The following is a 62,358-nucleotide window of genomic DNA, read 5'->3' as shown; positions in this document are numbered from 1 at the left end:
AGTCTGTGGAGCGCTTAAGTTTTGAAATCGTAAGCTCTCTATTTTCGGGTACAGATATAAAAAGTTTAGATTTTAAAAGCACAAATAATTTCATTAAAATAATTGTCGTCTTTTTACTGCATTAATCTACACTCAAATATGTTTGAAATCCGGTGTTGATTTACAACATCCACACTGAATCAGTGCATTCGGTAAACCGATTTCAACTTATTTGCTTCCAACTCCATTGTATTTGACAAAGTCTTAATTGTTGGCATGTTTCTTGTCACAAAATTCTGTATAAATAAGTTAGATGTTGAAGAATGTAAGAGGCACATTCAAGGAGTAATAATATTGATGTAATATATAAGCAATGTGTAATATTGATATAATATTGGATGGCTGAGCATGATACCATAACATATCGGATGAGTCATAAAAATATCGGACGAGCCAACGGCGAGTTCGATATTTGTATGACGAATCCGATATGTTATGGTATCATGCGAAATAAGCCATCCAATATTATCATTATTAGGCTTTCTTAACTCCTAATAACCCTGAAAACATAATAATGTACAATCTTGCAAAAACACAATGGCTATATCAAATATATTCTAACATTCTAAGTCACACAAATGAAATGGGAATAAAATTATGTTAACCGGGTTTTAAATTATGTTAATCCGGTTTTATAAAACACATTTCTTTAGATTTATGAAACATCGCTTTATTGTCTTTATTACAAACACCTACTTGTGTTCTATTGTTACACGTTTAAAGCACTTATAAGTGTTTAAAACAGTGAAGGTAAATACAAGTTAAACATTTAAACGCTTAAATAAACACATAAAAGTATCTAGATTCTAAACATATATTGTTTAATTTTTTTAATGATAAGATATAAATACTTCAATTTTAAGTCCGGGCGGTATACATTATAATAAATAGAAATATAAAATATTTATATGATATCGTTATAACACTTAATGATGATGTTATAATATTATTTTTGATACTGTATTTGGATATTACATATTTTATATTGTAGTTTTTAGCTGGTGCTGGGTGTAATGAAATAGTATAGCCTATTTGAATGAGAACGCATGTATGAGGTTGTCTCGATCTGTGTGGAGTGTGTTTGTGGGGTATGGGGGGGGTGAGTAGGGGTGGTGTGTGTGACGTGGGATGTGTGGGGATGTGTGTGATTTTTGCTTGGTGTCATGTAGATAAAAATATAGTTATATTATTCGGTATCCCCGAATTTCCATTTTCATCAAATTTTTCGGATATTATGCAAAACAACCACATTCATCAGAATAATTCCACAAACACTCTTTAACGAGAAAGCTGTAATTTAACACCATACTTGTTTCTACTGCTCGCAAAATATTTCTGTTTGGAAAATATTTGTATTTGCATTAAGATACATTTTCTTATTAAAGGCTGTCAAAAGCGAATTGGAAAATAAAATACTTCTGTTTTAGTCAAAACTTGTTGTCTATTTTCTGGTTTTTGCCTCCACCTGTTGTAACAAAATAATTTTTTGTTGTCATAATGATTAAATACTCAACTAAATACCACATACGCTTAGATAGCGAGAACCAATCTGAGCAGACGTTACAAAATGTCAGGACTGTATAATTGTGTATAAATTGCATGGGCGGGTACTCCACGTACTACGCGCAGCGCTTTCGTACGCGTTCATTTTAAGTGAGTCACTTGTTGCTCGAGAAATTGTACAAAATAATGTATTGTACTGATATGGTGATGCACCTAATTCAACTCCTAACTAATAGGCCTAAAAGTATTTACAATGTGTTGGTTAAAATTATGAACCTATGAACAAATTAAAATACTTCAACTGTTTTTATGACTAAAGACTTGCGAAAATATTAGGCCATGTGAGTATTTGGATAATATCTTTGGAACTTCCAACTACATAATTAGAAATAAATATTCCATATTCCAGCAATTTGATAAATAAATCATAGATATATGTGATGCGATCAAGCAAAATCAGTCGGAACTCGGAAATATTTATTATGAGATATCAGCAAACAAAGGAAGTATTTTCTTTTGTTTTGAAAGCTCATTAATTGCTCATATCTTTGGAACTGGTTGCTCAATTTCAATGGGGTTTTCTGCAAAATGCAGCTATGTAAATGTTTTTTACTATCTATAAAAAACTGAAACTTTAATACTTCCGAGTTCCGACTGATTTTGCTTGATCGCATCACATATTTTGGCATTTTGGCAGCTCGAGTCAGCGGATTGGAGCATGCAAGGTCATGAGGTAGGATATTAGGAAAGTCAAAAGGTTTGGATTGCATGCACTGTTCACCTATAACAAAAAGTTTACAATACAAATAACGAAAAAAATTACCGGGTCAAATTTGTGATGAATATTTTGCATAGATATTACACGGTTCATTATGCTTTGCTTGGTTGCACCTTCGTCGAAGCAGGTCCCTGGTCGAAGCAAGTTACAAGTACAATAATTATTTGTGATTTAATTGGGCTATTCCATTAAAAATACAAACTACCTCTGTGGAAAGTTTAGCTACTAAAGTCTTTCATAGTGGGAGTGTGTGTTTCGAATGGAATATACATTTGGATAACTTCCATTTGAAATACTCACTCCAGTTGTGGAAAATATAGTAATAATAATAATAATAATACAGGGGGAGTATGGATTTCAAAATGAATAACCCTGTCCAATTACATTTGAAAAACACACTCCCCCTGTGGAAGATATTTCCAAAATCTTACACAGGTGTAGTGTGGATTTCAACTTAATACAGAACTAATTTCGTGACAATATCAAACTTTAGATATTGATATTATATTGTGTAATTATATAGTAATATATACTGCGCCAAAAAAGTATCCCTACACTTGGAAGAAAAATCCTAATTTCAAAACTAAACCATGTTTTAAAACTAAACCATATAAACTTATTTGTTTAAAAGATGCACTATCTAATCCGGCACATTATGACACCCAATTGAATCCAATGTGACTTCAAGGAGCAAAGTTACAAGCATTTGATTAGACGAAGGTCCAGTTTTAAAAGTGACAAACTGGCCTATTCAAAACTCCACGGGTAGACATCTGGGTTGAGAGTGGAACAAAAGAAAACTGAAACAAAAGAACTGACAAATAAAATGGGAGTTGTGAAAAGTACAGAGAACTAAAAACTGAAAATTAAAACTGCTTTAAATAAAGCTTCATTTTAGAAACGGTGTTGTCTCTTTGTTGCGCTTGTTGGAATCTTTTTGCGCCTTGTATAGGCCAGTTTATCAATTTTAAACCATGTTTAAAACTGGACCTTCGTCTATTCAATTGGTTGTAACTTTATTTCTTGAGGTCACATTGGATTCAATGTGGTGTCATAATGTGCAGAATTTAATAGATAGTGCATCTATTAAAAAACAGATTAACCCCAATATGGTTCAGTTTTGAAATTGCTTCCAAGTGTAAGGAAACTTTTTGGGCAGTATAGTTTGTTCATTGATATAGTGTGTGTTATGAGGAATGGGTATTTAACACGCAACCCGTTATAAAGACCCCCACATCCTTCAGGCCAATGCACCCCGCGCAACAAACATTCACACACCCACCCCTCTCCACACGCCCTACACAAATATCTATACACGGACATGTACGTACACTCCAATGCTTATTTTGCATCAGTTATATGTCGGGCATTGTGAAAATCTAAATATTTTGCTTTGGACACCCGAATATCCCTCGAAGCATTTCCACTTGGGATATTCCTCGGTTCAAAAGGCAAAATGATCAGAATTTCCACAAATGCCCTCCAAATACCCGATGCGCAGTTATTACCCTCGAACACAAACCACTAAGAAAAACAAATTTACAATTTTTAGCGATTCCATCGTTATAACACCTGATTATTTCGTTCAATGAATCTGCACATTTCCGAGAATTATTTATTGGATCTGTATTTTTTCAGAAGCATTCAAACTCAGTGAGGTAGCCAAAGGGTGCATATTTATCCATTTGTTATACTTGACCATTGTTGCCAACTCCTTTCCCCTTTGAAATTCACCTTGTCCCTCCCCCTTGCCACCCACTATAAAATTCTGTATACGGCGCGTCACTATTAAAAATGGATTGTAAAAATGGTAATCGTCACGCACATTAAAGGCGATGTCAAGTCTCAAACTCCAAAAATACACTCATTATTAAATTATGTTGAGTGCAAGATCATCGTAAGTACTGGACTTACGATGGTCTTGGAGCCAACCCTCATTTTTGTTGAGGGCAAGACCATCGTAAGTGATGCATTATGATAGTCTTACTGTTACAGCCAACCCTCATTTTTGTTGAGTACAAGACCATCGTAAGTGCTGCGCTTAAGATGGTGTTACAGCCAACCCTCATTTTTGTTGAGGGCAAGACCATCGTAAGTGTTGCACTTACGATGGTCTTGCACCCAACCCTCATTTTTGTTGAGGGCAAGACCATCGTAAGTGCTGCATTATGATAGTCTTACTGTTACAGCCAACCCTCATTTTTGTTGAGTACAAGACCATCGTAAGTGCTGCGCTTAAGATGGTCTTACAGCCAACCCTCATTTTGGTTAGGGCAAGACCATCGTAAGTGCTGCACTTACGATGGTCTTACAGCCAACCTTAATTTTTCATGTTTTCGTTGAGGGCAAGACCATCGTAAGTGCTGCATTATGATAGTCTTACTGTTACAGCCCACCCTCATTTTTGTTGAGGGCAAGACCATGTAAGTGCTGCGCTTAAGATGGTCTTACAGCCAACCCTCATTTTTGTTAGGACAAGACCATCGTAAGTGCTGCACTTACGATGGTCTTATAGCCCACCCTAATTTTTGTTGAGGCAAGACCATCGTAAGTGCTGCATTATGATGGTCTTGCAGCCCACCCTCATTTTGTTGAGGGCAAGACCATTGTAAGTGCTGCGCTTAAAATGGTGTTACAGCCAACCCTAATTTTTGTTAGGGCAAGACCATCGTAAGTGCTGCATTATGATGGTCTTGCAGCCCACCCTCATTTTTGTTGAGGGCAAGACCATTGTAAGTGCTGCACTTACGACGGTCTTACAGCCAACCCTCATTTTTGTTGAGTACAAGGCCATCGTAAGTGCTGCGCTTAAGATGGTGTTACAGCCAACCCTCATTTTTGTTGAGGGCAAGACCATCGTAAGTGCTGCATTATGATGGTCTTGCAGCCAACCCTAATTTTTGTTGAGGCAAGACCATCGTAAGTGCTGCATTATGATAGTCTTGCAGCCAACCTAATTTTGTTGAGGGCAAGACCATCGTAAGTGCTGCGCTTACGATGGTCTTGCACCCAACCCTCATTTTTGTTGAGGGCAAGACCATTGTAAGTGCTGCGCTTAAGATGGTCTTACAGCCAACCCTCATTTTTGTTAGGACAAGACCATCGTAAGTGCTGCGCTTAAGATGGTGTTACAGCCAACCCTCATTTTTGTTGAGGGCAAGACCATCGTAAGTGCTGCATTATGATGGTCTTGCACCCAACCCTCATTTTTGTTAGGGCAAGACCATCGTAAGTGCTGCGCTTACGATGGTCTTACAGCCAACCCTCATTTTTGTTGAGTACAAGACCATTGTAAGTGCTGCGCTTAAGATGGTGTTACAGCCAACCCTCATTTTTGTTAGGGCAAGACCATCGTAAGTGCTGCATTATGATGGTCTTGTAGCCCACCTCATTTTTGTTGAGGGCAAGACCATTGAAAGTGCTGCGCTTAAAATGGTGTTACAGCCAACCCTCATTTTTGTTAGGGCAAGACCATCGTAAGTGCTGCATTATGATGGTCTTGCAGCCCACCCTCATTTTTGTTGAGGGCAAGACCATTGTAAGTGCTGCACTTACGACGGTCTTACAGCCAACCCTCATTTTTGTTGAGTACAAGGCCATCGTAAGTGCTGCGCTTAAGATGGTGTTACAGCCAACCCTCATTTTTGTTGAGGGCAAGACCATCGTAAGTGCTGCATTATGATGGTCTTGCAGCCAACCCTAATTTTTGTTGAGGGCAAGACCATCGTAAGTGCTGCATTATGATAGTCTTGCAGCCAACCCTAATTTTTGTTGAGGGCAAGACCATCGTAAGTGCTGCGCTTACGATGGTCTTGCACCCAACCCTCATTTTTGTTGAGGGCAAGACCATTGTAAGTGCTGCACTTACAACGGTCTTACAGCCAACCCTCATTTTTGTTGAGTACTAGGCCATCGTAAGTGTTGCGCTTAAGATGGTGTTACAGCCCACCCTCATTTTTGTTGAGGGCAAGACCATTGTAAGTGCTGCACTTACGATGGTCTTACAGCCAACCCTCATTTACGACGACCTTCCATTGAACACTTACGACGACCTTCCATTGAACAAAAATGAAAACAAAAACTAAAATGTACTTGCGTTATATTATTTTATTACTAAATATTTAATTATTAAATTTTAGCACATGACACCAACTTAAAATTGCAAGTTTTAAAATACATTTTCAAAGTTCGTCAACTTCTAAAATTCGCCAAAATGTATACGATGCTCTTGCAGCTTGCCCATTTACGAAGCAGTTGGGACAAAGTGGTTGGTGAAACCTTCTGGCGAGAAGCACTGTGAAAAGTATACGATCCATCGGAGTAGACAAGAATCTGGCTGACCTCATTGAAAGTATGTACAAGCAGATCAAATGGCAAGATGCACCGAATGGTTAATTGGCGAGGTTATTGTTGTGAGACAAGGTTACCTCATCTCTCCAATTCTATTCAATATATACCTCGAATTCATTCGCGAAAACTTGCAGGATATGTGGAGGCGGGAGTGAAAATAAAGTTTATACGAAATGACAACAAATCCAATTGACAAAGTGGACGACTTTGTGTTTTTCTGGGTAGTAATGTGCCTACAGTCGATATAGATGTCAATTAGCATACCAGATTAGTATCCTGGCATTTAGAAGACTAAAAAGCACTATCTGGCGGAACCAAGAGATCTCAAAGTCAAAATGTTATTGTAAAATATTTTGGCAAACATTTTTGCAAGATAACATTCAATGTAATGAAAACGTTTTATACCTTTTATATCCCCTTTATATAGTCCACCAGTAACACGTTTTTGTCAACCTGTTGAAAATAGTATGAAAAACGGTCTGTGATAGCTGGGATAGTGTGCACCGGTAAAGTAACGTAATAATTGAATAAGCGGTATAATCAAATATTGTTTTCATCTATTGCTATGGTAGTTAATCCGATTATTACGTCGCTTCGCCGGCGAATATGTAGTATCAAAAAGAAGAAGATAGAAGCATCTTTCGCAATGAAAAGACACCAAATGTATTATTTTCTTAGTGAAGTCAACTGCGTATCATAAAATGTTGTAATTGGGTTCATAAATGTTTAATGTCCCGTAATAAAAGTGCAGTATACCTGTACAAGAAACCACAAGCAAATACAGTCTGACTTTGAACATGTTGAAAAGCATTCACGCCTGGGAAACAAGTACAAAAGAACATTAAATTTTACAGGGTTGATTAGTTGAAGTTCATCGAATCTCAAAATCAATTGTTATCAAACAATTTATATTGCTTCGTTTTTATCAAATACTTGACTTGGACAGACAACCAGTTAAGGATTGATAACGCAGCTTGATACTATGCTATCGTCTAAGGTAAGTTTGTAATTTGTATTTCACAATAATTAATGGCTTAAGGTAATTAGGTAAAATTGGTGATAAATGTATAACAATAGTTGGCGTGTGAATATCAAATTGCCATAAATGTTTATTTACTGCGTTTATTGGCAGTTTCGTGTAGTTTTTCTAGACATGAAGGCGCTCATAGTCGACTTTATAGCCATTTTCCTCTTAAGGGATAAACAGATCTCATTTCTCTTCCCGCAGTGTCTATGTCTAAACTCCATACACACCACACTCCAAACTACTGATTCTCTTCTTTAGGACCTTGTTTAGGCTTTGTGTATGCAGAACTTTCTTTTTTATTGAATGCTTCCTTTGTCATGCCACTCCATGCTCCGGGTCTATGCTCTTATCGGTGTCCGACTCCTCACATCCTCTATAAGCATAACCAGGTATTTGAGATGCTTGACCTGCTCTTCTTCTGTCCATATATGATGAAGTTTAAACTTGGGGCATCTTTTAAAAAATATCTTCATCATTTCAGTCTTATTAACGTGAAGTTTCATACCATATTCGTTTGATTGTTTTTATTCAAACTGTTAATAGTGAACTATGGTGATATGCAAAACTTACATCCTTCAATAACACCCCTACAGGTACAACCTCTTTCCATCGCCTCTATCATCATTATCTCTACATAATTGACAGGAGCACTGGTGACAGTAAACATCCTTGATGCACTCCTCTTTCAACTACATTAACGTCTACTACATGTCCCATGTATAGTTGGCTCATCTTCTGTCTCTCAAGTCAACTCAAATTATCTTCAAAAGCTTTTCCAACATCCACAAAGCAAACATAATGGTATCACAGGAGCCATATTCTACCAGTTTTAGCCATTTAATAGTGTGTCAGCTTTATTTGTCTCACTCTATTGAAAGCCCTGCTAGGTTATGTTCCCCTCCGATACGCCATAATTGGTCGATTACAGGTTTAGATTTATTCTCATGACACTATAAAACAGTAAGTAGGTTACATTTCATGTTGTGTTTTCAACATTGCAGTGAGTAAACAATTTTCCCGTTGTACTTGATTCGATTCTATATTATTCAGCTGTATCATAATTCAACTGCAATCAAATATCGCAGTGAGAGAAATGTTGTTGCGTTTGATGTAGCTTTACATTATTTTTGTGTGTTTATACACATTTTTATAATCTGTTTTTACACACCATGTTCATAACCACGCCGAGCGATTCCTTTTTTGTATTGTACTACAAATCGATCAAAGAAACAATGTTGCCATTTAACAGAACCAAATGCAGTACCGATTAAATTTTAGAAGCCCGTTTTGGGGGAAAATTTACGAGAATCTATCTAACTACCTACATTATTGATTTTCACTCAACATTGAAGCTACTTTTGCAACAACTGAGGTTTTTCGCCATCGATGCGTCCGACATTGCAGAGGCAATGTGCTTGTTTATCATAACACTAACAGCATATTATACATGCACTATTAGTCGAAGATAGAGACCATTGGCGACCCAGTATAAGTGTGAAGTTTCGTACTATAATATTGAAGACAGAGATAAAAAGACTAGTTTGCATCTGACATCACTGTCAATCAAATTCCACACGATCCTTGATTGGTTAATAGCGCGTACTAAAGGAAGGTCGATTTATCTGGTGCCGATCGGAGAAAAGGAATAGCAGAAAATGGCGAAAAATTACGTACTTTTACAAGGCCAAAAGCAATTTTTCTAGGCATTGTTGACATGGTGCCTTCGCGAAAGAAAGTTTCCTACTATAAAGACCTAACTTTTGAGATGGTTTGTATGTTTGAAGGTGCAAAATTAACAATAAGGCGACCGGTTTACCGCCGCGTTCAGCAACTCATATATTATCACGACACTTGTAAACAAACTATGCTCGAGTTTGATTGACAGATGACGTTAGACTCAAACTAGTCTTTTTATCTCTGTCTTCCATTTTTTGTGCAAATGCAAAGATGTGTTGTAAGCTATACTACCAGTATAATCAACTATTGGCCTGAGGGGATTGTCTGGTTTGTGAATCTTGGGGGGTGATATACAGAGACGGGGCAGTAGCGTAGCCAAGAATTTAGTGTAAGGGGGAAAATCCAAATTTTTTGTCCCCATTTATCAATTTTTTGGTCACATTTTTAGTCATTTTAAGGACACTTAACTCTTCTGGGGGAAATTTGACCCTCCGCTCCCCTGGCTATGCCTGAACGGGGTCACTTCTCCCGATGGTCTAAACAGATCATATTGAGCTTGAGCTTCATCACTTGCTCAGAATTGTCCAAAGGATTTTTCTTGTATTTGTAGTACCCCAGCAAACACAAAACGTTTTCGACATCATTCGAAAAGGTTATAAAAGGTTTTCAGATAACGTTTAAATGTCGGGTTATATAAAGGGTATATTAAGAGTACAAAACGTTTTTATAACCTTAAAAAACACTTTTGATAATCTACTGCTCAGCAAACAAAACGTTTTACAGAAAACGTTTGAATGTCGGGTTATATAAAGGGTATAAAAACGTTTTAATAACATTCCAAAAACATTCTTGAAAACTTGATACAAAACATTCTAAACAGAATGTTATTTTGGGTTGAAAAAATATTTTGCGAAAAATGTTTGCCCAAAATATTTTCAATAACGTTTTAAAAACGTTTTCATGACCTTTATATAACCCGACATTTAAATGTTATTAAAAGGTTTTGAAAAAACATTTTAAGAACATTTCTGTGTTTGCTGGGTTCAAACATTTTAACATAATGTTATTTAAGTATTGACACAATATTTGGCAAAAATGTTTGCAAAAATAGTTTACAATAACATTTTTTGAAAACATTTAAAAAATACTGTTGTAGTGTGTTTTCATACAAAACGTTTTAAAACGTTATCATGACCTTTATATAACCCGACATTTTAATGTAATTAAAACGTTATTACCTAAACCAAAAGCCAAAATATAACTTATTTAAAACGTTTTAAAAATGTTTTTGTGTTTGCTGGGACGGTCGTAAAAAGCTTTATTTCATATGCTTTTTCATCAGAAAGCAAAACATTGGTAAATGTTGTGGCTAGTTTAGATCATTTAGGGCCCTTTGCTCTTCTTCCGAGATTTTAGATTTGGGAAAGAAAAAGGGTCCTTCGAATGATTAAAAATTTATACCCGATCGCTCACATCTGCAGGCTTTGACATTACTAATCATGACCAATTCAAATTAAGCCAAAACTTTACAAATTTCTTCTCATTAATATTCAATTTATGTGTAGAACCTTTTCCCAGATTTAAAACAGGCAGTAATATTTAAGTCACTCAATTACTTGAGTATTGTTCCCGGGGGTCTCAACTTTGGTATGGAGGGGAATGTGCGGCTGGGGCACCAAAAAACTATATACCCGACTTTAAACCAAATTTGATAAAAAAGCAGACCCGAAATTATACCTATTTTTGGAAAAATTTCGAACGTTTTGCTGAAAACTATGAAAATTTTAATATTAAATTTAACTTGTGTGTTATTTATTTCCAGTTTATCCATTGGTCATTTGAGGATTCACTGACGACGTCAAAACAGAGACCTTGATGCTTACACTGCTGTGTTCTTAAATGTCATGGCAAATCTACCAAAGATGACGACCAACGCAATCTTCACAATGACCTTAATTCCATCCATTATAATGGCACAGACAGACAATGAAGGTAAGGTTCAAAATTACTTTCATAGGGGGATCGGATAGCAACGTCTGCACAGTATTTCTGTGGGATATGGGAGCACATCAGACATATCAAATTGCATCCTCAATACAATATGTCTGATGCGCTCTCATGTCCCACAAAAAAACTATGCAAACGTTGCTATCTGAGCCCTTAAGCTTCAAGAACTTCAGATAAGTGAGCTGGTTTTGTAGATATGTGAATCAATATAAATATAAATTATCTTTATTCAATTTTGTCCTCCGAACCAGAGGAACTGTGTTGGTTTTCCGGGCTGGATTTTCTGTTGTTAATTGCTAATGCTCAAGCCCGGATTTTACATTTTTTGGGGCCCTGTCCCAGGCCAAAATTCGGAGGCCCCAAACTCACCGTGAGAAAGGCATGTGCACTCAACTGACCATGTTTTGGTTTACAAAAAGGGGTGCTACTATAAGATCGACAGTAGCAGGTGGAAACATTACAATTTAGAAGGAGACGAGCATATTTTGTTCCGATTTTCGGCGATACAGTTCTTTCAGGGATACCGTACTCTCTTAAATTGGCCGATTGAAATATGTCAAGCTTTTAACGATTGATGATAGGAATCAATCTAAATAGATTGAAAAATAGATTGAAATGTTTTTCTTGTTTTCACTACCTAATCAAGTGTTACTCCTAATGTACTGCCAAATGACATGTGTTGCATTATGTTTGGAATGAGATTTCAAACTGTTTTAGAGTGAACATTTTCAATCTTTTCAACTGGAAAGGACTTGTCCCTAATTTGGGCGGCAAAAGATTGAAAAACAATGAAAATCAATCCTTTTACTGAAAATACAATCGAAAAAGATTTGCCCCTAACTTTAATCGCTAAAAGTGTTTAAAAGATTGAGAATCAATCCTTTTGATTGAACAAATTTGAAAAAATTCAAATCACCCAACTGAATATACCGTTGAAAACGGTTTGTCCCTAATTCGGGACGGCGAGATTGAAAATTCAATCTTTTTGATTGAATATTCAATCGGGCAATTTAAGAGAGTAGCTATTATAGTTATGTATAAACTTGACTTTGTCATTTTTTTTTTTTCAGATTTCGATGTAGGAGAGGTAGTTGGTCTCACAATTGGCGGGATGGTCATGCTCATTTTGATTGTTGTCATTATCGCTTTTAGCATTTTTATGTATATGAAACACATGTGTATTTGCTTTAATCAACGGAGATATGATCCAAAAATTCCGCCAGTTCAGTTTAAAAGCTTCACTCCAGGACCATACCAAACAAGAGAGAAATTAGCCTCACCGTTCTCCTCCATTATAATTGCCACTATGAATAGACATGATAACGAGGTAGGTATTATAGAATATTGTTGTTTTCTTTAAAAGCTATATTTATAAATACGTATTTATAAATACGCACGTGGCCCATGGGCACGACATCCAAGACCAGCAAGCGTGATCAAATCCTCATGCCATTGAAAAGGATAGGAAGTCTTTAGATAAACATGATCAAATTTAGGTATTAATTGAATAGCAAAGTTATAACACATAGGGGGGGGGGGGAAGGGAGAGTTTGTAATATAATATGAAAAAGCAACATTTTGCCGACGGAAAAATATTTATCAACGGAAACGTTTACAATATAATCACAAAGTTGGCAATTTTGCTGCACAGTCTTATGTTGTTTACCGCCTTTGTATTCAAATGTACAAGAAGACCACCCGCTGTGTAGAAGGTCATTTCGAGACTGTTTACAAGATGTTATGACAGCGCGGAGGTGGTCACGTGCGTATTCATATTTATAAATATAGTCGAAGCATACTGTTTAATTCTCCTATGATTATAACAGTTTTATTTAAAGATTACTAGTAGCCTATAAAACAATAAAACCAAGATTACTGCCAACTTATTTAGAAAGCAAAGCTAAAAGTTTAGCTAATCAAGAAAGTAAAAGGGTAACATTTATACACCAGCCAACCGTGCAAAACGCCAAGTGCAATGTTAAAGGGTACTATTACTTAGATGGATGGACTTGAATTTAAAGCAACATCCCGTGATGAGCCAGACCTAGACGTGCTAAAATAGTTGTCAAAATTTCAAAACTTTTGTCTCTTCAAATTCCAAAAGATATTATTATTTTTTATGCATGTAAATAACCATTTTCAAAAGGTTGTTTAGTTGGTCAAATAATCCAGCCTTTGGTTAAAAAGCGGCAAACCAATTTAATCAAAATCAGGGCATTTCAGAATTTTGGCCCCTGTCCTGTGGAGACAAATTTTGACATTTGACCTATTACTCAAGAACTGTTCACTGTATAAACTATACTTTTTCTGAATATATCTGATGAGAGGAATACATTGATATGGTTTTCATCCAGATTTGACAAACTTTGAAATTTGAATATTACATATGCGGGCAATTTTGCTTTATGCAAAGTAGAATTTTTCCTCTAGTTCCTTTTTGCTCCTCTTTTATATATTGTTAGTGAGGACGTTTATGGTTTATAGAGATACTTACCAATGTTGCTACCACCACAACCGGTAAGCTCAACCAATTGTTAAGCTTACCGGTTGTGGTGGTAGCTGTCGTCGATAAAGCATCGTAACATGATGCAGTCATGTCTACAGTAGAATTCACCGCGACCTTTGCAGGACTTAAACCCCATTAAAAGATAACACTCATTGAAAACAGCTCAACTGATTAAGTCAGATCTTCTCTGGTTGTGCACATGTGTCTGTTTTATATGTGCGGTATCGCAATGAGCTGGTATTATAGCTTCAGTTGGGTAACCGATTATAAAGGAAACACAAAGAAACAATGGTATGTGGACATTTGTTCACGAAATGAGACAATGGTCTGCTGTTAACCAGCATTCTTGAAAATGAGCAACATAATGATTGTTGACTTAACACGGTTTGGAAATAATTTCTTCATATTTGTTGGTGTTATCTGTCGTTTACATAGCCTTCCTAAAACACCAAAGTACGAATATTTCCAAACATCTAAATTAGCTAAAAATTTAGGACATGTTCATTTATGCTCATTTTGTGGGAGCAGGTGATTGTGATTCTGAACCCTCGATATTGAACTATTGGTGGGTACAATATTATTGTTATATAATGCAACATTTTTGTCATGTTGTTATAATTATTATTTCTTCTCTTTTACTATAGGATCAACCAGATGACGCAGTCGAAACGAAGGCGCGGACCAAGCCGACTCTAAATCCTCGAAACGATGCATCTTGACTCTATGGTGCTTTCCATACTTTTCTCGGCTCATGTATTCAAAATTTCTCTCCCGTGACGGAGCGAGGTCGTTTATTTAGCCAATTTCGAAGATTCTACACGTACGAATTGAACATGCGGACAACGTAGAAATTGCACAATTTACGTTTAACAATATCAAAGGCTTTCAAGGATATTGACCATACGAAGGAAAGTCAACGTATTAACAGTATGCTTCGACTATATTTTTAAATACGTATTTATAAATACGCACGTGACCACTTCCACGCGGCCATAACAGCTTGTAGAGAGTAAGTCTCGAAGTGACCTTCTACATAGCGAGTGGTCTGCCTGTGCATTTGAATGCAAAGGCGGTAAACAACGCGAGACTGTGCAGCTAAATTGTCTATTTTGTTCAATTTTGTGATTATATTGTAAACATAAATATTTTTTCCGTCGGTAAATACTTTCAAATTTTTGTTTTTTTCGGAATCCCCATGGTAATAATTTTGCTATTGAATTAATACTTAAATTTAGTGATATTTATCTAAAGCGTTCCTATCCTTTTCAATGACATGAGGATATGGTCACGCTTGCTGGTCTTGGTATCTCGTGCCTATGTGTCACGTGCGTATTTATAAATACGTATTTATAAATATAGTCGAAAAGTAGCTGATTGATATAATCCATTTAATCAAAATGATTATAAAGCAAAAGTGAGACATGAAAATTTGATTTTATTCATACGTGCAGATTGTCAATTGAAATGTGTGTGATGAGATCAGCCGTAAAAAGAGGTTGCGATTTGCATCTTTTGATACAAGTTTCCACTTGTAACGCTTTGAAGACGTTTGGTGCAAAGTGAATATTTTCCCCTCGAAAAAGTATGATAATAACATCATATATACTTACTCGCTTTATAAATGTTGTAGTATGTATAGAGGCCATGCAGTGATCTGTTTAATGATTTCGCAGGACAGATGTTTCAAATGGACAAATCATTTTGGGTAATAAATGACAGAGTAAAATCCTTCAATAGGGTGACCGTTGCCATGGAAACGGAATAGTACTCGCGGGTTACACATTTGACAACATAGTAGAAAAGATTCTCCAGACTATTCTGTACATTTTGATATAAACATCTCAACAAAAAGTAACTAACACCCCTTAAATAATGGCCATTATTCAAAAAGGGGCTATTGTATTGCAAATCTGTAAAATGCGTTGGAAGTAGAATATTTTGACACCTCATTTGATACGATAGCCCAGAAAACAATAAAACACCGGTCAAATTAATGTAGTGAGGTCCAGATTTGAAAGTTGCACTTACATACAAACAAATTTTTACAATACAAAAACACTCAGATATCATTACACAGATTTCCTTCCATTACACTGAATGCAAAATCAATAGAATTTTTTCAAATCTTGGGCTACATTGATTTTAATGTACGCTGTGACGTCAATATTTAGTCAAATGCTACAAAATAAATTCTGCTCCTAACGCATTTTACAGATTTGTAATACAATCACCCGTTTTTGAATAATGGTCATTATTTAAGGGGGGTCAGTTACTTTTTTGAGATGTTTATGATTGGTCCATTTGAAACATCTGTCCAACGACGCGAACATTTCATGCGGCTGGTCTCTATACTAATATGCGGCATATATGACGCGTGTTAGTTAGCCCTGTTTAGTCAACAGTACATCGTAAACATGATGAAATTAACATGATTAAAGTAGGCATAGAACTTATAAATATATACCGTTTATGTGGCCAGATTTCCTCCGAACAAGCGTTGGCCTCTGTCACAGCAAGCTAGTGCTCCTTCTTGACGAATGAGCACAATCCAGCTTGGAACCGAGACTAGGCATTTGGAATATGTTTTTGGGAGCGCACAAAAGTTGCATGTGAACAATAGCCCATGAGGAGTGACACAGGTCAAGAATTGATATAGGCACTTTGGCACTATAAAAGAACAACCGCTTGGGCCAATCAGTGGTTCACAGCAGCTTAGCAACAGCAAGAGTGAGGGGGTTCAGTAAAGCATCGGACACATGAAATAAGATGCTTATGCACTCTGCTCTTGATTATGCGCCGTTGTCAGATTTGTCTCCAACTACTCCATCTAGGCTATTCCAAATGTGATCTGCAGTGTGGATGAAGGTCCTGTCAGTAGATATGGTCGCATGTCATGAACTGGTCATCTTTTGTGTAACATAATGTAAAATATGAAACAAATCACCAATTTTGATTCACTTAAACACAACTTTCAATGAAAACATTTTAGACCATTAAAAGTATATATTTCTGGAAAGCTTATGTTACATGGATGCCGAATCAACAAAGTATAACATCATAATACAGGGTGGGTAAGAAATATACAGGGTGAAACAACAACAGAGTTTGCTATCCCTTGCGTTAAACATACAGGGTGGTCAAAAACTGCAAAATAATTTTACAATTTTAATGACATTATCGATCAAAACTTTTTCCCTCCATTTCTGGCACTAAAACTAATAGCATAATTGAATTTCTCATCAAATTTCCTTAAAAATATGTGCACTTTTGAATAAGCAGGGTGACTCTGGCAAGAGATAAGCCACTTAGAAATGTTGGAGCGTTACGTGCACACTTTGTACAGTACTATATAGGGAATCAAAACCTGAAAAATGCCCCGATCTTCACCAAAATAGTCTCAAATTGCTCATCATAGAAAATCGATGCAGAAAAATAATAGTTTGTATTGTGTATGATGCTTCCTTACATGGGTAACCATGGTAACATAGCAAAAAAGGGCCAGGTCTATAAAAGATGCAATGGATACTGACCTTCGTCACCATGTTACCATAGTAACGAAACATCCTAGCTATGGCAAACCATTCTGTTTTTTAATTGTTTACAGAAGACACAAAATTTTCATACAAATAGGAGTATTTTTCAGGTTTTGACCCCTGTGGAGGCCAAATCGTGACCTTTGACCTTTTTGCTTATGTCGCTAGGTAAAAGTATACTTTTTCTGGATCGCCATGACAAGAGGAATAATTTGAGGAACTTTTCAACAGCATTTGAGCAATTTGAATTTTGACCCGCCATATCTCAAAATGCTCAATGCTGACAGAGTTCCAGTAAACCTATTTTTGAAGTTGGTGGTCTTGAGAAGCAATATCAATGAAAAACAAAACTATGGACACCAAAAGAACGTCATACCCACTGGCAGCCGGACTAATACGTGTGAGCTTACTCCTCTGTTACTATCATGGATTGACGAAGTGCTTGAAATGATTTAAATAAAGATGGACACTTTTAACTATCTATAATTTTAACCATCTATGGTGTAATACCCTGACGATGAGATTAAGTTAAGGTCAAAGTGACAAATGTTTTTGGATTAGGCCACAGAAATTGTTAAATTGGCGTAACCGGACCAATACCCTATTAGCTAAGAATTCCGACCATGAATATTTTTTTTCTTTTTTTAAAAACGTTATTTATTTTGAAGGTGGGAAAGGCAAGAAATTTAAATTTGTTATGTGTGACGTGTCATGTCAAAAGCAGACACTTTTGGGCAGGATCGTAAATGGAGAAATAGCCAAAAATCTGCCCGGGGCGGTAATTTTTTCACAGTTTGTGTTTGTTGCGAATTTGTGATGTTATCAATGTTAAAAATATTGTCTGATAGTTTCAGACCGGAATATAACTGCCATCTTGTATTTTTTGAGCCATTTTTCAAGGAAATTCCTATTCTCAACATTGGCAATACTATTTTTAAAGGCTGATATCTCAATTTCCAAACTTATAATACCATAACTTACGAACTCAATATCTTCGCTTAGGAATGTCCGATTTCATAGGGGAAAACGGCGTTGTGGAGCAAAATATCTCTATATTTAAGATATGTAAAAATCTCAAAATTGATAACCCGTCCAAAAGTGTCTGCTTTTGACATGACACGTCACATATTATGTATGATAAATGCTCTAAATATGGAACAAAGTAATTTGTCACCACTGGAAGTTAAAAAAAGGGTTTAAATAGAGAATACATGCATTTAACTGTTTCATGATATCCTGTGTGTATCATTGTCATTCAGATTTCGAAAACAGGTTTGATTTAGTGGATTTTAACCAAAATAAAGTTAATTAATTAAAAACCTCCCGACCTACCTTCCTTAATTTGCTTCTGTTACGCCAATCAAATAGTTTAGGAATTAGTCTCGAGCCAAACTGCATGTGTCTCAATAGCAAACATAGGAACGACAGAAACCAGCTTTGAAGGTGTGGTGTATTCTTCTAGTGCCACTTCTGTCACCGATGATTTTTCAATATTTCGTCCAACTTAATATTTTCTGTACTTAATGCTGCTGTAGTTCGTCATCCGTGTATGTATTATCTAACCCTAGTGCACCTTTGTTTCATGACCACTAAGGTATAGGACATTTTTTGTTTTAGATATCCCCCTCACCAAAAGTATTTAATTATATTTGTACTTGCTCAAGCAGCATTCGATGCACATTCGATGTCTAAAACGACCTAAAATGAGACTTCAGCGCCCTTTGCAGCCTTTTCTAATATTAATCTCCATAGACTTTACATGTAAAATGAAAAGGTCCATAAAAAAGAACGGTATCGAATTGTGAAACAAAGTTTGCACAAAATGCTATAAATTGAGCAAGTACATATGCAATGCACTAGTTTTCGAGAGGGGCTATACGAAATATATTTTATGTATGATATGTATGGTATTTTCTAAAAAATAAAATGTCCATCTGAAAAATAGGTGATTGGTGTAGCTAGGGGTTGTGGCATCCAGGGGCAAGGATACAGAATGGCGCTCCCCCAATTTTGAAACAATTGTGTGCGGAGTGCGAGAAAGTTTGCACACAATTAATAACTGCATTAATTTGGTTATAATCAAATTAAATTGAATTTCGGATATAAAACGGTTTTTCAAATGACTATTTATATTGAAATGCGCATGAAGCGAGAAAATTGGAGGGCGCAGAACCCCCCAGACGGCGCCCAGGACACATGCCCTTCCCTGTCCCCTAGCTACGCCACTGTCTAACCTGTTTCAATGGGTGCAACAAATCCGAGTAACTCCCGAGTATTAACTTTTGCTATAATTAGAGGTAAAATGACTTTGCACAGTTGTTACTTTTTAAAGTATTGTGAAAAATCGAAACAGTTTGCTTTGGGACTGAGGAATATCATGAGGGGCACAGCACCGAAGGATATTCCGAAAAATAGCTGATGCAAAGTCATTAATCTTATTCATAACCGTCACTGTTTTGTTTGAATCCATCTGTATGATATTATCATAATTGTTTTGAAAAGAAAATACAATTTTAACTTTATCTTTCATTTTCCCTTTCAAAAAACTGAATAGCCGATCCGCTATAGTCTGTCTCGTCTCAACATGAGAGTAACGCCATGTTGGATTTCGTAGTGGCAGATTCGAATCGCACGCGCTAACCCAATCCAACACGCGTAGAAGAGAGATTTGTCCATACACTAGCGACGCAACCCACGTAAACGCAATGATTCAAATCTGGTACTGCGAAATCTCAACTTGAGACGAGACCAAAGATATTGAGATAGTATCCCCTAGATGCAAAATACTGTACATGTTCATTGTTCACGTAACCTCCATCAACTCATTTAGATTATTCTGATTCGAAAAGAAGGATGAAAATGAGGATTCAATGTTTTTATTGTAAGCACCACCATGACCACCGACCCGACAAGTGTATGTTCAAATAAATAAATTCAATATACAAACCTATGGCAACCAAGAAGTGTGACTTAGATACTGAGAAAAACTCGGGAGCGGTGCCGCTCAGGAGGCTCTTGTGCCGCTCTGACGTATGAGAACAAGATTTTTGGCGATGCTGAGCGGCTACATTGGCTTTCATTGTCATGCCGCTCCGCTTTTAGAAAGCGTCACGCCGCTCAGTGGCAAGCGGGAAGTATAAAAACCAGCATTAGGCTCGTTAATCCACTAGCCTTTTATATACATTTTTGAAGTTTATATGTAAAATTACTAGACACCAAGATTACTGTTATAATACTTCCTTATGTTGACTTCCATTATAATATATATATTTTTGAAAAATAACACTTTGATGCTTTGCAAAAGTCCATTCTACAAATCATATACTTTGAAAACATGATTGATTTATTGTTATTAATGAGTTATGTACGTTTTTCAAAAGTGTTGTTGTTTCAGCCCTCTTTACAATATAACTCAAGAACCACAGACAGGGGCGTAGCAAGAGCTTCGGGGGCTCACGTACAAGGAACAGTGCGGGGCCCCTACATCACCTTTATCAGCCCTAACACACTTCATTTTTGCTTTTGCTCGGGCCCCTGAACCCTCGAACCTTCGTCCACCCTGTCCACCCGCTGGCTACGCCCTTGACCACAGGAACTACAAAAGTATATCTGTGATATTTGAATTCTTCTACACACTATGACATCTGATTTAAATGAGGATGAGTGACGTAGTATTCGAATAATTACGACAATCCCAGTGTTATAATAGGCTTATAGCTATAAAGTCTCCTCAAGAAATTATGTTCGACTGTTCAGGTGTAAGTCTGACCACTGAAGTTTAATCCAAAAGATATTTCGTGGCGTATTTAGCTAATTAGACATGTCGACAAGATTAGAGTCTAACAGAACCTGTAAAGTACAGTTGTGGGTAGGTAACGCCATTCAAATAAAGTATCATACTGCAGTTACTGTCCGTTTTCCTATACACAATACACAGTGCTCTCACCATTGACGCGTGACCTCTACAAACAGTGTATGTTATAGGTATATGGGCATTGCCTAGTTAACATCACTGTGTGAAAAATAACCGGCCAATATTTTAACTATTCTCCAAACTTCTAGCAAATATATTTCTCTAACATGACCTAAAATTACAGCTAGGTTAGATGTTCAGAAGGGGTCGCACTTTCGTAGAATATGAGTGAGGGCAAAGCATAGCTAGCTCATAGCTAGCCAACTCCCCGTGTTAATTGAATGGAGATTTGACCGAAAATATTGAGCTATATTGGTAACGGACCACTCCGTTCTGAAGGATGCACAAAAAAACCGGTACAAGCTACATTTAAACTATTCTAAATAGGTTCTAGAAAATATAGTTTTGTAACAGGTCCTAAATTTTTAGCTAATTTAGATGTTTGGAGAGGGTCGCACTTTTGTGTTTTAGGAAGGATATGTAAACGACAGATAACACCAAAAATATGAAGAAATTATTTCCAAACCGTGTTAAGTCAACAATCATTATGTTGCTCATTTTGAAGAATGCTGGTTAACAAAAAGCAGGTCATTGTCTCTTTTCGTGAACAAAGGTACACATACCATTGTTTCCTTTCGTTTCCTTTATAATCGGTTACCCAACTGAAGCTATAATACCAGCTTTATTGCGATGTCGCACATGTAAAACAGACACTTGTGCACAACCAGAGAAGATCTGATTTAATCAGTTGAGCTGCTTCAATGAGTGTTATCTTGGTTTAATAGCTTTTAATGGGGTTTAAGTCCTGCAAAGGTCGAGATGAATTCTACTGTAGACATGACTGCATCATGTTACTAACTATATAGCTAGCTGGTTCATATTTTCTACAGCTGAAGATAGAGGCCTACTGGTGTACTTGTATATGAATTTATTATGTTAGGCCAACATACGTGTAGGCAATGTCATTCACGAGTAAACCACGTGTGGGTTTGTCGACCGTCAATCATCGGGTACGGCGGCTTATGGGGTGGTTCTTGGATTCGGAATCCTGGGATTGATAGTATTGTAGATATAACCTCGGCTTGGGTGGTGTGACCGAATCTAAATACCTTTCCCAAGTCAATAAATCCTCGCGCCCGATCCAAATAGACGTCGGTCAACACTCTTAGCTTTCCCATCAAATTTTCAAGTACAGGCAGCGGTCCCAAGATTTTAACTTCAATACCGCCAAGTTTTTCTTTTGGGGTCAGCTGATATGCATGTGCGCCTTCTTCATAAACATTGCGATCTGTGCATTCCATCATGATGTATTCAACCTGTGCCTTTTCGTGAGTCTTTTCCTCCCGATGTTTACGAATAACATCCCTTGTCAAAGCTGGAATCTGGTAAAAGTCAGCCTCATTCTCTAGCAGATCATAGTCTTTGAAGTCATCAGGAAGGACAAGTTTACACTGCCGCAAAAATTCAAGGACATGTTGAAACGTGACTCCATTTCTATCGATAAAATGATTGCCGTCTTTGTCTTTGGTGGTGTTCATTCTTCCACTGAACATGGCACCCAACAGGGGCGTAACCAGACCTGACCTTCCGGGGGGGCAATATTGAAAAATTTCCCAATTGTTGACCAAAAGTCGCGAGCGGCTTTCCGCGAAGCGTTAAACGGGTGGGGTCCAGGGGCCCGCCTTAGGGGCCCTGGTGGGGTCCAGGGGCAAAGCCCCGGCTAATCAGGGTCAAGGGGCGGAGCCCCTGAAGCTCCTGGTTTTGGCATATTAGAAGCTAAAAATCAGTGTTTCAGAGTACAAATTTCAAATTCCCTCTTTCTTTCCCTTTTCTCTTCTCCCTTCCCTTTTTTTTTTTTCCCTTCCCTTTTTTCTCCTTTTTTTCTTTTCTTCTTTCCCTTTCTCTTCGTCCCTCTTTTTTCCCCTTTTTCTCTTCTCCTTCCCTTTTCTTCCCTCTTTTCTCTCCTTCCCCTTTTCCCTTCCCAATTTTTGCTCTTCTTCCCAGTTTTTTTGTGTCCGGGGGGCAGCTTGCCCCCCCGGCCACCCCACTGGTTACGCCACTGGCACCCAACATAGAATCTGGATAACGGCACAATGTAGATCTAGATGTGGTGTAAATAATACCACCAACGTTAACAGAGACTATGTCATCCATGGTTTCTGCCCGAGGTTGTTGAAAATGTTGTTCTATAAAATACTTCACAGTTGACACTGGTGTATGGTGTACATGTACATTGTCACTGTTGCCCATATCCGGAATAGAAACCCGGAAGAGAAAATACATAAATTCATGACACATAACTGTTCACTTCCGCTTACTGGCAATTACCTCCTCAGGGCAATTACACTCAGGCATTTACACTCCCGTGTAAGGTCTCTTTTTTCTTTTACGGGTCTATTAAGATATCTTTTTTTTCTTATTAAGCTTTTTTACATGCCTACTAAGCCGTGCTACTAAGGTCTCTTTTCTTCCGATTACAATCAAATAAAACGCTTTACGATATCGGCACCTTTTCCTAATTTCATGTTGGTGTTTCAACTCTCAATATGATAGGTGATCTAGTTGATGCTTTCACTCCTGATAAAGCTGGATTGAGATCAACGGACAGTGGACGCCTGTTGGAGCTTCGCACAAGAACCCTATGGGGAGATAGATCCTTCGAAGTTGGTGCACCTAAACTATGGAACACACTGCATGTAGCACTAAGAACATGTGACAATATCACAACAGTCAAATCTGGACTTAAGACCTATCTGTACAATGAGGCATTCAAAGAGTGACTCTTTTTAGTATTTGACTGTTTTTCTTATGAACTGTGTCACCATGTTGATATACTTTCTCAGATCTTTTGAACTTGTTGTGTCAAGCGCCATTGAGCGTCGAAAGGCGGATACCGGCACTATATCAAATCGTCATTATTATTACAATTATTATTATTATTATTAAAGTTGCTTTCAAGATGCAAAAGTTCAAGATTGCATGAATTGACAAGAGCATCTTTTCATTGGATTAAGGGGGTACTACACCCCTAGCCAATTTTTTTGCTTATTTTTGCGTTTTTCTCAAAAATTATAGCGCATTGGTGACAAGTAAGATATGTATATTATAGAGGCAAGGACTACAACTACTGTACTGAAAATTCAGCAACTCAAGGCAAGTAGTTATTGATTTATTGATCAAATATTGGTTTTCCCTCATTTTAGACTGTAGCTCCACAACTGTTGTCTGTGCTGAAATAAAATTTCCAGTGTAGCAGTTGTAGTCCTAGCCCCTATAATATACATATCTTACTTGTCACCAATGCTCTATATTTTTTGAGAAAAATGCAAAAATAGGCACAAAATTGGGCAGGGGTGTAGTACCCCCTTAAAGGGAAAAACACATAATTATCATGAGTAAAATGAAATAGAATCTCAAATCCCCCTCAAATCCTGCCTCCCATCGATATATTTTGTCTCGTCCTGACTCCCATACCCTGAGAATGATTCATAACTTCAAAACTGATAATTTTTTCTTAACAAAATGAAAACGGCATGCCTGCAAAACGTCGAAGTTTTACTTAGCTGTTCTTTCTATTTTCTTGAAAAGATATGATAACAAGAGCAGGTTCATTTATAGGGTAAAATCCATTTTTACATCCAAGCCGATTTCTGCGGAAAAACAGACCTACATTTTGGAAAATCTCTGACATTTTCGATAACATTCATACTGAACAAGTTTACAAATTACCCCTTTAGCCATATCACCTCAGGTAAAAAATCAATATGATAATTATACCCATCATGACAATAGCTTAATTAATTAATCAAATATTTACTGGAATAAATTTTGACACCCTGGCCCATTGAAAATAAGATGTACAGACTAAACGATATTGAGGTTAAGTATGGGCATTGTACAACAATCATTAAATTTTACTCCGTTGCACCTTTTGTTATGGTTACTTGATCTCGGTTATTTTTCAGCCGACTTGACTTTTTGAGGTCGTTTAGGGGGATGTCATTTTCTTGTGGGGGGGGGCATGAATATGTCGGTGACCGGAGTCAATTTTTTTTTTCCCTATCGCGGGCTCTATCTCGGGTCGAAATTTTTATGACCACCCTCATTCCGCATACACAGACTGGCGACAAATTATTCATTGCCGGAACTTGAAGGCGCGGAGCGCGCAAAAAAGTTTAATGTGAAGAAAGTGCGAGTAGCATATTAAAATTCTGATCGTAAGTTGAATGAAGGTGCGCGGAGCGCGCAAAAATTGTGAATTACATAACTAAAGAGAAAATAGCGAAACTTTTGGGTCACCAGCCCTTAATAATTATATAACCCGCATATCCCAAGTAATAAGATATATTAAGACAACTGCATTTCTAAAAGCTTATTGTATTACCAATCATTTTGTAAAACTCTCAAAGTTTACCTCTTTTTTCCTTTATATGGTGAATACTGAAAGTTTTTATTTTTTAGCCTTGTCAAAGTGCCAAAATAGTCATTCGATGTTTTGGGCCGTTGCTATAGTAACGAAGGTGCAGTGGTGAAATAATTGTGACTTTTGTAGACTTTGACTAAAGTTACATCCTGACATAAAATATGAAGATTTTTTTTGAAGTCTGCCAACTGTGTTTGATTTCCTTTGACTATAAGGCAATATTACTCTTAAGTTGTGTTTCCATGTCCTTCACTGTTGAAGTAGTAAGGGCAACGTCATCTGCAAATCGGAGGTCTGTTAATTTTTCTCCATCAACATTGATTCCTCTTTCATCCAAAGGTAGTTTTTTGAAGATGGTCTCCATAGCTGTTGTGAATATCTTTGGTGACAATGTATCTCCTAACTCCTTTGGATATCTCAACAATTTCAGAAACGTCACTATCAAGATGGATTTTGCATCTGTGTATATATCCTCCAGAATACAAACATACCCTTCATTTATACCTATTTCTCTCAGTGCTTGGAAGAGATCCGGATGTTCTATGGAATCAAATGCTTTCTCGCAATCAATGAATCCATTACATAGGTCAAGTTGATATTCGTTTGACTTTTCAATGAATTGATTTATTGCAAGTAGGTGGTCCATGGTTGAGAAACTTTCTCTAAAATCCAGTTCTTTCTTTAGTCTACTTTGAAGAATCTTTGTGAAAATTTTGTACAGATGTGAGAGAAGACTAATGGGTCTGTAATTCTTGATGTCTGCTTTGTCTCCCTTCTTGCGAAGAAAAATGATTTTTGCTTCTTTCCAAGATTGTGGGATGCATTTTGGGGGATAATTTGTGGTAAAATAGTTTTGCTAGATGGGTTATTACTTCACTTCCTCCCTCCTCGAGAATATCCTTTGTTATGTCATCTAATCCTGGTGCGTTGTTTTTCTGCAGCTCCTTGATTGCTGTTTCTACTTCACAAAATGTAATGTCTGGTAATTCTAAGTTTTCTGGTGATGTTATTTTGGCTTCTTTTTGGCCTCTGTGTGTGAATTGTATAGTTCTTGATAAAAGTCTGAACACATTTGGAGGATTTCCTCCCTATTTGAAGTTGTGACCTCCTTTTTTTCCAATTAATTTCGTTGGGACCTTTTCCCATTTCCAGCATGTTTTGAATCTGTTTCTCCTTCCTCTTTCTATTTCCCTGTCTTAGTTTCTTTATGGTTGTTTTAACAAGTTCAGCATATTCTACTCTCCCTCTTGCTGGCCTTTTTCCCCTGAGTTACTTTCTTTTTGAGTTCAATTAAATTGAGTTAAATCAAATCGATGTATAAATATCCTAAAAGTGAAGGATAAGTCATTAAAATTGCCATCAGGCATTTTTGAAATGAAAAATTTAGCAAAAAAGATGAAAACACCAGTATTGACAAAGTTGAAGCGCCATTCAAATTTACTGTTCCAAGAAAGTATCCTTACACTTGGAAAAATAATCACAATTTAAAATCTGAACCATATTGGGGTAAATTTGTTTTTTTAAAAGATGCACTATCTAATCCGTCACATTTTGACACCACATTGAATCCAATGTGACTTCAAGAAGAGTTTGAGAGTGGTAAATGGCTAATTTGTGTGTGCCTTTAATTTAAAACAAAAGGAACAAAAGAAAACTGAAATAAAAGAGCAAATAAAATGCAAGTTTTGAAAAGTACAGAGAAGTAAAAACTGAAATGAATACTGCTTTAAATAAAGTTTCATTGAAGAAACTGTGTAGCCTCTTTATTGCGCTTGTTGGAATCTTTTTGCGCCTTGTATTGGCCACTTGGTCACTTTTAGTGCTTCAATTCAATTGCTTGTAACTTTACTTCTTGAGGTCACATTGGATTAAATGTGGTGTCATAATGTGCAGGATTAGATTCAGTTTTGAAATTGTTATTATTTTTCCAAGTGTAAGGATACTTTCTTGGCGCAGTATACATGTAGTTCTCTATACGTTTTACGAAGGTGATGTTTCAGCCCTCTTTACAACATAATGCCAGAACCACAGGACCTACAAAAGTATATCTGAGATATTTGAATCCTTTTACACGCTCGCTCGCTATGAAATGATATTTGCAATTTTTGCCAAAGCTCGTTACCATCATTGGTAGGATGTTGCGTACCACCAAATCGCAGTTGAAAAAAGTTACTAAACTTTAAGGTTAGCAACTATTTTAAACTTGCGATTTGGTAGTTCACAGTATCTTGCGAATAGTAGTTAGCTTTGGCAAAAATTGCATTGGTCATTTCATAACGAGTATGTAGAAGAATTCAAATATCACAAATATACTTTTGTAGGTCCTGTGGGTCTTGAGTTTTGTTGTAAAGAGGGCTGAAACACTTATGTAAAACGTACATAACTCATAAATCAGAATTACGGTCTCAAACAGTCCGTCTTTGACACAGGTGTTCGAACTATGTATGTCCGGGATTGTAGTCTATCAATAAACGCGAGAAAACAGTTACACAAAAGCATATATTTAGGTGTAGTTGCTTTCCCGCGTTTAATGAAGCATAAGCCTTGATATTTAAGCACAAAACCGACTAGTGTGTATCAATATAATGTAAACAGTTTGCCACTAGATTAATAAGTATAAGGTATTTAGGCCAAAAAAAAAAAGGTTTGTCTCAAAGCTGACGAGAAATTTAAAAACAAATGAGAAATGAGATTTTTTTTTTTTTTTTTGTATTTTGAGAAAAAAGTCTGATTTTCGCCGATTTTTTCTGGAAAAAACTAAAATTTGTTTTTTTGTCAAATCGTGGGATTTTACAAACGCGCGCGTCAGCTTTGAGACGAACCTTTTTTTTTTTTGGCCTTAGTCAGAATGCTCTAGCTGATAGCTGAATCAATATCGTGTTCTTACACAACTGTAAAATACATTGCGTGTGACCATTAATAATGACTCAGCTTTTTGTGTGCGTCGACTGAAAATGAAGTTACGTCAGGAGCAGAACTGTGACGGAACGCCTTGCAGAATTGTTTGGCAATCGTGTGATTGCTTTGAATTACCAAGTGGAATGGGGCCATACAGGATCTCCTGATCTTACACTCCTGTGTTTCCTCTTATGGGGCTACCTGAAATCAAAGGTTTTCACAAGTCCCCGGGCGCAAGTCCTCCTGCAGACATCATTCACAAAAGGTTATAAAAGGTTGTCAGAAAACGTTTAAATGTCGGGTTATATAAAGGGTATATTAAGAGTATAAAACGTTTTCATAACCTTAAAAACATTTTTGATATTCTACTGCTCAGCAAACAAAAATGTTTTACAGAAAACGTTTAAATGTCGGGTTATATAAAGGATATAAAAACGTTTTAATAACATTCCAAAGACATTCTTGAAAACTTGATACAAAACATTCTAAACGGAATGTTATGTTTGGGTTGAAAACGTTTTCATGACTTTTGGATAAGCCGACATTTAAATGTTATTAAAAGGTTTTGAAAAAAAAAAAAACATTTTAAGAACATTTCTGTGTTTCCTGGGTTCAAATATTTTAACATAATGTTTTTTAATTATTTACACAATATTTTTCAAAAATGTTTTCAAAAATAATTTACAATAACATTTTTTGAAAACATTTAAAAATATTGTTGTAGTGTGTTTTCATACAAAACGTTTTAAAACGTTATCATGACCTTTATATAACCCGACATTTTAATGTTGTTAAAACGTTTTTACCTAAACCAAAAGCCAAAATATAACTTATTTAAATAGATAAATAAATTAGAAATGCAAAACGATTTCAGTTTAATGATTCCTAAAATCTGTGATTAACATCTAGTCTCTTGGTTTGCATTTGGAAGTGGGTGGGTCGGTGTGAAACAACAGAAACCTGGATATGATAAAAAGTAAAAGAAAAGTAAAAGAAACAAAGAAAAGAAAAAAAAAAACCAAAAAGCAAAAAAAAAAAAAAAAAAAAAAAAAAAAGGACAAAAAACTAATGAACTAAGACAAACAAATAATAATTGGTCATTATGAAATTCTAGTCTGAATACAGGGCGTTACACACTTTCAATTATGAATATTGCTAAAAGAAACACGCAAAGGTAGGATTGCTTTGAAGCTTGTTGACCTGTAACAAATGAAAAAATAATACCACCACCATCGCGCTCATCGTCAATATATAAATATACTGCTGTGATACAAAGTTTTGCTTTGTATTTAATCGGCACAGCATCTTTGTCTATGACAGTTCAAATGGCACGGAGTGAGTAGGCTAAGAATGGACAAGAAATTGTTCAATGTTACAAGGTAAGATTCAATAATTGTTTTATCTACTTAAGATTTTTAGATATTTAGACAGCAATTTGTAGTTCTATTATTTCATAACATGGATCTATGCGTACTCATGTGTATAGGCAAGTTATGTAAGAGTTTGTTATCCGGTTCGGTTCAATACCATTTATGTAGCCTACATTAAAGAGTACGGTATTCAAATAAGATCAGGATAAGCAGCCACAAAAACAATCAACATTTGTTAATGAGTGAATTACGGGATCTATCAGTATTATAGAAGGAGTAGGCAATCAACAACAACACCAAACAATATATCAAAAATAACTATAGTACAATATGGACATTGCTGACATGTACTCTGTATACATGTACACGTGTACAGTATCTTTGCGCACCGTCTCTACTTTGGTCTTTTAAATGTTATTGCCACGTTATCATTTTTTGATTTAATATAATTTAGTGTTATTTTAACTTAATAATTTACCGGTTATAATATTATAGTTATATTATTCAAACAGACATTTCCTTCATGTGTGTTCATCGTCTTCATGATCTTAAAGAGGAAGCCCTGCCAGAGCAGTTCTTCTGGTCACCGTGAACCAAACCTGCCTGGTTATCAAATTAATCAGTGAGAATGTTATCTCTTAATTTGATGCAATAACATTAAAATATTTAGCACCTTTCAAACTCAGAGATAACCTTGTCACTGATTAATTTGATAACCAGGCAGGTTTGATTCACCCCAGAAGAACTGCTCTGGCGGGATTTACGTATCGCGTGCATTTTACGCGCCCGGTTTACGCGAATTGCCTTTATACGTGTACCTCGCCGTATACGCGTATTGTGCTTGCGCATTACGCTGTCACTGACTAGATATAAAGCGTAAATACGCACTCATTGACTAGATACGAAAATATATCTGGTTAGCGGTGTTCTTTGACGTTTCCCTTTCCATGACTTCCACATTTCATACAATGATCATACTATTCAACCAGCACCCTGCATAAAATATCTTGGGTGTCACTTGACCAACATCTCTCTGGAGAAGTTATGGTTGATTCTCTCATTAAGAAAGCTACTGGCCGGCTCAAATTGTTATACAGACATTCTCAATTTTTCAACCAAAAGCTTCGCAAAAATCTCTGCTCTGCATTACTGCAGTGTCATCGTGATTATTGTTGCACCTCATGGTATACCGGTTTGTCTAAAATTTATCAGCACAAACTTCAAGTTATTCAAAACAAGATGATTCGTTTTATTTTGAACCTAGCTCCCATAGATCTACAGGGTGTATCAAAATGATTGGTACCAGGCTATGTGACATATTCAAAAATATACCGTATCAAAAATATAAAATTGCTAATTAATATAGGTTTTGTACTCTAAATAGAAAGCAGCATATGTTAACTTATTGATCTATAAATCTGAAGTTGATAGGTTGATGCATCTGGGAGCTATTGTCATTTAAACGAAGATCGACGTAATCATGGTTTGACTTACACAACACAAGATGAATAGGTTCACTGCTTGAACCATTTATTGCATACATACTCTTCAATATCTCACCTCAGTATACATAACATAAAATTGCTTTACACATGCTTTTAGAAAGATAGTTCCTGAAGTCCCTGCCTTACGACTCTGGCAGTGTGAGGTGAAGCCCTATCTTGAAAGAACTTAACACCTGGGATAGATCCATTCTGTAACTGCATGCCCATATCAAATTTTGAAGCATTGCAAGTTTTAGCATGTTTGCATGGGATACGCCTTGCTCTTAGAAACTTTTCCTAAATCTTCTCTGCACTTCTCCATAGCTTCGTGACGACCAGTGATTCTTAACTATGAATGCACACTGAAGTGTGGAATACTGTGGAGCCATTCCAATAATTTTTACCAGGTCTAAACTAACCTACACTGTCTACAGTCTATAGCCATTCTGCCACACCATCCACTTAGTAATCTCAATAATACAATTTAAATTACCGCTCTGGATGGTGTTGATACACAAACTTCTTTCACCCCACCTAAATTATTCAAGTCAATAATATTACTCTTAACCAATAAATATTGATTATAACATTTATATATATTATGAATGAAGAAATAGACAAGGAAAATATTAAATATTTCCATGATTTTCAACATATCATCCTCACAAGGTATTTGCAGTAAAATAGAGCTTTGAAAATGGTGCGCTACTGATCCAGCATTACGATGAAAAGTGTAAAAACACCTCCTTTCCTTTAGAATCATGTAACTGCTGAATAGAATGTGCTATCTTTATGATCTAAAATTCTTAGAGAAGATAACACTACTATAATTACATATATTTAAACAATGAACCCCAAACTGGCGCAAAAAATGGTAAAAAAATTCGGCAAAAAATGAGAAGTCTTCGGTACCAATCATTTTGATACACCCTGTAGATACCCAAAACAGGGCTAGGCAGCTAAGACTCAACCACGTACAAAATTTTCCATTCACAGGACCCTTCTTATCTTACCCAGTTTTTTACCAAAATTTCTGATATTCATTCTCATGCCACTAGTTCATGCTCATGGAACTTCCATGTCCCAAGAGTAGGTTCATATACCAAAAACTCTTTTTTCTACCATGCAACTCTTGATTGGAACAACTTACCTTCCCATATCAAATCCATTCTGGACAAATGTACTTAACATGCTATGAAAAACTACCTGGCTAGAATTGCTATGACCCATGAGTCTGCTGAATTTGTGTAGCTTGCTCCTTAAGTCCCTGCCTTTGTTTTGTCTTGTCTTTCGCACGCTCCCGTGCATCTTTTTGTTCTTTTTGTGGGACTCCATTGGAATTAAGTCTACACAGGAAGCTAGACTTTATGGGTCATCCTGGCAATTCGGCATTTTAGTGTCTTTTTGGTATGCAGTTTTTCATTGTGTTAATTTATGTATGTTTGTGTCGCTTTTTGCCAAATAAATATGAAAGAATGAATGTGGGATGATAAATTGCAGTTTTTCATTCAGTGATTTTTTCAATATCATACTGAAAATTATGGTATTCATTGAGGAACTAACCTAGTTATTAAGGGAAGAAGTGTACCAAAACACCCATTCATAGTCATATTTCATTGAAAGAGTAGACATTTTTCTTTCACATACTTTTTATTCCACAAAAATTACACTTACAGTTCCGAAGAATATGTAATTTGAAGTGAAGCATCTTGCGCGATGTATCATTAATCATGTTAATGTATTTTATTGTTTTTCGAAGCAATGATATTTACAAATTGTAATAAATCTAATTTGCATAAAGAATTGAAAAGGCGTTTCTAGATGTTTGAAGGATTGTCTCAGTTTTCGTTTTTGCGCCTTCAAAATAACGTCAATTTCTCAGCATTTGTGTTTTGTTATTGTAAATTTTTTTGGCTTTATCGAGTTCTGGAATTTTTCCCCCCAAATGAAGCATTTTATAAAAAAATCTAATACTTTTTTTTGCTGATTTTTATCTTATATTTTTGTTTGCATTTTTCTGATTTTCTGGTCTAAAGTGTCTTTTACACCATGTATGAATTTCCTAGAAGGTTTAGTTGATTTTTGGTTTAAAATGATTTTTGGTGCACTTCTTCCCTTAAAAGCAACAGAAAAAATACATCTAAAATGCTTCTTTTCTCAAACTACAGATCTGTGTAAATACGATGTTATAAGATTCAGACGACGGTGTTTGATAACAATGGACAATGTCTCTGGGGTCAAGAGTTCAATATGGGTATGCCTGATGGTCTTACCTGGTGTTATGGGTCAAGGTAAGAAAAACTCCAGAGCTAAAATAAAATTTCAAATTTCAATCAATTACTACTTCAGTTGAAATGGCAGACATGTTGGTTTTACGTGGTAAGTGATAGAGGAACAGGTCTCTAGTTCGATTCGACAACCATTAATCATACCTATCACCTGTTTTTGTACCTTATGGTGGACATAATTTTATTTAAATGAGGACGAGTGACGTAGTATACGATAGGGTCTATATTGAATGTTGAACAAATAATTTAATAAGTTGGTATATTAAAGGACATGCTGAGTTGGACCAATTATATTATTGTTGTACAAACAGAAGCGCATAAATCAGTAGTATCTGTGACTATGGTAGAGCGCGAGCTCCCAGTGAACACGTATATTGTCGTGCAACCCTTGCTACTATTACACTGCAAAAACAAGTGTTTTTATTTAAACACCATATTGTGTTTATTAGAGCAACACTTAATAAACACATGATTCATGTTAATTGTCTAACACTAATGTTAATGGTTCTAACACTAATGTTCATAAATTAACACTTGGTGTTATATTACAATATAACAAGTGTTAATTATGAACATTAGTGTTAGAACCATTAAGATTAGTGTTAGATCATTAACATGAATTATGTGTTTATTAAGTGTTGCTCTAATAAACACAATATGGTGTTTAAATAAAACACTTGTTTTTGCAGTGTAATTTTGCATGTTTAACTTGTTTTATGTGTGACCGTCATCAACTAAATTAAAACAATGAATTTCTTCATCCCATTACTTTGTAAAAAATTCTCAGTAAGTGAACACAATAGATAGCCAAAACAATACTTTTTCTGAATCTATTCAGCTACACAAACAATTTGCTACAAATGATTTTTTTTGCAGAATAACTCAATAACGATAGGTCATAGATAGTACAAACAATACATATCTTTAATCCTTGTCATCAGACGAGTAATACCTTTGATATATCTTTCAACAAGAGCAAAGCATTTTGAGTTTTTTACCCCTGTATGGTGACATTTCGTGACCTCTAGCAGCGAAAAACGTACACTACAGTTTGAGTCCACTACCCCTTAGCAATGATCTAAAGGGTATATATTAACAACCCATAGTATCAAAGATTGGTTGACATGGGTGTTGAACTCAACCATTTTTCAAAACCCCTTGTTCCTGGACATTTGTCCCATATAGAAGTTGTTGGACTATAGCAGATACAACCCATCGTGGAATGTTTTTCAAACAAATTCAGACTACCAGGCGATCATGCATATCACGCTATGCATGCCTGGCAAGTGATTGACCGGCAGCCTGGATTTGTTGGAAAGACTTCCCACGATGGGTTGAATCTGCTATAATTATTGATTTCGACACAAAATACCCAAACCACTATCTGTCTGTTCAATTAGCTTAGATTCTTGTATTTTTAAGATATTTGAAAAAATAAAAAAATGTGGTCAAAGTCATCAAAGAAAAGTGTTAGCACAGCCTTAGACCCAATGTGATTTTAACTTTTCAAATTCCAAAGTTCAATTTAAAAGCCCATTTCTGTTCAATTTTGCATCATTTTAGGTAGTTACTTGGGTCCACCAAAAGGGTTCGAGACCTTTTCACAAATCGAGTGGGACGGTCCATTCTCAACTTAGGGCATAGACCCTATCCAATTTAGCAAAACAATCTGTCCACCAATCTGTCCTGCCATTTCAATTGTAATACCGTTCTGGTTATTGGATAGGATCTATAGTGATGATGGTCCACCGGTTTTTGTTGCACGAAATTATATGCGCGATTACGTTTTATGTATAACATTATGCTAAAAACTTATATCTGCACCCTAAATACTTATATCTGCACCCTAAATACTTATATCTGCATCCTAAACACTTATATCCGCATCCTAAACACTTATCCGCATCCTAAACACTTATCCGCATCCTAAACACTTATATACGCATCCTAAACACTTATATCCGCATCCTAAACACTTATATCCGCATCCTAAATACTTATATCCGCATCCTAAACACTTATATCCGCATCCTAAACACTTATCCGCATCCTAAACACTTATATCCGCATCCTAAACACCTTCATTTAGTGAGTTGGCATGCTGAGTCGGACCAATAAATACTATTGTTGTACAAACAGAAGCGTATAAATCAGTTGTATCTGTGATTTTGAGCCATGTAGAAGCCGTTGGACTATCAACCTCGGTCACAAATACTAATTATTGATTTTGACACAAAATACCCAAATCACTAGCTAAATCTAGTAGTATATAGTAATCTTGCTACGGAAGCCAACAATACGACACGTATTGTTCCTAGAATGCATTTAAAAATGTAATTATTTTGAACCTTTCTGAGCAAAACGATATATAATTTAATGACCTAAGTCGAATCACGGAAATGTTATGGGCAGTTTAAAATTACGCGTTGCAACAATGCCAAAGTTACCCCACTTTTAATGCTTGAGCAAATATGAATTATTGATTTTGATACAAAGTACCCAAATCACTATTAGCCAAATGTGAACTTGTTTTTATTCAGTGAACTTGCTTTTATGTGAGCTCATTGTGCTCTTTTTTTTTGTTTGCTACTGAGTTATACTTGAACTTGCCTTCAGTTTTTGACTTGAATTCGCTTTTAAACTACAACATGTAGTTTCGTTGTTTGCTTATATATTTTTTTTTTTTGTCTTTTTGGTTTTGTTTGTCTGCTATGTGCACAGTGATTTTCATCACGTCCAGTGTACATTTGTACTGTTTCCTGACACTTCTGTGGGCTCTGGAATTGGCAATTTTTGGCCATCGAACTTTGCCTGTTTTTGTGCCTTAGAGAGCCTTAAGATTAGTAAAGATTAGAGTCATCTCATAGTCGAGTCAAACCATCGCTAGCGATTTTGTGAGTCGAGTCGCTGTAAAACTCTATAGGGGGGGGGGGATTTGAAATTATGAGTCGAGTCATTTCGTTTTTGAAAAGCCAAGACTCATGTCATGACTCACCACAACGTACCCCTGCAATCATGGAAATAAGCCTTAATTATATGACTTTTGATGTGTAGCTGATATAAAAATAAATAAATATAAAAGTGTACAACTAAATAAAGTTTTGGTGCTCTTTTTCTACTTTCATTCTTTCTCCACATTTTTTTGTGATGTGATCAAGCAAAATCAGCCAGAAGTCGGAAATATTGATTTTCAAATATAGCCAAACAAAGGAAAGAACTTCTTTTGTTGCGTATTGTTTTGGAAACACTTCAACTGTACATATCTTTGGAACTTAAATCCGTCCAAAACACTCTAAATCCTATCGTTTATAAGCGACACGTTTAGATATCAAACATCAACCTGTATTTAATCTAACTAAACATACGAGGGGTATCAAAAAGTTTTAGAAATCGCTCAGAAGTGGAAGAGCTATATCAATGAAATTTTGTCAGCGCAATCACAGGTCCTTATGTACACTATGGTGCAAAAATGGTCTCATAAGTATGTTTACTTTTTTACAGGCGACGCTAGATGCTAATAACCTGAGTGCCCCAGTTACTGCGCATAAACTGCAAGATTGAGAAAATTGAGGCAAGCAGCATTATTAAGATCCTGCATTTGAAGGGTTGCAGTGCCTAGAAAATCGATGATGAAATGAAAGTTATCTTCGGTGGTGATTGTGATATTGTCACTGTTGCTTTTTGGAAAATGAATTTTTATTTCATCACAGATTTTTTGGGCACTGTAACCCTTAAAATGGAACTTAATCATGCTACATGCCTCAATTTTCTCCATTTTGCTGGTTATGCGGTTACCGTGATAGGCAGGTACTGACATCTAGCGCCTGTAAAAAAAGTAAACATTCTTATGACACCATTTTTGCATCATAGTGTACAAAAGGACCAGTGATTGCACTGACAAAATTTCATTGATATAGCTCTTTCACTTCTGGGCGATTTCTAAAACTTTTTGATACCCCTCGTATATAATGCAAACACAAGCTAAACATGGTATTAGGATGGGGTGTTTAGGATGCGTTTAGCAGTGATGTATCGTTTGAGTCCGGACTCGGACTCGAGTCCACTTTTTGTTGGACTCGGACTTGGCGCGGACTCGGACACAAAAAAGACTCGGCTCGGCTCGGACTCGGACACAAAAGGACTCGGACTCGAAGCCGAGTCCGGTCCGAGTCCAGTCCAATTAAATTCATGTAAAATGTGAAATGATTATCTAAAAATGTCAAAATAGATCTCCAATTTGTTGACTTTACTTATTTGGCAATTTTCCAAATTAATTGGGGGCTGTCAAATCTGTGATCTGTCATATATCCTACATATCCACTAAATTATTTAGATTTATCTGTCACTTAGCAGAATCATATTAATTATGATAATTAATTAAATGCACAATTTTATAAAATATTTGGACTATAAAAAAATATCTAATAGTTCTTTCATGGAACTTTCCAATCCATTAAAAGAGAACATGCACACTGGACCCTACATTTCAGCTCCCACTCAGTAAATTGGTACTCATCCATAGTGGTTGGTGTGTGTTCACTACTCACTGCAAATTTGTGTGGGACAATTTTGAAAAGATGTTTAGAATTAAAGGTGAATTCCTGTTAGTATTTTTATGACGATGATGATAACGATGATGACGAAGGTGATGGTGAGGTGATGATGATGTTGATGTTATTTTTCTGAAATGTATTTGAAAACATTGCAATTCATTTATATGTATGCTTCTTTAGTCTCTGGGCGCAAGAGTTTACATGTACATGACATGTAGTGTGCCACACACACACAAATATCCCCACATGACTGCTGTCTGATACAGGTGATCTGATACATGTAGATTTTACGTTCAGGTGTTACATGTACCTGTTCATGGGTATGGGTCTTTGAAGTATTGTGTGTACGGTTGGTTGGTTGACTTGGGTTGAGTCTTAAAAATGTCAACTGTGTGAGGTGAGGTGGGGTGGGGTGGGGTTTGGTAGGGTGGGTGTGTATAGGGAGAACGGTGTGTGGTCACTGGTGTGGTGTAGTGAGTGACCTTTAACCAATCTTTTTACAATTTTATCCTCAAAATGCCATAAAATTATGTGGAATCTTTGAATTTTCTTTTTTTCAGCAAATTTGTATTATAAATTTTCAAATTAAAAACAAAATATCAAATTTTGCTCCATTTCTTGGAAATAATGACTCATAATGACACAATATTATACCAAATGATCCCCTTCTTTCAAAATTATACCCAATTACCCCTTTTTCATCTTGTTATACCCAATGACCCATTTTTGTACAAATAGACTCCTACTAAGCAATGCCAGTAGGCAGATACATGTCACATTAAAGTTGAATGACCCCCCCCCCTCCCACCTCCGGGAATGGACTCTGACCGAGTCCGGACTTGAGTCCGGACTCGGGTCTTATTTTTGTTGGACTCGGACTCGGCACACCCGGACTTGGACTCGAGTCCGGACTCGGATACAAAAGGACTCGCGCGAAAATTTTGACTTTCATCACTTGGAGGGGCGCAGAATCGATGCTGGCCCTGGCTGAATTGGTCAATTTGGCGCCCCCTAACAGTAGTGCCGGGGCATGTTGCCCCCTGCCCCCCCTAGTTACGCCACTGGTCTGGCGTTTAGAGACAAATTCAAAGTGTGATAACTTGCAAACCAAAGGGACGGTGTTAATTTTATTTTGGATTTGTGATGTGTAGGATAAGTTTCAAAAATTGTAACCCTCTTCTGAAAGGTGCATGGATAATAATATACTTCTAACATGTTGCAAAAGTGTTACAGATAGAGATTTACAGTGTTGATGTTATTTTTAAATAATTTTCCTCCTTTGTTCATTTACCTATTTTGTCCAATTATATTTCAGAGCTGGATAATGGTTCAATTATTGGGATAGCAGCCGGCAGTGGGGTAGCATTCATTCTCGCAATTGCAGTGGTAATCATGTGCGCTCTCATAGTCATGAGATCATCGACCAACTCAGTAAAAAATACTTTTCAGTCATCCAGGTTCACACGCAATAGGGCGACTAATGATGTCACTCTAAATCCAGCCCCTAATACAATATCGTATGGGCAGTCTGCTTATGCTTCAAGTTTGGCGACAACTAGAACACCTGCATTGGTAGGAGTGGGTACGCCTAGTCCGTTTGCGGGATCATCAATACTTGGTGCTGCAGACGCATCTTGGGTAAGTTGATATATGAAGAGCTTATTTCCAAACCGTGTTAAGTCCACAACCCCAATGTGTCTCATTTACTTGTGAGATCACAATTACTTTGACAAGTTTGACATTAGTTTGACATTAGCAACAATGAGTTGTACCATCAACAAGCTATTATTTATCATAACAATGCTGCATAACAATATGCAGACTATTGTTCTCATTTGGGAAACAAAAAGCCTCACACAGTATTGTTACGGTGCGTCCATCCACTGTTTGCTTTGTAATGGTGCATCCAACTGAAATTATAATACCTAGCATCACAACACATTGCAATATCACACAGGGAAATCAGAAACATGGGATAGTGGACTTAACACGGTTTGAAAATAAGCTCTTCATAATAGAAATAAAATAAAATTCCGATATAAAAAAAACCTAGCACGCGTCTGACGTCACCTGTCAATCAAACTCAGTGATGGGTTGTTTACGATTTGTGGTTCTGAATTTGTCGTGATGATTTAAATTTATGAACGCAGCTGAAAAGCAGCGTGGCCTATGGTCAGTTGTGCATCTTCAAACATACAAACCGTCTAAAATCTAGGTCTTATCGTAATTGTAAACTTCATATGCTAAAGGCACCATGTCAACCTCAGGAATGCTCAACAACTTGACCCGCCTAGATGCAAGAGAGCTCGCTACCAAAAATCAACAATTCCTGCAGTTGTGAATCTTTTAAATTCTTGATTTGTTGTTTGTCAAAATGTGTTTTTTATATTTCTGTTTTTTTTTTATGTATGCATTGTTAACCAGATGTCTAAGTTTTCTGACTGTATTTCTGGATTTTTATACCGTAATAAATAAATAAATAAAAATATCGCCCGCCATTTTCTGCGATTCCTTAGTTTTACGCGCTAATAACCAATCACGGGCTGCTGTGGGGGTGCTTGATTGACAAGATCGTCAGATGCGAACTATGTTTTTTATTGATTGAAGAGGTTCTTCGGGTGTGTTTATTTATCAGCTGATTTCAGAATTCATATGTCCATTACTTTTTACATTTTTATGTTATAAATCTACGTAAAACCTTCTGGCTTTCTCAAAGCGTTGATGATGCTATCGGCCCAGTTTTGTTTTATCCAGAAGTTTTACTTCTGCCTTCAGCGTTGGCCATGAGTAGAGGAAAGAATGTCCCCTCGTCTCTGTTCATGTTGTCATCCCCTCTCATGCAACATAACACATTTGCATTCCGTCTGTCATGTTCTTTCCAAAGGCACAATTTTGAAAAATTACACTATACATGTATAATTAAAGACAGAATTAAAAAGACTAGTTTGCGTCTGAGGTGTCAATCAAACTCCCAAAGACCCTTGATTGGTTAATAGCGCGTAAAAGGAAGATCGATTCGTCTTTTGCCGATCGGAGAAAAGAAATAGCAGAAAATGACGAAAAAGTCCGTACTTTTACAAGGCAAAAAGCAACTTTTCTAGATATTGTTGACATGGTGCCTTCGGGAAAGAAAGTTTCCTACAATAAAGACCTAAATTTTGAGATTATTTGTATATTTGATTAACAATAAGGCGCCCGGTTTTACCGACGCGTTCAGCAACTCATCATCACGACACTTGTAAACAAACAGTGCTCGAATTAGATTGACAAATGACGTCAGACGCAAACCTGTCTTTTGTAATTTTGTCTTCAAATATAAGGATATATGTTGAAAATAGATCTATAAAGTTCCATGCCAATTCCATGACCCTTTGAATCCTCCATAAAAATGTGCAGTTTATAAATATGGAAGTGATGTCTTTTTTTATCTTTTCTTTCAGGGAGGAGGCGGTATGATAAATTCAGGAGGCGGTATAATAAATTCAGGAGGCGGTATAATAAATTCAGGAGGCGGTATAATACATTCAGGAGGCGGTATAATAAATTCAGGAGGAGGAGGCGGTATAGTAAATTCAGTACAACCATTGCACATACAAGAAACCGCAGTGCCATTGGATCTGCAGTCTTTTGATACATATTTGTAGAAAATGGATTACGTATCAGGTTCATACTTGACATTTTGTTGACATCTTTAGAACAAGATTGTTGGCATGATTAGCTCATTAATACTTATGAGGAGTAATAAAATATTTTATTGTAAAAGGAGATATGTAACGTAATCAGTCTAGTCTGGTCCGCAACAAAATACGTAGCTGACGAAGTCCCATCAAAATAACATGTAGAGGTTAATATATACAGTCATGGACAAAAGTTTGGAATATTTTTATTCTTGTATCAAATGCAGTTGAATTTAATTGAAAAGTACAAATGTCCTTTGATGTTTACATCACACAGTTTGTCAATTAAACAAAGAATTACCTGAGGAAGCGCATTACAATGGAAGGATCACACAATTGCAACACTTTTTGGCGGTCTCTTTGTATCACACAATGAGATTAGCAAAACACTTGCAAATTTTATTGTTTAAACAAAAACTTAAACTCTCACTGTGACATGTTCAGATAAGTCTCTTGCTTGAGAAAACACAACTCACTATTTGGCGTGTCCATGCTTGTCAGCTCAAGGTCATGTACGCGACGTGGCATTCCCTCGACCAGGTTTGCCAAAGTTCCTTGTGGAATACCTCGCCAGCAAGCAATGAGAGCGTGTCTACGTTCCTGCAGGATGATTGGTTGGTTGTCAATGTTACCTAACCTGCGGGATACTTCTGTCGATAAGTTCTCTATAGGTTCATATCCGGGCTCAAAACCGGCCAGTCCAGGTGTTCTACATTCTCATTTTCAAGGAATTCCCTCACGCGCTGGGCTCTGTGCGCCGTGGTGTTTTCATGTTGGATCACAAAATTGTTCCCAAGTCTCTTCTTGCAAACGGAAGCATAACTGTTTCAAGAACATGCAGGTATTGGTCCTGGTTCATGTGTCCTTCCAGCATGTGGAGGTGTGATTTCGACCTTCTGTGCACCTTTGTTTCAGATGGACATTTTATTGTGAAAGGACCTATACAACAATATAATAAAAATACTTCGTGCGGCAAAGTCTCAGGAGAGATTGATCTTCCCTGGCGATTGTCTTTCGGGGCAGACCTGACCTTGGTCTAGGTGTAGTAGTTCCGGTCTCTCGACGTCTCTTCAAAATTTTAGAAACTGCACCATGTGTAAATCCTAAAGCAGAACCAATATCCTTCATTTTGTAGCCGCCGTTATGTAACTCAATGACGCGGGCATATTAATCTGCGCTCAACTCGCACTCCAATATCGTATACAACAGACAGATGCAACAAAGTAAAACTGGCTTCTTCACACGGTAATGGAAAAGCCAATGCAACTGAATCATATCGCTAAATTAACTACGAAAAGAATGCCCGATGATTCATTGGTCGTGCATAAGAAGCCATTGTCCAACATTACGTAATGTGTGATATGGAATGGTACCTAAGACCTAGCCAGACACCCGTGATCTATTTTGCATGGCTGATGGGTCATTGATGGTAAGAAATCTGCACTTAAAAACACGGCTATACAAAAAATAAAAATATTCCAAACTTTTGTCCATGACTGTAGTTCGAGACATCCAACCATTGACGACACACCGTTGATCAGTGATGCCTGGGGATGCCAACGCCGCGAATAAGGCGCCGAATTATGCTATTCGTTACTGAGGCAACAGATGACAAATCGTCAATCATTGCCAATACCGTCAAATTTGGTCCGATATAAAAACAAAATGTTAATACAGGGCTATATATACCTTCAAAAAAGGACAACCATCAAATTGTTGACACGGTTATGTACCCGGGGGGGGTCACTCCCATTGTGGCCTGTACACCATCCGCGATAATGAAAATGCGTAAAAAGGGTAGTTTTTCGTGGGTAAGCACGATACGCGTGTAACGCGTTTAGGGTGTCAAAAACATGAAATATTGGAAAAAAGGGTAGCAAAATTGCAATTGCTAATACGCGGGAAATGAAATTTAGGGTATGAAATTTGATGCAAGGAATAAAATCCCTGTTTAGGGTATTGTTTTAGCCAAGGGTTAAATCCTTGTTTAGGGTGCTTTTCAAAAGTTGATTATCGCGGATGGTGTACAGGCCACAATGGGAGTGACCCCCAGGGTTATGTAACAACCGTGTTTAGTTATGCGGAAGTAAGGTTTAACTTACACTTATTTTAAAGAGAAAATAATTTATGTAAAAACACTGCAAAGATATTATACAGCCCCTATATAGGCATAGTATACTACACTACATCGTGTTTCTGCAAACAGTCTACAATCCAATGGCTCCCTTGAAATTGTTCTTCATTTACAAAACTCAAGGCAGCCATTGAATATAAGCTTTACTTTAGTAAATAGATCTTTATTTTTTGCATAAAGCTTTCTAATTTCAGCTTTCAAAATTGTAGCTAGTAATTTCAACAAGAATTTGTAAAAACATACTAGATTTATAATGTACATAGTAATTATTATTGTGCCGCATCTACCTGACTACTAGAAAATTTGTAATTTTCATTAGGGGTCCTTCACCCGCCTTTGTACAATATTCTATTACCCCCACGACCCATTATTCAAAATCGCGCACTGTGATTTGTTGAAACGCGTCACGTGAAAGATCATTAATTAGCATTCATACATACACGCTATGTAACGGCGCGCGTGATTGGTCGAGAGCCGGGCATAAACAGCGTTTATGCCCGGTGTCCCGGATGTGCGATCGCCGGGTAGGAAAAATGAAGGAAAATCATGACTTTTAATAATGTTACTTGTAATTTTTTGTTATTATTTTGATGAAATAAGAATTACAAAATGTTCTTGTATGTATGAACGGGGTTCATTCATATATTTTCATGACTAAACGGTTGTGTATGCCCTCGGGCATAAATTAGGGGTTCATTCATATATTTTCATGACTAAACGGTTGTTTATGCCCGAGGGGCCGCATACATACCAGAACATTTTGTGATTCTTATTTCATCAAAATAATAACAAAAAAGTTACTAAAATGCACGATTTTCCTGCACTTTTCCTACCCGGCGATCTAACATCCGGGACACCGGGCATAAATGCTGTTTATGCCCGGCTCTCGACCAATCACGCGCGCTGTTACATAGCGTGTATGTATGAACAACCGTTTAATCATGAAAATATATGAATGAACCCCTAAATAAAGTGGCCAGGGCAACGAACTTTATGTTCTTCTCGCATCACAGCGCACAGCAAAGCGCGATGCAGTATATTAGCGTCGTTACGCATTCTACGCAAAGCAATTACGCTTGGTTACGCGTTCTGCAATACTCGCTATCACTTACGCTTTGGCTACGCGTAGGCTCTCCACCTTGAGGTAAACAACTTGAAATATTTAGGCAAAAAATGTGATATTTTCTATTTAAATCGCACTATTTTGTGGTAATAGAATAGAAATAAAGGGTGCAGCATTATCCTTTACACGCAAATAATATGTCCTCGGCAGTAAAAACGTTTAAATAATGGGTTCGGCTGCGCCTCACCTGCATTATTTACGATTTTACTGCCTCGGACACATTATTTGCGTGTAAAGGATAATGCATTATTATTTATATCAGGCTTTTCAGCGATACAATAAAACTGTATATTGTACAATATTTTGCAAAATACCCGGATGCAATACAATATTTTTTTAATATTGTGAGGTACGCGTCGCGCGTTACCATGGTGACAGCACCAACACGCGTCATGATACAACAGCACAACAATACAGACACCGTAACGGCTCACAGGAGATTTCGTACTGTACGGTTCAATTCCCCGCGGCGCCACATGTGAGTTTGGTTGCCGATCCATGCTCGTCCTCGCAGGTTTTTCTCCGGGTGCTCCGGTTTTCCTCCTGCATCTAAAATCGGACCTCTTCCCATATCCCTGTCCCGTCATATCCGGATGGCGTCCCTTAAATTTAGTAGCCTCTGAGCACTATTGGGATTAGCCTGGCTTCGGCCGAATGTTATAAATAAAAAATAAATAAATAAAATAAATAAACAAGTAAAATCACAAACTTAATTCGCGGCAATTCTGGATGATAATAAACCTATAAATAATTATTCCGAAATTGTCTTTGAAGAGTAAAGAGCAAAAAACAAGCAGGTCAAAATTTAAGCTTACACTACAATACACATTGGCTAAACCCGGTGTTTAGGTAAGCTTAAATTTTCATTTTACCGCATAGCAAAAGCCTGATATAAATATTAATAATAATATTGAATGGCTTATTTTCGTGTGATACAAGAATATATTGCACTCGATAGAAAAATATTGCACTCGTCTTCGACTCGTGCAATATATTCTTGTATCACACTCAAAGCCATTCAATATTATATAATTACCCTTTATTTCTTAAATTAAGTCCTTTGCACAATATTTGATGTGGGGTCTGAGAGCACATCAGACACACTAAATTGCATTCCAAATACAAGGCATGTCTTTCTGGTATCAATTTTTTATTTTGTGATATTCGCGATATAATACAAATTTTTATGGTAAATTATTAAAAATGTATATTTTTATATATTTTTGATACCCAACAGTCCTCGAAGTAAACTTTATAAATTTAATGCTATGTGCTTAAAGTGTATGTAGCTGGGAGGAAAAGCCGTCCATCGTATGAAAATCTTGACCTTTTGTATTGAAGCTATTCCCAAAACCACCTAAAAATCTTAGGTCTTTGGGGAAAATGTATATTTAATGTGAAAGATCAAAATGTTCATATGATGGACTGTTTTTTTTAATAGTTGGTCTGTTTTGAGCCAAAATAAGTGAATTTATTGTAATGGTTTTTATTTTCCAATAAAAACACCTCGAGACAGTGTAATATTCTTCCAATGTGTCCTGCTTTTGAGTCTATCTAGTGATAAATACAAGTATTAATTTAAGGGATCTAAAATGAGGGTTTATTGCGTTTCGACAGTATTTTTTGTGGGACATGAGAGCACCTCAGACCTATCGAATTGCATTCTGAATACGAAGCATGTCTTTCTGATATCAAATATTTTTCATTTTTTGAAAATCACAATATAATACAAATTTTATGACAAATTATAAAAATTTGATATTTTTCAAATTTTTGATATATAACAGTCCTCGAAGTAAGTTATATAAATCTAATGACATATTCTTAAAGTGTATGTAGCAGGGGGGGAAAAGCCGACGGTCAATTGAAAATTTTGACCTTTCATATTGAAGATATGGATTTTTTCCCAAAAAGACCTAATTTTTTTTTTGGTGTTTTGGGAAAAAAAATCCATATCTTCAATACGAAAGGTCAAAATTTTCAATTGATCGTCGGCTTTTCATCCTACCTACATACACTTTAAGTATAAATCATCAGATTTATAAAGTTTACTTCAAGTACTGTTAAATATCAAAATATCAATTTTAATGATTTGCAATAAAATGTGTATTAAATTGCGAATTTCAAAAATCAAAATTATTTGATATCAGAATGACATTCTTCGTATTCAGAATGCAATTCGATATGTCTGATGTGCTCTAATGTCCCACAATAAATACTGTCCAAACGTTCATACCCCAGCCCTTAATCAAATAAAATACAGAATTGATCCAAACCCATGCTAATCTATGCACTAGGGTCATATTTCACTCGAGAGAATTATGTCTTTCCTACTCCATTGTTATGAAAATAATAATGAATATGGAAATGGTTCAAAGGTCAAGTAACTCAGTGGGTGTTACCTAGACATGAAGATTGATCCCAACCCTATCTGATCTAGTAGTGGTCGCATTCCCCTCGAAAGCATTATTCATTCCTTAATACTCCATTGTTATGAAAATAATAATGAATATGTTAATGGTTCAAAGGTCAAGTAACTCAGTGGGTGTTACCAAGACATGAAGATTTTAACACCATAAATATATATCTATTAGGCCAAAAAAACAAAAATACAAAAAAACCCACCAAAAAACAAGTTTGTTTTCTGTAGCGCGCGCATTACGTTTTTGACGGCTTATTTTGCGCATTAGAATTTTTTTTTACTTACAAAGAAAAAAACCCAAAACGAAAAATAACATAAAACACTACTGGAGTAAACATTTACACATTCACACAACAAACGAGCGTAGTGAAAAACTACTGGAGAAAACATCACACATTTATTTAAATACTTTTTTAATCTGCAGGTTGAAAGGGGATCATAAATATGCTTGAATATGAAGAAATATTTGTGTGTGTGTCGGAGAGACCCACTGGCCACTGTAAATTTCCTTTCCAATTTGCAGCAAAAAAAGGTGTTTTTTTTCATTTGAAGACATGGATTATAAATAAAAAATAAAAAACCGCATTTCGCATTTGACTTTTTTGACCTGCTACCGGAAACAAACATGTTTTTTTGGCCTTACAGAGCAAATTTTTCCACTCCAAATCAAAGTATATTCCCGGTTAAACAGATGTAAAACAATCAATTCTAAATCAGAGCCCTCTATAGTTTGATTGTTCCATCCAAATAATTTAAAAATATTATCTTGATTGACCACGATCTTGCCCTGGTCCACATTACTTGATATAATCGACAGTTGATCAGACTTTGAACAAAAGAAATGCAATGGATAATGACACAAAAGAAGTTGTGTCTATACGAAGTTGTTTCTATAAGAGTACCATAATAAAATTGACCCTTTATCTTGCTTGTCTATTGGCTGAACAAGTCAGTCAGTGTTATCATGTTGTGGATATATTGAAGCTTATTGACCCAAGGGGAAAGGCAACTCCAGCAGCAACGATACGACATAAATAACAGCAACACAAAAGAAATTCATTTTTGAAACCATATCACCGATATTGCAAGAGTTGTAGTATGCCGTGTCATCAACATACATACTGACCTGAGAACATTGTAAAATATAATTAGGTAAATCATTGACATATAAAATGAAGAGAAGTGGACACAATATTGAACCCTGTCGGACACCACATTTAGCATTCTGCCAGTTTAATCTAACACCATTTATACATACTTTGTGATGTATATCATTTGATTAACTTTCAAAATATTGAATAGCTTTTGAATTTAAACCATAGTTTTTTTCTGAATGATGATACAATATATAATTTTTTAATCATAACATATTTGCCTTCATCAATAGATTTACCAACCCTCTGTAAAGGTCTAGAATTTTTGATAATTGAGATTGGCCTGTAATTACACGAGTTATTTCCACTATTGAAAATGTGACAGATTCTAGTATTTTTGCAATGGGCTATTCCAGAAAATAGATGCACACCCCCTATAGAGGAGTTTGGATTTCCGGACTTTTTGTCCAGTCGTGACTGTTGGAAATCCAGACTTTTAAAGTGTCCAAAGGCGAAAAAATCCAGCAGAAAAATAGTTCAAAATCAGAAATCCTCAATTTGAGAGCTCATTTTGGAAATTTCCGTAATTTTTCCTTCATTTAATTGGATTTCCAGGCTTTTTCAAGTGCCATTTGCAACTGGAATTCCAGTCATTTTCAGAAAGCAGACCTGGAAATCCAGACATTTCTTTGATTGAAAATTTACTCCTCTATAATAGGGGGTGTGCGCTTATTTTTTTTAGAAATGTGGTACCTGTAATCAGTGAAAAATTAATGAGAGTAATAGTACACTGGCTAAACAAAGATGTCTATTCTCATCTTACAATTTCTTGGAGCAAGGTTTATGTGTCTTGTGTGATAGTATCTCTTCTCGCTTTTTTTCCTGTCTTATAAAAGGGGGGGGGGCAATGTTGTCCTTTCGATCATTCCCTCCATAATCGTTTTGTTTAATCCCTCTTTGTAGTAATGTATCTGATATGTATTTGGTCCTTTTTTGTTATGGTAATAAAGTTGAAGTTGAAGTTGAAAAATATGGTTCCTACCATTCCACTCGCCTTACGGGCAGAATAATGGGAGCGACCATTCTGCACTTAGTCTCTTTCTCCTACACTGACACTTTGTATTACTCTCAGATTAATAACACACAGATTGGAATTGTCCATGCCTATGCCCTCTAAGCGTACTCGAATTCAGCTGACGCCGCGCCGCGCCGGTACCTGGCGACATCGCTCATCACACGCGCGAAGTTTCTTTTATGTTTTCTCGCGTTATTGCGCTATTTTAGTTTGCTCACGCAGTACCTGACTTAGCGTCGATCCCCATAGGCAACATGCCATGATTCCGCGGTATGGTATTACTCTTAAAGTTGTGAAATAAAGTTCTTGAATGCATGGATGCAGCATTAATATATTATAATATTCGTATTTTTGAGTCTCAATAAAGTGTCCATGTATGCTTATTTTGTCAAAGGTCCATTCAGTGATTTGCTCATCCGGACAATCATAAAAATCATCAAAATTCAGATTTTGGTACCTTTGTCATTGTCATAGATTTACTGACACAGCCTGCTAGTGGTTCAGCCGAAAGCTGCGTGTTTAAGACAAATTAAGACATTTTACATGAATCTGTAATTTACATGTATATACTGACAACTTCAACTTCATCAATACTGCTGTTTTCTTTAAATTTGGCCAATTCTTTCATTTCAAAAATACCAAATGACAATTTGAATGACTTATCCTTCACTTTTGAGCAATTTATAAACAATTTTATTTTTTTACACTTGCGCTGGGATCAGTTGAGTCAGATAAAGTCAAAAGTAAGTCAAGAAAACATAAAAGATAAACAACTTAGATGAGCAAAGTGTTGATACAATGGTTGCCGTGGTTTTGAACTTTGTTTTTCATTACAACACAACGGAAAGTAAATAGTTACTATATATACTCCTTTCAATGATTGCAATCCACGTATCCGTTGACCCTAAACTACGTATTGATCAAGTTAAGAAAACTAAGAGATAGCCATGACCCAATAACGATGCAAAGTCATGTGTGAAAACGTTCCAACAAAATGAGGTATTTGTCGCGTACAATCAATTTACGCTATAATGTAATATACTTGATCATTTAGAAGCCAACAACATACTGATAATTCTATTGAAATGTCTAGGCTTCAATGTTAAAATATGATTATTTTCAAGTTGTTGAAAACAATAATACAACCCAATTTAAACGCCTTTTTTGGTCATAACTCAAAAGTCTATTCTGACGACAAATGACTTATTTCACCTGATGGCGTTATGTTTGATTAGGTGCAGCAAGCATGAGATTTGCGTTGCAAAAGGGAGAGGTGCAATTTATACCGATTATTATTATATCTGAGATTTGGCCTTTGTTGGTCGTGGTTGATTGGTTAGCATTGATACACATTCAGCTACAACTCTACAGATAGGCAACCAGTGGTTAGATTTATGGTGAAGTTCAAAATTAGCCTGCTTTAAGCATACAGGTAAGGTACATTTTAGTGTGTTATTTCTTCTCAAAACTGTCCAGGAGAATCATTATCTTATACGCAGTAAGATACTTACAGCTTTTTGCACAAATGTTATTTTCCTGGTATCGCGTTGTGTCAATATTTACAATATTTTCTTGTGGTACAGTAATCGCCATTTTGACGTCGATCACTTAAAATGCAACAAACTTTCTTCGCTTTGTTATAGATTATAGTAAAATTATTTAGTACCGTAACTGGTAAAGATGTGCATTTTAGTGATTTACGGTGCTATTAGTACATTGTCGCCGAAATCCAATTGTTAAAACAAGAGTATGTTGGTTATTAACACATATCAAATGGAAGTCAAATCATAATTCTACTAATAATAGTCGTCACATTATTTTACATTGTACACCTTTTATTCTTTACAATAGCTTTTGATCCTTGCTGATGTGAAATACTACATCATTGCTGATATCATGATGAATCCTACGGTGATTCTTCTGGCGCTGGTTGCAATATCTATTACACCAGTCGCTGCACAAGGTCAGTAGGTTTGTTAGCTTAATGTTAGTTATTATAATTACAAGTTAGTCACGTAGCTAGATTATTTATTAGTTCACATAGTTGGTTATTTATTTTGAGTTCACCTAGTTTGTATTTGACATTGTTTTCTATAGAGATTGAGGCACCTACTTATACTCTATATACATTGGTTGTTCTAACACCTGGTTGTCATTAGGACATTAGAGGAAGAACTATAAGACTAGTTTTTTCTTCACCTGGATGCCCATTCAGAGAAATTTGTCAGTAAAGTACAAAGTTACTGGTAAAGTAATTTTTCCAACACCTGGGTGACCAGTAGGGGCAAAGTTGTCAGTAAAGTAGTTGTGCCAACAGCTGGATGTCCATTAGGACAAAGTTGCTGGTAAAGTTGTTTTTCCATCACATGGATGTTAAGTAGTTTTGCCAACACCTGGTTCTCCATTAGGACAAAGTTACCAGCAAAGTAGTTTTGCCAACACCTGGATGTCCATTAGGGCAAAGTTGCTTGTAAAGTAGTTTTGCCAACAGCTGGATACCCAGTTGAGCAAAGTTGCTAGTAAAGTAGTTGGTTGTCCATTAGAACAAAGTTGCCGGTAAAGTAATTTTGCCAACACCTGTATGTCAATTAGGACAAAGTTGCTGGTAAAGTAGTTTTACCAACACCTGAATGCTCAGTAGGATAAAGTTACCAGTAAAGTAAATTTACCAACACTTGGATGCCCAGTAGGACAAAGTTGCCAGTAAAGTATATAGTTTTGCAACATCTGGATGTATTCTATCTATTAGATTAGTTTATCCAACACATGCATTTTCATTATGACAGAGTTGCTTTATAAAGTAAATTTTACAACACATGGATTGTTATTCCTATAGGACATCCATTATTATAGATACATTGGGTGTTAACTGCTACATATTAGTACATCCAATTTGTTAAGGATATTTTGTTTTGACATCTTTTGCATTAAGGAAATTAGTGATGAAAAATAATCACAGGGAAGCCCCACCAGAACAGTTCTTCTGGGGTGAACCAAACCTGCTTGGTTTTCAAATTAATCAGTGACAAGGTTATCTCTGAATTTCACGGGTGCTAATTGATGAAATAACATTAAAACATCAATTAGCACCTGTCAAATTCAGAGACAACCTTGATTAATTTGATAACAAGGCAGGTTTGGTTCACCCCAGAAGAACTGCTCTGGCGGGGCTTCCTCTTTAAACGAAATTAGGGATGAAAGATAATAATTTTGTTAAGTAGAGATTCCGCTTGATTGTAATGGTATGATGTTCTGCCTTTACACCCACAGCAAATCTCAATGATGGTGCAATAGCGGGGATAGTTGTTGGGGTCATCGTATTCTTGGTGATCGTCATCTCATTGTTATTCCTTTGTTGTTGGTGTGTGTTTGTGAGACCACCTATTTTACCCGCAACACCTTATTATGATGATTATTATGGACAACGTCCATATCCTCTTGTTACACTGGTGAGTTAAGTTTAATTCTTTCATCTTCTCTTGCTTCTTCTCCTTCTATCACAGAACTCTCGGATGGCGCCATTGCTGGTATAGTTGTGGGTTCTGTCGTCGGGTTCATAATTCTGCTTATTCTAGTTCTACTTTGTTGCTGGGTTGTGTTTTACAACCAGCCTCTGGCTGACCCGTATATTATTAGCCCTCGTCCAGTTATCAATGTCGAGGCACCAGCGCCACCACCTCAAGTGGTTACTAGATTTTTCCCATTTGGTGGGGTAAGTTTAGTTTTCCAAGTACATATTGACGATTTACCCATTTTACATAGGCTTATTATTACTATTTTCACCATTATAATTGAAGACAGAATTAAAAAGACTAGTTTGCGTATGGCGTCCTGTCAACGAGACCAAAAATGCCGTACTGCGCAGGTCAGCAATCAATCACGCCGCGCTTGCCCTTGCCCTGACGTCGGACGCAAACTAGTCTTTTTAATTCGGTCAATTATATCGTCTGCTGAATTTTATTTAAGACAACGTTTAACGTAATTGCGCATGTACGACGTACATTATGACGTAATTCAGATACCTGTTTGTAATGCATAATGGGATATTTTTGGCAAACTGTTCATTATAAATTAGGGCCGTTCCGTGCCTAATCGTGGCCACTAATCTTACGATATGATCATTTGATTTATAATAACATGAATACATTGGATAGACCAGCAAACTGGACTTGGAATGAATTCCAGCACACTCTGATTTGGAGTCAAACTAGCACTTGACTCGGAATCAGAGTGTGCTGGGAGTAGATCATTCCAAGTCCAGTTTGCTGCGCAGAAATAAGTGTGTAAACTAAATTTAGAGTAGCCTATTTATATTCTCTCATTTTATTTCAAACCTTGAAACAATCAGATCGAGTGATCTAATTTGATACTTAAAATGACTATCGATTAGTACCGTAAAAGGGGTTTACTTTGGTTTCAAAGCTTGAAACAATCAGATCGAATGCTCTAATTTGATACAAATCACGATCGAATTATTCCGTAAATAGGCTAGCATGACCTTTATGCTCCTGGATTCAACAACTCTAAACAGGGAGCCACATTAAGCATGTTAAGCCATGAACAACAAATCTGTCAACGAAATAACCTTTTTGTTTGTTTTCTTTGTTTCATCAGGGACCACCAATTATCCGACCAGAGCCGTACCCTGGTGCTCCTTGCGGCCCTTCATTTGGCGCGCCGCGCCGAATAGGTTACTACTAAAAACAGGTGAGTAGAACTAAGTTTACATTTAGTCATAAGATATGCAAAGATATGTCGCCAGACTGGTACATCCATGGTATAACATAACTTACAATGTGTTCATTTGTTTTCACCGACGACACAATCATCTAAACACCCACCTCCACACATCCACTCACCATCCCCTTAAAACCGATCCTTCACCAACTCACCCCACCTCCACACACCACCACACCACACACTACTACCCCTCAGTGACTATCACTCACTCTCTTCCGAAGGGCATTTAAAGCTAAACCACTTGACGGGTATGTTTTGTACTTGCTGTCAATCAAGAATAATGTATACATTACATGTAGGCTAAAAACTGAGTATGTGGGGCATCTGTAAATGTTCGCACCTCCCTGATATGTAAATGACATTTAACAGCACAAACAGCTCCCATATCTGTCCATAACTTTGGTCATTGCAGCGAGTCGGGGATTTCAAGTGGGTGATTATTGATTGGCAAGTGCCATATTTGGGCATAAATGCAGTCCACCATTCAATGTGGAGGATAGACTAGACTTAATCGATTGATTTTGCTGGAGTAGTTTCTTGTGCAGGTTTAAGTACTGCAAAGGTCGAATCATGTTTGCTGTGTAGTATAACTGCACTATGTACCTTGATTACGGAACGAAAATACTATTAAAGGTATAACTGCACTATGTACTATAACTGCACTATGTACCATGATTACAGAACGAAAATACTGTTAAAGGATAACTCCGCCAATCACAACGTTATGCCTTATATGTTAGAAAAATAATCATCAAGCACGAATCACGTGGTTTTAATTTAAACAAACTCATATTGACCATAAAAAACGAATTAAAACAGCCGTCTCGCAACACGCGATATTCAAAATTCCCGGGCGCCGAGATTGTCGAGTGCAATGACTTCCCAGTAATACAATGAAGGCTAACAGCAATTGAGCACAAATAACCACAACGTCATTGCACTGGACAATTTCGGCGCGGGAATTTTGAATATATCGCGTGTTGAGAGCCGTTTTTTATGATTCATTTTTATGGTCAAAATGGGTTTGTTTTAAATAAAACCATGTGATTTGTGATTGATAATTATTTTTCTAACATATAAGGCATAATGTTGTGGTTGCCTTAGTCATCCTTTAAAGGCTGCTTATGATGGAAAAAGCATGATGCTATTATGGTCGAATTTGCAATTATTGCGAAATAAGTCGTCGTAAATCTTATCACAAACACGTGATCTTCCCTTCGTTGTGATCTTAATACCATCCAGATAATATAAATAATTTTAATATGAATGTATGTAATAAGAATATTTTTGTTTCTTTATTGTGTTATTTCAGATGGACACCACTAACTGATCATATTGTTTGACGGATTCGACACATATGGCTGGGCTGATTTTTTTGTTATAAACTTTTTCAATAAACATATTTTTTCACATTGCACTATTCGGAGTAGGGAGAATTTTCACCGCGTGTATACGGAAAAGGTCTATTTCTAGCGTCCGCACATGGTACCAGAATACCACGAAGTAACGGAACATACAACTGTATAAGGACTTGAATGGGCCATTCCATTTAAAATCCACACTACTTAGATTTGGAAAATATCTTCCAGAGGAGAGTATGGATTTCAAATGGAATGAGCACATTAGGCAGCTCCATTTGAATTTCATACACCCTCTGAGAAAGATTCACCCTGAATCTTCAACAGAGGGAGGTTGAGGTTCAAATGGAGCTGCCCAAAGTGTTCCTTCCATCTGAAATTCATTTCCCCATGTCTTCTACAGGGGTAGTGTGGATTTTAAATGGAATAGCCCAATGGTAACACAAGTGTGGACAACTATAATACGCTAATATTGTATCATAAAATAGATTCCTATATTTTTGTACTTCTTTAAAAATGTAAAAAGAGCTGTGACAGCCGTGTCGTAAAACGCATTATTCGCAACAATAGCATGTGCATATTGCCTTTTTGTCTTGCCAAAATTATTTCTGCTTTTGCTTACGATTTAAATTCGGTAAGAAATCTTATTTAAATGTAGTATATTGAAGTATGTTATAATAATAGAAAAAAATTCGCCAAAAATAATAATCTTCACTGGTGATATGCGTACACACAAAAATAGATCGTTTCACCAAATATTATCGTTATTTTTACAGGTTTTAGGATGGCAGTAAAAAAACGAGCATATGTTTTTCATATGATTTGCACAAATAATGTGCTTCAATGTTTTAAGAAATATAGGTAATCCCAATAATTAAAATTGACCTTTTTTTTTATATTATGGATAACATTGAATTTAAACATGTCCTCTAGGTTTTTTTTTATCAAGAATTATATTTGGTTCGTCAACATTCAAAGAACATTATGTTATAAACGTTTTGAGACATCATTAACGCAATATTTTGAAATTATTCTGAAAGGTGTTTGCTGTGTATTTTCTTTCGATGTCACGGGTATTTAAAACACGGGTATTTAATACACGGGTTTTTAAAAGCTACGAACGTTATTAAAACTATGAATTGATTTTAATGTCGAAGATTTTTGTTGTTATTTGTTATTTAGGCTAAAAAAGGGTTGTCTCTTATCTTATTATAATTGAAAAAACATTCAGGAAAAAGAAACAAACAAAACACAAAAACAACAATCAAAGAACAAAAAGCATACCACATTACTAATCTCCACGGCAGCCAGTTTGGTCCCGCTCCCTCCACACAAACAGTCTGCCAATGGCCACTTATAACGCCGTTTCTGATTGGCTACACGTATGTAGCTGTAGAGCTGTACATACGGGAACTTTATTGACCTCAGTCAGCTGGCGAGATGGCGGGTCAAAATTGCTCATGAATAATTAAGTAGCCGTCTAGCCGATCGACCAATTGAAAACTTTATTTTGACGTCAAGCTGGATGACGTCGTCAGAAAACCGTTAGCCAATCAAAAAGGACCAGATCGTCATCATTGGCAGACTGTTTGTGTGGAGGGAGCGTAACCAAACTGGCTGCGAAGGAGACTAACCACATTACATTTCCAAACTCCTGTAAGAAAAGAGACAAACCTGCATTTTTTGTCCTCACACGGTATATTTATTTATTCTACAGTATATGGTGATTTATATTTACAAAGTCGGTAGGTATTAAATACAGTTAAATTTAACTTGAATTCGATCTAATTTGAGACCTAATTAATTATAAGAAAGCAATGAATATTGATACAATAATATATCCGGTATTAACTTCACTTCCCACTGTTATCATTATACGCTTGCGTTGATATACTGTACACGTCAAAACTTAATCAATTGAATACATTCTTGCTGCCACTTTGTAAACATGTTTAGCTAAACATTATGTGTCAATTCACTGAACAGTTTCATCTGTAGGATTGGTTTGGTTATCAAAGTAAATTTAGGTAAACAAATCCAGTAAACTACTCACGTCTTTAGCTTTCGCCATCTCGGATAATGGCTTCCTCAAAAGTGACTTGGTTCACTGCTTCTCCCGCGGAAAGCGGCTGTAGCCTCATTCCCAGAGTGTGAAAGCCACTTTTGAGAAAGCCATCATCCGAGATGGCGAAAGCTAAAGACGTGAGTAGTTTACTGGATTTGTTTACCTAAATTTACTTTGATTATGTGTCAAATTCCTAAACTTCAAGTTCAATGGTTAACTCTAAATACGTTTAGCATTTAAACATGTTTGCAAAGTGATTACACAAATTTGTTTAGAAAGTTTTTAATTGTTAATTACATGGTCCGTTCATGCAACTCCTTAAAAAGTGTATGCCAGCGTTTTTAACGATTTAAAAAACTCTGTCAAGAACTCGCGAAACTATTTGTTTATAGATGGAGGACATAATTTCATTTACATAATTTTAAACGAATTAATATCAAATTTGAAAATACCCCATGTAAATAAAGTAAATCCTGTTATTAATATTGTATCCGGAAAGGGAATAAAATAAACTTGCAGAAATAATGTGCTATTATATAATCATTATTCTTGTGAATTCTTGCATCTTGAATTGAAGGTAAAAACACAGATAGGATCAGTGTGGAGGAGGGCGAAGAGAGAGAGAGAGAGAGAGAGAGAGAGAGAAAGGAGAGGAGAGAGAGAGAGAGGAGTGAGGTGGCGAGAAGGGAGGAGAGAGGAGAGAGGAGTGAGGTAGAGAGAGAGGGAGGAGAGGGGTGGAGGAGGTAGCGAGAAGCAGAGAGGGGATAGAGAGAGAGAGGGGAGACAGGTATAAAAGAAGAAGGGTTGGAAGAGAGTAAATCTAACAAATCAAACATTTAATCAATTGATTTGTCAATCGATGAATTTGTCAATCAAATCAATCAGCGTATTTTTCAATTAACTAATTAATCAACCAATTATTCAATCAATCAATCAAAATATTAATCATTGTAATTGTAACCAAGCAATCAATCAACATACCTATCAATCAATCAATCAATCAATCAATCAATCAATCAATCAATCAATCAATCAATCAATCAATCAATCAACCAATCAATCAATCAATCAATACTCAATCAAATTAATCAATTAATCAATTAATCAATTAATCAATCAATCAAATAACTAATCAATTGATAATCAATCGATCAATAAGTCCGACATTTTTATTAATTTGTACATGAATATTTCTCATCTTTTAAGCGTTAAAGGCGCAACGAAAATTAAGCAAACTTAAAAAATGAATATGAAGTCGCCACTGACACTGTTTATAATGGAAACAAAGTAATAATACAGGCGCGCCTGGTTAACCGTGATCGTGACAGTAACATGGGTCAGTAAGCCCAAATTTCTGGGCTGGTATTGTATCTTTTATGCAAATTGCATTGCACTAAAAATAAAGGTCAAACTCAATGATATCAAGCTTGAAATAAGTCAGTGATATATCGGCACCCACAGCAGCAGAAACAAGAGTTTTACATCGTCTTACATGTATTAGGTAAGAATATTGTTTCCTTTTGTTCTTAAATTGTACGATAATTAGTGTAATTTTAGTCATATAGAGGCAGCGTTACTCTTTGATAAAACTTATTAAATTGATTTTAGTCAGTTTGAAGCCTCAAAGTGTGAAATGGTTTAACGACAATTTGCACCGTATAGATTTATAATACCAAGGTCACATGGTGATTATTTGATTATGCCTAAGTTTGGGCGGTGACATCCGCGTAAATCTTTCCAATGTTTCGTAAAACGCAGTGTATTTCCCCGTTATTCATAGAAGGTAAATGTTAATTGTCTAATTACATGTTCGAGAATGTTATTATCGAGTTTCAATGTCTTGTACATGGTACAAAATGAAACCTGCAGAATTGGACACTCTTTTCAAAATGTTAGAATCACTAATCCATAACACTGCTATAGTGCTCTTTAAAAGCATTTGAAATAATTTTTAACGCTAATGGCGCAATACGCGTGTTGCTGTTGTTACGCCTTTCCTAAACGAATCTTTTTACAGATTATGTAAATTATGTCAATCCACTGTCGTCGTGGTAATGCATTACTCTTGATCTATTATGTGATTTCTAAGTTTTGAAATGGGATAGTTTTTACTATGTATTATAGTAAGGCAATTGAAACATAATAGGCACTATAATATCACTGATCCTCGCGAAAGCGTTAATATAGGGTATATTTGACATTTTAATTATAGCTTAAAAGTGAAGAATGTATTTTCTTGGGAAAAGTTGACCAAAATAAGAAAACAGCGCGTGAAATTTGCGAGGCGCCATTTAATTGCGTGTGGTACTGACAAATCTATTACTACTAAAATTGCAAAATTATTATGGAATTATTTTCATGATAATTTAAGAAACGCGAAATCACGGTTTACTTTTAAACGCAATTATAAGGCATTGTTATCGTTTTGCAATTATTAAGTTCTCCTATGATGGTATTGTCAATAACTGGCCTTATAATTATTTATTATATGGTCCGATATTTCACTTAATAATTAAGGCACCATATTATCCAGTTGGGGGTTGTACCACAATTTTCAAGAGCAAGTACGAAATTCGCGTACAGAAATAGTGAACCCATTTATTTGTCTACCTTATGTAATGTCCCATTGTATATTAGGTTCACTGGGTTTGAAAACAAAGCACATGATGTACAAATACTGCTGTAGTTATTCCATTCCAAGTTTAACACCCATGGCATTGATCAATGTTGAAAAAGTTCTTTGTTGGCAAAATTAATGAACCGATTCTAATGAAACTTTCAAAGAAACCAGCACATTCACCATTAATATTTTGTCGAAAGTAAGTTCAGGTTGGTATAAAAGCAATTTATGTTATTAATCCGGCTGCTAACTGTTTTATCAGGTTAGATGGTTTTGTCAGTTAAAATGTTTTTCTTTGTTGATTACTATTCTATATGTGGTACAAAATGAGATTATGAGGGGTGTAGAATTGTCACCCCTGGGCAAGTGAAGACTCCCAAGGTATTTGCATTTGTTTATACAGGTGCCAAAATTCAAAACTGCTGAATTGTCTTTAAAACCCATTCCAAAATACTCCTCCGACCATAAGAATTCAATAATTGTAATGTTTGACATATGAATACATGAATCCAAAACCCACCCAAGTCCATGGGAAGTGATTTTGAGAAAAAAACCTGTGTATCATTTTAATTCCTTTAGTTAGATTTACCTGGTCAATATGGTAAGTTGTACGTGCAAATGGGTGGGTTAAACTGTATTAGGTATGACGATTAGCATTTCAGGGACTTCGTGGGGTTAATTTTAAATTCTGGACTTGGGTGGTTTTTTGAATCATATACTAAGACAATAATGTTGGAATGAGATTACCACTAGTAAGATAATACAAAATAAAGCACACAGTTATGTATAATGTTGATAAGCATTCTACCATGTAATATAAACCACACGCTTTCCTTGATTAAACCCATTATTTTTTTTCAAAAGTCACTCTCCAGCAATGAATGTGTTACAAGTGGACTTTTATACATACTGGATTTCAATCAATGTGTTACAAGACTCAAATCATGGACTTGGGTTGATTCTTTCATACATGCTATTTTTCACATGCTCAATAGACACAGAGGATGAATTTGAGTTGTTCTTTCATACATATGACAGGCCTATGTATAGCAACACTTTCCCATGCTTAACTCAATTTGGCCAAAGTATGGACATGGGTGGCTTTTGTATTCATATATTCATATCTCCGAGTTATCCTTTGCTATAGTTATAAGACAAAAGGTCTAAATCTGAAGATCCACAGGGGTTAAAATTGATAAAATGCTCTAATTTTGATAAAAATTGTCTCAAATTGTTGGTACTGTTATTACATTCTAATAATGATAGATAAAACTACCTGTAATAACTCGTTATTTATTATAGGTAATGTGTCATCATCAATAAGACTCAATTGGAAATGGCCTATTTTGCTGAGTAATCTAGGTAACGAGTCTTTCTAGGTGGTCTAAACTATTCTTTATTAGAGGTGTGGTCTCAGAAAGAATAAATTGAGACGATTTCATCAAATTTTGAAAATTATTCTATTTGTACCCCTGTGGAGTTCCTTTTTTTTAACTTTCGCCCGTTTTGCTCATAACTCCACAATGATAAGTCGTAGTTTATGCAAGACTATATATAAACATCTACCACAAAGTAATACCCCCCTTTATTATGAGATAATAACTCAAAATATCTGCATCAAAATTTAAAACTGAAATAACAAAAGGAAACCCAGTTTTGTTTTGCAATTTTGATGCCTCATTTGTCTTATTAACCCAAATT

At 36.2% G+C, this 62,358-nt stretch overlaps 5 protein-coding genes across 8 annotated transcripts in view; 4 read left to right on the top strand and 1 right to left on the bottom strand.

Annotated features, from left to right (window-relative positions):
• The first annotated feature begins 7,514 nt into the window (after positions 1-7,514).
• Positions 7,515-15,682, top strand: LOC140155381 (uncharacterized). Its single transcript, XM_072178208.1, has 4 exons — positions 7,515-7,667; positions 11,197-11,366; positions 12,452-12,708; positions 14,532-15,682. The coding sequence occupies exons 2-4, from the start codon at positions 11,279-11,281 to the stop codon at positions 14,604-14,606; spliced, it is 420 nt and encodes a 139-aa protein (XP_072034309.1). The 5' UTR covers positions 7,515-7,667; positions 11,197-11,278; the 3' UTR covers positions 14,607-15,682.
• Positions 15,683-20,280: 4,598 nt separating this feature from the next.
• On the bottom strand, positions 20,281-23,592 carry LOC140155382 (uncharacterized). The gene is made up of 3 exons (XM_072178210.1): positions 23,389-23,592; positions 22,994-23,015; positions 20,281-22,861 (listed from the first exon to the last, which is right to left on the bottom strand). The coding sequence occupies exons 1-3, from the start codon at positions 23,581-23,583 to the stop codon at positions 22,296-22,298; spliced, it is 783 nt and encodes a 260-aa protein (XP_072034311.1). The 5' UTR covers positions 23,584-23,592; the 3' UTR covers positions 20,281-22,295.
• A 6,296-nt stretch (positions 23,593-29,888) lies between these two features.
• On the top strand, positions 29,889-45,729 carry LOC140155380 (uncharacterized). The gene is made up of 4 exons (XM_072178207.1): positions 29,889-30,033; positions 33,677-33,799; positions 39,665-39,987; positions 41,790-45,729. The coding sequence occupies exons 1-4, from the start codon at positions 30,024-30,026 to the stop codon at positions 41,991-41,993; spliced, it is 660 nt and encodes a 219-aa protein (XP_072034308.1). The 5' UTR covers positions 29,889-30,023; the 3' UTR covers positions 41,994-45,729.
• A 5,422-nt stretch (positions 45,730-51,151) lies between these two features.
• Positions 51,152-57,128, top strand: LOC140155378 (uncharacterized). Of its 4 annotated transcripts, none has more exons than XM_072178206.1 (5): positions 51,152-51,306; positions 51,726-51,837; positions 53,145-53,323; positions 54,489-54,578; positions 55,925-57,128. In XM_072178206.1, the coding sequence occupies exons 2-4, from the start codon at positions 51,771-51,773 to the stop codon at positions 54,573-54,575; spliced, it is 333 nt and encodes a 110-aa protein (XP_072034307.1). In that variant the 5' UTR covers positions 51,152-51,306; positions 51,726-51,770; the 3' UTR covers positions 54,576-54,578; positions 55,925-57,128. The 4 variants fall into 4 exon arrangements, with proteins under 4 accessions (XP_072034307.1, XP_072034305.1, XP_072034306.1 ...); XM_072178204.1 differs by lacking the exon at positions 53,145-53,323 and adding an exon at positions 53,378-53,586 and having other exon boundaries at positions 51,154-51,306; XM_072178205.1 differs by having other exon boundaries at positions 51,154-51,306; positions 54,489-54,581; positions 55,927-57,128.
• Positions 57,129-59,390: 2,262 nt separating this feature from the next.
• LOC140155375 (uncharacterized) overlaps positions 59,391-62,358 on the top strand; it is a 20,472-nt gene continuing 17,504 nt past the window's right edge. Inside the window, exon 1 of the mRNA XM_072178198.1 lies at positions 59,391-59,538. The gene's annotated coding sequence lies outside the window, so the exon portion shown is untranslated. The remainder of the gene's footprint in view (positions 59,539-62,358) is intronic.

This window comes from Amphiura filiformis, chromosome 6 (genome assembly GCF_039555335.1).
Source record: "Amphiura filiformis chromosome 6, Afil_fr2py, whole genome shotgun sequence".
Classification (NCBI taxonomy): Eukaryota; Metazoa; Echinodermata; class Ophiuroidea; order Amphilepidida; family Amphiuridae; genus Amphiura; species Amphiura filiformis.
The sequence above is the reverse complement of the archived record's forward strand: the minus strand, read 5'-3'. Positions and strand labels throughout refer to the sequence as shown.

What these genes read in the sequence shown, in the direction of transcription:
- LOC140155381 (XM_072178208.1), top strand. Translation starts at nt 11,279, where the DNA reads ATGGCAAATCTACCAAAGATGACGACCAACGCAATCTTCACAATGACC. An exon ending in GGCACAGACAGACAATGAAG is followed by an intron (nt 11,367 to 12,451) that starts GTAAGGTTCAAA and finishes TTTTTTTTTCAG; the next exon opens with ATTTCGATGTAGGAGAGGTA. An exon ending in TGAATAGACATGATAACGAG is followed by an intron (nt 12,709 to 14,531) that starts GTAGGTATTATA and finishes CTTTTACTATAG; the next exon opens with GATCAACCAGATGACGCAGT.
- LOC140155382 (XM_072178210.1), bottom strand. Translation starts at nt 23,583, where the DNA reads ATGGGCAACAGTGACAATGTACATGTACACCATACACCAGTGTCAACT. An exon ending in CTATGTTGGGTGCCAGTGGC is followed by an intron (nt 23,016 to 23,388) that starts GTAACCAGTGGG and finishes AGGGCCCCTAAG; the next exon opens with GCGGGCCCCTGGACCCCACC. An exon ending in GGGCCCCTGGACCCCACCCG is followed by an intron (nt 22,862 to 22,993) that starts TTTAACGCTTCG and finishes GAATGAACACCA; the next exon opens with CCAAAGACAAAGACGGCAAT.
- LOC140155380 (XM_072178207.1), top strand. An exon ending in ACCTGGTGTTATGGGTCAAG is followed by an intron (nt 33,800 to 39,664) that starts GTAAGAAAAACT and finishes ATTATATTTCAG; the next exon opens with AGCTGGATAATGGTTCAATT. An exon ending in GTGCTGCAGACGCATCTTGG is followed by an intron (nt 39,988 to 41,789) that starts GTAAGTTGATAT and finishes CTTTTCTTTCAG; the next exon opens with GGAGGAGGCGGTATGATAAA.
- LOC140155378 (XM_072178204.1), top strand. Translation starts at nt 51,771, where the DNA reads ATGATGAATCCTACGGTGATTCTTCTGGCGCTGGTTGCAATATCTATT. An exon ending in TACACCAGTCGCTGCACAAG is followed by an intron (nt 51,838 to 53,377) that starts GTCAGTAGGTTT and finishes CTTCTATCACAG; the next exon opens with AACTCTCGGATGGCGCCATT. An exon ending in GATTTTTCCCATTTGGTGGG is followed by an intron (nt 53,587 to 54,488) that starts GTAAGTTTAGTT and finishes TTGTTTCATCAG; the next exon opens with GGACCACCAATTATCCGACC.